The sequence below is a fragment of the Manihot esculenta genome, chromosome 10 (genome assembly GCF_001659605.2).
Source record: "Manihot esculenta cultivar AM560-2 chromosome 10, M.esculenta_v8, whole genome shotgun sequence".
NCBI classification, from domain to species: Eukaryota; Viridiplantae; Streptophyta; class Magnoliopsida; order Malpighiales; family Euphorbiaceae; genus Manihot; species Manihot esculenta.
The window spans coordinates 9,405,362-9,477,450 of NC_035170.2; the positions used below are offsets into that span (position 1 = coordinate 9,405,362).

Sequence of the window (72,089 nt, forward strand, 5' to 3'; positions counted from 1 at the left end):
AAAAGGCCATATTTCTGCTTTTCATTTCCTTATTACTGTATATATCCATTTTAATTATGAACTGAAAAGGGTTGGGGGAATTAACAGAAGGGTAAAAGTTCAAATCCACAAGCTTATGAATTTGGAGTCAAACGAGGAAGAAAAACTCTAACATAATGCAAATATGTTTGTTTAATTGTTTCCACATCTTGAGCATTTCAAGGTGAAAATCCAATGCTACAGCTTTTTATTTTCTTTTGGGTTTATGTTATGTGATGAAATCGAAAGGAAAGCTATGTACTTGCATTGAAAATGGTAAAAGAAAATTTTGAATGGCGAGAAAGGATAACCACATTGTGTTCTTTTTTCTGCAGAATAAGTCTAAAAATTGCATCTATCCCATAAATTCTCTTGTAATACCCAATAATACAATTTATATGGGCATAATGAAAGATATTTTCTCTGTTAGAAAAAAAAAAAAATTATGTCCATAGAGATAACACTTGTAGTAAAAATTTTCATTTTCTTGTTATCCTCTTGTGGTTTCTTTCACTTTTCCTATTTTTTCTCTGTGGTGGGAAGGAATTTTGTTAGCCAGATTTTCCTATTTTTATTTGAATTGTCTAATTAGTTAAAAGGGATTGCGAGTTTTCTTTTTCTTTTTTAATTTTTTGTCAATAAATAGATAAATTTCATTTCAGCAAGCAATGAGAGGCTTATGTATGAAGCCAATTCAAAAGAGGTTACATGAAAATGGGCTTAACAGGGCAACTAAAGGAAAAAATAAATTATAATTTATTATATAAAAGAAAATCAGTTAAATTAATAGTAAAATTTTTATATTATATTCAATTAAGAAAAGAAATTATATATATATATATATAGTAAATTTTTACAATATTTTACATATGGTAAATAATAGTCAATTTTGTTAAGTTGACAGATTGAAGATTTCTTTCTTATAAACCCATCAAACTTCTGCATTTTTTTATGGACTATTCATCCACCTGGTTCGTGTCATTGAGCATTTCTCCAATATTTCTACTGCTGGGTTACCAAACTTTGAAGCTAATAAATCCACTTAAAATTACAGTTAAATTACGGACATAGGCTAGCTGACTGTACAAGCAGATACGTTGCTATGAGAGATAGATAGATATATACAGAGAGAGAGAGATAGAGGATTGATTATGACTTGCACAATTTGAAAAAAAAAAAAACTGGATGTACCATATAGCTAGAAACTTTCTCTCATGATATGGTTGGAATTCAATTGATTGGCCACTGCCTTTGTGATAATAATAAGAAGACACTAGTAGAGCACTAGAGATTCTACCTTTCACAAGCAGAGGTCAATTTGGTGTTGTTAACATCTACTCAATTCTGTTACACTGTAATAATTGGATAATATATATTGTTTGTTTGTCTTTATTGTTTGTTTTAATATTTGATTATGGTTTTATATATTGTTTGTCTTTATTGTTAATTTAAACTTATGGACTATTATTTTTTTCAGATGCCTCGAAGAGCAGTATCATCTAGAGGTAGAGGACATAGCCAGCAGCTCTCTATAAATGAAACAGATGAGGCAGTACAGGTGCAAGAAGAAACACTGGAGCACACTCCACAAGCATTACAGGGGCAAGCAAATGCATCATCATCATCATCAGTTCGAACTAGAGGTCCGAACTTGGGACATCCTATCCCATCAAACCCGTCTGATCGACAATTGATTAGATTGAAAGGAAATGTGTAAGTCATATACAACTTTTTGCTATTGATTTAATATGTATTATTACTTACAACTACTCATTATATATAAAAATATTGTAGTTTTTTAGATTCCACAGTTACTAGATCAATCACTAATGACATTAAGATGCGCTACACTGCTCCATGGAAAACTTGGTCAGAAATACCTTTAAAGATAAAAGACGAGCTCTTCGGACTTTTTCGGGTAATTACAACTTATATTCTAAAATTTCTAATATGCATTTTAAGTTTATTAAATTTACATAACACTGATTGTTATTTGTAGAGTCGATATATATGGGATGAGAGTGAAGAAGATATGGTTCGAATTGCTTGGGAAAAAGTAGGTAAAGAAAGACTGCGAGACATTCTTAATAGAGTTAGGAGCGAATTGTTGCGCAAGCACAAGAAGACAGATGTTGCTTATTTATACAATTTAGGACCAGATTGGATGGAGGCAGAGATATGGAATGAACTTGTTGCATATTGGAGTACACCAGAGTGGAGAAAGAAATCAAAAGCTGGTAAAGCAAATAGAAACATAGAAAAAGATGGGACTATTACGAAACACTCTGGTGGTTCAATAAAACTGGAGGTTCATGAGAATAGACTGGTATAACACTTTTGTTTCTTACTTTTATTTATACAATTATGTTTTTATATAGATGATTAGAAATTATTTGTGCATCTTATGTTGTGTGATTTTTTTTTTTTTGTAGGCAAAGAAGTTAGGTAGGCAACCAACTCAACTTGAACTATTTCGTGCCACTCACACAAAAAAGGGAAGTCAAGGTGTTTTCATTGATGAAAAATCACGACGAGTTGATGTAAGTTACTTTTTGCTTGTTTATTGTTATCACATTATTCTTCTATTTGTTATGTTATCATTAGTTGTGTATGGTTAATGAAATATTTATTATGTTTTCTTTTTTTACTTAGGGAGCTTATTTGAGTGCCATTGCTGAGAATGTGAATGACAATTGTGAGAGTCAGTCTACTTTTGATTTGAATAAGTGGATTGAAATTTCTGGAAGTAGTAAAGGGAGGGTTTATGGTTTTGAATCTTCTGATATTGCAAAATCAGGAACTCCAACTACCTCTTTCTCATGTACATCAGCTCATCCTGGAGGACCTTCTCAAACTATGTTTTCTTTAGAGGAGGTTGAACAAATATTAGAGCAAAATCGGATCAAAATGAAAGAAGACATGGAGCAAATGCAAGAGCAAATGCGAGTGCAGATTGAAAAGCAAATAAAAGATCAGATGAAATCATTGAAGAACAAGAAAAGATCTTCACCGCATAACACAACTGCAGCTTCTACTTCCATATCAGATGGTTCAACAAATTCATAGATTAGTTTTTAATTTTATGAACATTGTTAATTATTATAGATTTATTTTAAATTTTATGACCATTGTTAAGGATTATGAATTTTTTTTCAATTTTATGAATATTGTTAAATATTATGGATTTATTTTAAATTTTATGAATATTGTTAAGTATTATGAACATTAATTATAATTACTATGAATGATATTTGATTCATATTAAATATGATTATTAATTATAAATTATTTGATTATACAGTGAATATCTAAATAAAAGCAGAAAATTATTTTTTGTGATCGAATTAGGGATGGATTTGTGAGGATATTTGTTAAAATGTGTTAATATTTTCGACGGATTTCCGACGGAACTTTTCCGTCGCTAATTATTTCCGACGGATTAGCGACGGATTACGCATCACGTGAATTAGGAATTTCCGACGGATTTAGCGACGAACAAGTTCGTCGCAAAAATTTCCGACGAAATTATCCGTCGGAAAAGCCGTCGCAAATTTATCCGACGGAGTTTAGATCCGTCGGAAATCCGTCGCTATTATTTCCGACGGAATTCTAATCCGTCGGAAAAAATTAGCGACATGACTTTAAGCGACGGATTTGAGTCCGTCGGAAATCCGTCGCTGAAAGCTTTAGCGACGGATTTTTTACTTTCAGCGACGGAATAATCCGTCACTGATAGTCTGTTTTTTTGTAGTGTGGTACCCGGATTTCATATCTATCTTGGAAAGACAACCAGCTCTTGCTAGCTGGTTTAAAATAGATCGTCGATCCAAGGTAACAAATACTTGTTCTTGGTAGTGACTTTGTTCAACTGTCTTTAGTCGATATAAAGTCCTAGGGATCCATCCTTCATTCTCATAACCAACACTAGAGTACCGCAAGGTGAGGTACTAGGTCGGATGAAACCCTTGTCTACCAACTCTTGCAACTGCTCTTCCTACTTCTTTAACTCTGCAGGTGCCACTCTGTAGGGAGGAGTAGGGACGGGTCTGGTCCCCATCATCACTTTAATTTAAAACCCTATCTTCCTAACAAATGGTACACCTCGTCTGGGAAAATATCTAAGAACTCTCTGACTACTGGCACTGAGGTGGGTTCCCTGACTTGACTCCTATGCTCTCTTACACGAGCTAGAAACCCCTGACAACCTCTCCTGAGCAACCTACGAGCCTGTAGGGCTGATATCAAACCTCTAGGTATCCCTACTCTGTCCCCTCTAAGGATTACCTCTGATCCATCCTAAACTCTGAACCTGACTACCTCGCCTCTGCTATCCAAGGTAGCACCACGAGCAAATAGCCAATCCATCCCTAGAATGACATCATAATCAGTCAAATCTAAAACCACTAGGTCGGCTGGAAGGCATCTACTCACAACATACTCTGAACTATACCGGCAGACTGACTCTGCCGCTGATGGATCACTCTTGGGTCCACTGACCCAAAGGGGACACTCTAACCCAGAAGCTATCCAACCCACTCCATCTACGGCTCTCAAAGCAACAAGGAAAGAGAAACACATCGGGGTTCATTAAAGCATACACATCAGAACATAAGAGAGTGAGATTACCTGTCACCGCCATGTTCGATGTGTTAGCCTCCTGCTGAGTCATGGTGAAGATCCGTGTTGCAGCTGATGGACCTTCCCCACGGGAACGTACTAAAGAAGGGGCTGTCTCCCTTCCTCTGCCTTGACCATTGCCCTGAAACATGGCTGGAGCTACTGGTTGAGCCATACTGTCTGAAGCTGTCTGCTGGGACTGTGCCAACAAAGACGCAGTAGGACACTCACGTGCCATGTGCCCCTCCTGTCCGCACCTGAAACATGCTGTTTTCCCAATCCAATAGACTCCCTTGTGCGATCTACCGCACCTCGTACATCCGGAGCCATCCGAACCGGAGCTCAGGCCATCACCTATTCCCAGACCAGACTTTAACTGGTTCCAAAACTTGTTCTACTTCGACCTTCTGAGGCCTCTGTCTCCCTTTTTACTCTTCATGGTAGCCTCACTCAGAGAGGAGAGATTAACATCATTCGTCCCCGGGATTTTGGAATCCGAAGACTGTGCCACAGACTACTTAACTGTTCCCTGAATAATGGCACTAACCTCTATCTTTCGTGCTGCATCCACAATAGCGTGGAAGCTCTCCCTCTCTGCTGCAAGGATCAGGGAGGAATACCTAGAGTGGAGTCTCATGTATACCTCCTTGCTTTCTTCTGGTCCGTATCATAAGCTTGCCCCATATACGGCAACAACTCCAAAAACTTATCTATAAACTCATCTACACTCATCTCTTCCGTCTGCCTCAGCTGCTCAAACTCAATCATCTTCAGCTCTCTGGAACTATCTGGGAAAGCCCATCCTGCAAACTCATTGGCAAACTACTCCCATGATAAGCTCTCCAACCTTGGGTCCACATAGTTTTTGAACCATTCACTTGCCTTCTTGCATTTCAATGTGAACCCTGCCATCTGAATGGCTCTACTGTCACTTGCTCCCAATTCATCAGTTATCAGCTTTACCGTCCTGAGATACTCAAAAGGGTCATCACCTGTTTCAAACTTGGGGGCGTCCAACTTTAGGTAATCCGTCATCTTTACTTTACCCCCAACTGATGGGTTAGGTTTGGGTATCTGGACATCAGGGACTATTGGTTCTGCTGGTGGTGGAGGAGGTGCAACATTCCCTGGGTTAGGGTTTGCTGGACCTGGGTAGAAGGATGCGGGTGGAAACATGGGGTACTGTGGGTATGGTGGGTAAAAGGGAGGATAGGGCATTAAGGTGGGGTATGGGTTGCGACTGGAGTAATCCGATGTACCCCCCATCGGATACCCTGGGCCCTGTGGATAGGGTTGGTACTGGGGTGGGTGAACAAAACCCGAGGCCGGAGCGCCTCCTTGGGACACTCCCATACCCTCTGCTGACATACTCATGCCTAGACTACTGTCTCTTCTCTAATCATCCTCCTCTGTTTCCCTCACCTCTGCTGACATTCCGCCCAGAACTGATCTCCTCCTACTTGCATCAAAAGACCTTCTAAGGTCCCTTGATGTTCCTTCTCTACTTGTTCTACAAGACCTTGCCCTTTGCAGAGCAGGGGGATGGGCATCCATACCCTCATTCTCTGGCGGAGCTCCAGTCAATCTAGCAGATTGACGAGTTCCTCTCATCCTGCTTTTTGGAAAGCACAACATATACACATAAACATTAATATCATATGATCCATGTAGAAACACATGAACCCTCATCACATACATGGCATATCATTAATGCACATGCATTTAGTCATGGCATTACACATCATCATCAAGACAGGACTCCACATCCTATCCTAATGGACATGACTTTTCCTATTGTGCTTGCCCTTCTATAACCTCTATGAGCCCGACACACTATAGGTTCGACCATATGAACCTAGGGCTCTGATACCAATCTGTAACTACCCAAAAATCGGACCGCTACCGATGCTAGGATCCAGATCGACTTAAGGTCGCCGGGACCCGTAGCAAGCCTAACATACATCCTGTATACCTGTTAATCCCATACATGATCATACATATACATAAAACTTTAAACTTTCTTTCATTCACCAAGCTTAATCTGTGCATGCGCATACTCATTATCATAAAACCCCACACTGGAGCCCTCATCAAATGCTCCAATAGGGTAACATATCATACATTAAGCTTGGTTTACATAAACATCATCATTGAAACATTAACATAAAATCATGTATCAAAAGGGATTAACCATACATAACTAGGGCAAAGCACAACTCTAACCATAACATGTCATTACATATCCTTTATATTACATGACTCTATTTTACATTACATCATATCCACTACTATACTATTACATGTACATAACCATAGTCAAAACTTGTTGACCACCTGAACTATCTCTGTCCCTGCAAACCTGGGGATTAAGGGAGGGGATGAGCTAAAAAGCCCAGTGAGCAGAACAATAAAACAGTTTATTTAAACATATGCTTTCATGAAATGCATCACAACACAAACAATACACGTCAAGGATGAACTTGTCACCAATAGCCCTCTACACATTCCAATGGTGCCAGGGGCGTAGAATGGGCCTCACTGGTCTTTCCCTTACATAGCATAACATAACATGTCCAACTATGCCAGGAGCGATACGGCCACACCTGGTCTTCTCTTTCATATAACAAGTCCAACTATGCCAGGGGCGATACGGCTACACCTGGTCTTCTCTTACATGTAACATATTGCCAGGGGCTATACGGCCACAGCTGGTCTTTCCATCTCATATCATATCATATCGTATCATATCATATCATATCAGAGGGCTAGAGGATCATCCAATATCCATCCACATCATCATCATCATATTATGCAATGCAGCATATTCGTGAATTTCTAATGCAAAACAACCTATTACATATCATGGCATTCTTGATGCATGAAACATGCTAAAAATCCAGTTACTTTCAAATAAAAGGGAGTTATGTTCTACTCACCTCTGGCTGACGCTTTACTAACTCTAGAGCAGCTACCTCACTGCTGAACACCTCGATTCCTCAGGTCCGATCCTACACAGGTGGACTCAAATGAGGGACCAAACATACTCTATCAGGACTCTAAACATCTCCCCAAAAACCCCCCTAAAACACCACAAAACAATCATAGAAAACTTGTAAAGGAAGGCTGAACAGGGCACTTTCGGCGGCCGAAAGTGGTTCCAGAGCCAAAACTCATGCATCTTCGGCGGCACTTTCGGCAGCTGAAACTCCCTTCCAAAGCCGAAAGTCCAACTTTCGGGGGCAGGGTTCGGCAGCCAAAACATGCCACCACAGGCAGGTTCGGCGGCCGAACATTGCTTCGGCTGCCGAACCTGAGTTCTTCCAGAATGGCAGAACTCAGCCTCTCAATGCATAAATGCCTCCCAAACTTTCCAAACTCAAACACAACACTCACAAGCATGCATAAACATGTATATAAGCATATAGGGGTCTCAAACTAGCCTAAACCCTAACAAACATCACATTAAACATGCATAACAACACATAATACCTCATTTAACTCACATAACCCTAACATGCACATCCATACAACTCATGCATTAAAAACCCCTTAAGCCTTCATAAAACTTTCTTAAAATATTGTAAAAGATGAGGATCTACACTTACCTCTTGAAGATCGAGGGTTGGTGCGACCCAAACTTGGAGGTGTGGAGGAAGAGAGCTCCAAAGGTCTTCAAGCTCCAAAACCTTGATTTAAGCTTAAAACTCTTCAAAACAAAGATAAAACTCATGAAAACTTGAGGGATTTGAAGGAAAAGCATTAAACAACCAAATTAAACAACCAAAGGAGAGCATGAACTCACCTATGTCCGAAAAGAGAGAGAAAACTCACCTCCATTCCGTACAAGGGACCCTTTTATAGGTGGCCGGTCAACCACCTTCGACGGCCAAAGCTGCTCCCGCAATTCCACCACGTTCGGCAGCCGAACTTAGGGTTCGGTGGCAGCAAAAGGAAGCCACTTTCGGAAGCCTAACGTGCCCCCTAAACAGCCCCATGTTCGGCGGCCGAACCTGGGTTCTTCCCTCATTTGTCTTTTCTTTCAAAACTCAATTTCTTTCTCATTCAAAACCTTAAAATACTTAAAAACATTTTAGAAAACCTTTATTTTACCCTTCTAGAAGGCTCCGACATTCGAGATTTTCGGATTCCATTGGAGATTCCGCCGGAAAGCTGGAATTCCGATGTCGGGGTCTAGCCGGGTATTACATTCTCCTCCCCTTAAGAACATTCGTCCCCGAATGTTCCTCAACTAGCATAAGTATAGAAAAACATAACATGAACACATAAACTCTAACCTTAAAAGAGATAAGGATATTGCTGGAGTCTGGACTCCCACGTCTATCAGGTACATTCCTCCGTACTGTGGTGATTCCAAAATCTTTCACCATCGGAATTTCCCTATAAAGGACCCGAGGTATATAGACAACCCTGGGACAGAAGAGAGCAGAGACCGCCCCTACATCGGGTCCTAAAAATAATAACCCTCCTTAACACCTCCCAGGCTGAAGTGCTCGTGGCAGTACAAGACAAAGAGTTCCTTCAATGGCCCAAGCCTATGAAAGCGGAAGCAAACTAGAGAGGTCCCGACAAATATTGCCAGTACCACCGCACTCACGGCCATGACACCAATGATTGTTACCAGCTGATCAGTGAGATTGAAAGGCTGATAAAAAGGGGGCATCTCCGAAATTTTGTGTAAAAACACGAAGGAGATAGACCTCAGCAAAACCCTGTATCGAAAATGCCCCAAAGATTGGGAGCAAGACCAATGAATGATGGCTCCAGTGGGACCATTAACATGATTGTCGAAGGAACGGGAGGTCGGATGAGCAGGAGGGGAAAGAAGAGAAGCCGAGATGGGGATGGAAGCAGTAGTGAAGTCATGCAGGTGGTAGAGCATTCTCCTGTGGTCATCTCTTTTCCCGAAGAAGCCCACGACATTCAAATGCCTCACGATGATGCCCTTGTCATCGAAGCTGTCATCCAAAACTATTGAGTCTGAAAGATCCTGGTTGATGATGGAAGCAAAGTAAACTTATTGTCGTACAGGGTCTTCCAGCAGATGGGGATACCAGAAGAGCAGCTGGTGAGAGATCAAGCCCCGGTGAAGGGGATCGGAGGAACTCCAGTAACCGTGGAAGGTAAGGTGAAGGTGGCTTTGTCTCTGGGAGAGCCACCCCTGTCTCGGACTCACTATGTCATGTTTTTGGTAGTGAAGCTCCCTCTAAGCTACAACGCGATACTGGGAAGGCTTGTGCTGTATGACTTTGAGATGGTAACCAACACTAGATATCTGACCATGAAATTCCCAACAGAGGCAGGGGTAAGAGTAGTTCGAGGGCGTCAGGAGGAAGCAAGGGCGATATACATGGCCACGGTGGCAGAACCGAGCTCGGCAGATGAGAGAATCAACTCAGAGGTCATGGAGGTCAGAAATGAGAAGAAAGAAGCCAGGAAAGAACCTGTGGGGGAGCTGGAAATCTTCCCTTTGTCAGAGGGAGAGGCAAACAAAGTTTTTAGCCTCAATGCCGGCCTGATTGAAGAATAGAAAATGGCAACAATGGCTCTAATCCGAGGCCATGCCTCAAGTTTCGCTTGGAAGCCATCTGATATGCCGAATAGACCCTGAGGTGATGACCCACAAGCTGAACTTTCTCTCCGGGGCAAAACCTGTAAAGCAGAAGAAGAGAGTGGTTGGGAAAGAAAAGCAGCAGGCCACAAGGGATGAGGTGCAGAAATTAGAAGAAGCAGGATTCATTAGGGAGGTCATGTACCCACAATGGTTAGCAAATCCTGTACTAGTGAAAAAAGCCAATGGCAAGTATAAGATGTGTATAGACTTTACCGATCTGAACCAGGCTTGTCCCAAAGATTGTTATCCCCTCCCCGATATTAATAAAATGGTCGATTCCACGGCCGGTTTTGATTATATATCGTCCCTTGATGCAATGACCGGTTATCAGAAAATCCCAATGGACAAGTCGGATGAGGAAAAGACCTTATTCATAACAGAGGATGAGACTTATTGTTATAGGGCCATGTCCTTTGGGTTGAAAAAAGTAGGAGCGACATATCAGAGGCTGATGAATAAAATTTTCAAGGGGCAGATAGGAAGGAATGTTGAGGTATATGTAGACGATATGGTAGTAAAGAGTCAAACCTTCCAGCAGCACTTGGTAGATCTGAAAGAAGTGTTTGGGGTACTAGAGCAGTACAGAATGAGGTTGAACCCTGCTAAGTGTGCTTTCTTCATCAAAAGTGGAAAATTCCTAGGATACATGGTCAGCGGAAAGGGTATTGAGCTAAATCCAGAGAAGGTGGAAGCATACTAAAGATGCCCGAGCCGACCTGCGTGAGAGATGTGCAGAGGCTCGCAGGCAGAGTGGTAGCACTTAACCGGTTCATGTCAAAATCAGTAGAGAGGTGCTTACCATTCTTCAGGAAGCTGAGGAAAGTCCCAAACTTCGAATGGACTGAGGACTGCCAACAAGTTTTCAGAAATCTTAAGCAGTATCTCAGTTCACCACACGTGCTCAGCAGTCCCATAGCTGGGGAAGAACTCCTTATCTACCTGGCAGCCTCAGAACAAGCAATAAGTGCCGTGCTGGTAAGGGAAGAAGGAGGAGAGCAGAAACCAGTATTCTACATCAGTAAGGTGCTCAAAGACGCCGAGGTCAGATATTTAAACATAGAGAAGTAGGCATACGTCCTATTACTTGCAATGAGGAAATTCAGCGTATACCTGGAGAGCCATCAAAGGTTGGTAATGACAGATCAACCCTTGAAGAAGATCTTTCGCAGACCAGAGACGTCAGGAAGGATGCTAGCTTGGTCTATTGAAATTAGTCCATATTGCCTGGAGTACCGACCTCGAACAACTATCAAAGCCCAAGCTCTTGCTGACTTCTTGACGGAATGCTCCTTTAACGAAGAACAGATGGAACTTGGTAACAAGCCCTCAAGCACAACAAAGGAAAGGAATGAGGGGCAGCCCTCATGAGAGTTCAGCTGGAGATTGTACGTAGATGGAGCGTCTAACGCTGGAGGTAGTGGTGCAGGAATAATGTTGAAAGGACTCGAAGGGTTCAAAGTTTGCTATGCCTTGCGGCTCGAGTTCGGTGCTTCTAATAACATAGTAGAGTATGACGCCTTAATAAATGGGATGTTGATAGCGAGGGAAGTAGAGGTAACTGACCTCACAATAAACAGTGACTCCCAGCTGGTGATCAATCAGGTAACAGGGGCATACCAAGCTAGAGAACCCACTATGCAAAAGTACCAGGCAAAGGTAAAAGCTGTAGAGGCTGAGCTCAGCGAGCAGGGAGTTACAGTGCAGTATCAGAGAATACCCAGAGAAGAGAATGAGGAAGCGGATCTTCTCAGCCGTCTGTCTAAAGAAGAATTGGAACAACTTCCAGATGAGGTGTACATACAGCACATCAGCATCCCTGCCTATGAGAGGCCCGCCGCAATAATAGAGATTGGGGAGGGGGAGAACTAGATGACCCCATACCTTGAATATCTAGAAAAAAGAAAACTCCCTAAAGATAAAGCTGAGGCAAGGAAAATTGCAGCCCGAGCTGCCAATTACTAGGCAGTAAGGGGGACCCTGTACAAAAGGGGGAAGTCTAGCCCGTGACTCTGATGTGTAAGCCCCGAAGAGGCAACCAGGGTTATGGAAGAGATTCATCAAGGAATGTGTGGAGCTCACGAAGGAGCAGGGACATTGGCGAACAAAATTTTCAGGCATGGATACTACTGGCCCACAGTTAAGAAGGAGACAGAAGAATTTGCCAGAAGATGTGACGTGTGCTAGAGGTTTGCCAACGCAATCAACGTCCCAGCGACCCCTCAATCCAGCATATCCAGCCCGTGGCTGTTCTCACAATGGGGTATATATATCCTGGGACCTTTCCCCAAGACCACAGGACAGAAAAATTTCATAGTAGTAGCTGTGGAATATTTTTCAAAGTGGCCAGAAGCTGAGACTATCCTCACTATCACAACAAGAAAAATGATAGACTTCGTTTGGGGCAACATCATATGCAGATTTGGGATACCGAGGGTGCTCATATCAGACAATGGCAAACAGTTTGACTGCAAGACCTTTAAGGAGTTCACGAGAAACATGGGCATATGGCACAAGTTCTCCTCGGTGGCCCATCCTCAAACCAACGACCAAATAGAGGTAACGAACCGAGCTATCCTCCAGGGATTGAAGAAGCGACTGGACGGGGCAAAGAAGAACTGGGCAGATGAGCTCAATAGCATCCTGTGGGCATTCTAGACCACCCCTCGGACGCCAATGAAGAAAACACCTTCTGTATTGGCATTTGGCACTGAAGCTGTGGTCCCCATTGAATTGCAAGTCCCCACTCACCGAGTCCAGTTCAATAACGAGGACACCAATAATGACAAGTTGAGGAGTAACTTAGATGTCCTAGAAGAGATCAGAGAAAAAGCCCAAGTCTGCACCGCTGCTTATCAACAGAAGGCAGCTCGCTACTACAATCAAAAGGTCAGGGAAAGGTGCTTGAAGGTAGGAGATCTGGCACTAAGAAAGCTGGAAGCCACAGGAAAGAGAGCTGCAGTAGGAAAGCTAGCACCGACCTGGGAAGGCCCTTTCAGAATAACCAAAGTTGTTAAACCGGGTGTATATCGAATTGAAGACCTACAGGGAAATTTGGAACCCCACGCCTGGAACATCCAGCATTTGAAGAGGTATTTTCCTTGAATATACAGACAGTGTAAATGAACACCTGTACTTTAGTAAACATGAATGAAATAAACAGGGCTATTCGTGTCAAAAAATGTTATTTTTATCATTATGTGTCTGAACTCTCCTCAAAAAAGGAAAAAGAACAGGCACTAAAAGAAGTGAGGTGGGTGACCGGTCTCGGAAAATGACCCCGGAACCACAAAATCGGCTGAGATGATGAAGCGACAGTAAGGCCAAAGAGCCTGAATCTTGTGCAAGACCTTAGTGAGGTAGGTGACCGGTCTCGGAAAATGACCCCGGCAACACAAAACCGGCTGAGATGATGAAGCGACAGTAAAGCCAAAGAGCTTGAATCTTGTGCAAGACCTTAGTGAGGTAGGTGACCGATCTCGGAAAATGACTCCCCACACCACAAAACCGGTTGAGCTGATGAAGCGGTAGTAAGGCCAAAGAGCCTGAATCTTGCGCAAGACCTCAGTGAGGTAGGTGACCGGTCTCGGAAAATGACCCCTGGCATCACAAAACTAGCTGAGATGATGAAGCAACAGTAAGGCCAAAGAGCCTGAATCTTGCGCAAGACCTCAGTGAGGTAGATGACCGGTCTCGAAAAATGACCCCGGCACTACAAAACCGGCTGAGATGATAAAGTGACAGTAAGGCCAAAGAGCCTGAATCTTGCATAAGACCTTAGTGAGATAGGTGAATGGTCTCAAAAAATAACCTCCGATACCGCAAAACCGGCTGAGACGATGAAGCGATAGTAAGGTCACAAAACTTGAATCCCACACAAGGCTGAAAGGCCCAGAAACGACAAAACAGGCTTGAAAAAGCTAAGTCGCGAGCAAAGTGATATGAGACCAAGCTAAAAAGAAAGCAGAGGTCAGCTAATGAAAATAATGGAGGCTGAGCTGGCCTCAGGGTGAAACTAGAAAAGGGGCCAGTCCGACCCCACGGGACAAGACACTTCAAGAAGCAAAAATCACCCACTCCTTAGCTCAGCTAAATAGATGAACTTGCCATTTAGCTTGGACTATTCCATAATGAACGAAGTACTCAAACAAAGTAAGAAAGGTAACAGCCGAGTGCGCGGTCTAGACCTGGATGATTGCTAGAAAGGGGCATGGAAAAGGGGTTGGATGCTTCGAGTCCACAACAGAGGCAAAGATTGGAAATGCCTAAGGTACGAAAACTGTTTTAACCGACTTATCTCTCTAAATGTTATATATAACCGAGCTCAGCTTGATGATAAACCCCAGATTAGGCCAGTCCAATTAACAAAGTCATAAAAGAAGAAGTTTAACCAGTTACTCAGAGTTAAGTAAGTTAAGGGTATGTTGAGAGCACATATTGCCAAAAGTCTTCTTTACTACTATGAATTAGGGAAACTTTATAAGTCCAGTAAAAGAAAAGACGCTGACCTCAAAGAGACATAGGTAGATCGGCAAAGCCAATGAAGCAATTTGAGTGAAAAGCAATCTAAGTAAAAATAAAAGTATAAGCCACAGACAAATTTCATCCATCACCAAGACACATGTTTTCAGATCGTCATAAAAATTCAGACAATAGAGGGAAAGGACAGAGAAGTAGAAAAGAAGAAAGACAACACAAGCATGAAAAAGAAATCATAGTTTTTATTTATTCATTCATCAGCAATTACATCTGACAAAATAATACTAAGAGGCTCAACCTCAGTAATTACATTGTCATCTATACTAAATACGTTGACGTCCTCTGGGAGTCCGGTATCCCTTACGGGCGGCCCGGCATCATCACCCTCAACCTGAGGTCCCTGAGGCCCATCACCCTCTCCTCGAGGTTCGGTTGACAAAGAAGGGGTGCCCTTAGGTAAGGGATTATCGTCCTCCCCATAGCACACCTGCTCCCATCGGAATCTACCTCAGGAGCTCGGAGCTGAGCTAATGGGGTGGAGGGGGCATCCCTAGCCTCTTTCAGACTCTAGTTGAACCCAGAGGCGAACATGCGGAAAGCTCTATGCTATATCTCGTTCTTCATCATATCAGAAGCTTTGAACTCCGCAAGTTGCCCCTCATAGGCCTCCTCAATCTTTGCTTTTAGCTTAGGGGAGTCCTGGTAGTGTTGAAGATGATCCTCATAGGCTCGCCTGATTTCAGCCTTCAACTCCGAAGAGTCCTTGTACTCTTGTACACATCTTCGGCAAGCCCGATTGATCTCAGCTTTTAGCTCAGCGGAGCCCTTGTATTCCTTCAGGCATTCCTCACATGCCAACCGGACCTTGTCCTCAGTGAACTTAGCGTCCTCAAGCAGAGCGGAACACCTCCCCTCCAGGGCCTTAACCTCTTGGCAGAGCTATTGATTCTGGAGTTTTGATTCCTCTGCTGTCAAGGCCAGACCTTTTAGGTCCTCAGTACATTTGCTAAGCTCTTGCTCAAGAACGACGATCCTAGCTAGGGCCTCTTCCCTCTGGGATACTACTGTCTCAAAGTGGGCCTGGACATCATCACAATCTGCCCTAGTTGCCTCACACTGACGCCAGGCCTCGTCCTGTCGAGCCACAGCTTCATCTCTCTCTCGCTGGGCTTCCTCCAAAGAGGACAGCTGAGCCAAAACTTCATCGCAACAAGACTCTGCCGCCGTTGCCATCTCGTCAGCCCTCCTAACAGCATCCCGTGTCCAAGTTAGCTCATCTTCAAGGTTCTTCAAGTGACCCTGAGCCGCGGCAAGCTGGCCTCGGGCATCAGTTATAGCTACGTGATTTTCATCGTGATGGGCCTCCTCAATCTGGCGGTCCATCGAGCCCTGGAACGACCGATCATGAGCATCGATCTCCATGAAGATGCCCATTACCTGGTAGAAAGAAGAGGCAACAAAATTAGAAAATAACGGGAATAAAAACAACCCAAAACAGATGAAATGGCTAACCATGAGGAGCATCTCCCTAACGGTATCTCCAAGTTCCTTTCGAGTCCGAGAGCGAAAAGCCACCTTGTAACGACCCGGAAACCGGACCGCTACCGGCGCTAGGATCCAGATCGGCATAAGGCCGCTGGGACCCGTAGCAAGCCTACTATGCATCCTGTACAGTTGGTATAATCCCAAAACATGATCAAACATTTCCATAAAACATTTAAAACTTTACCTTTAACCAGCTTGACCTGTGTATGCACTATGACTGAACTCATAGAACCCCTAGGGTCAGCATACCCTATGTCAAACTCGGTCCATCACATACATCAACATAAAAATAAAACTCATGTACAAAGGGATTACCCAACTCGGGCGAAGCACAATACTATAACTCTGAACATATTACATAATATCATTTTACAATACAATTCTTTTACATCCTTACATAACTTTACATTACATCATGTCCACTACTATTCTATTACACATCATAAACATAGCCATATCCTGATGACTTCCTGAACTATCTCTGACCCTGCAAACCTGGGGTTAGGGGAGAGGGGTGAGCTATAAAGCCCAGTGAGTAGAAACCATAAAGAAAACAGTTCATTTTTAACGTATGCTATCATGGAATGCATCACATCACAAACATATCACATCAAGGATGAATTTGTCACCAATAGCCCTCAACATATATTAACATGTCCAACTATACCAGGGGCGATGAGGCCACACCTAGTATTCGCTTACCTAACTCATATCATAACAAGTCCGACTACACCAGGGGCGATTAGGCCTCACCTAGTGCTCGCTTACATAAACATAGTGCCAGGGGCGACCTGGTCTTTCTATCTCATATCATACCATGTCATCATATCATATCATATCATATCGTACTGAGGGCTAGAGGATCATTCAAGATTCATCCACATCAACAACATATTATGCAATGCGTCATATTCGTGAATACTAGTGCAATACAACCTACTACATATCATGGCATTGTATGATGCATGGATCATGCTAAAACATTCATTAATGCTTTCCCATATAGAAAAAGATTTAGTTTAGTTCCACTCACCTTTGATTAGCTCTGGACCGACTCTGAAACGGCTGACACTGCTAAACACTTCGGTTCCTCGGGTCCGATCCTACACAGATGGACTCCAGTGAGGTGCCAAACACACTCTAAACAACTCATAAACAACTCCCCAAAAACCCCCTAAAACATCACTTAAACATGCATAGAAAACACTCATGAAAGGGCTGGACATGGCACTTTCGGCGGCACTTTCGGCGGCCAAAGGTCCCTTCCAGAGACGAAAGTCATGCAGGTTCGGGGGCACCTTCGGCGGTCGAACCTTCTCTCCAGAGACGAAATTCAGACACTTTCGGCGGCCGAACATCACCTTCGGCTGCCGAAAGTCTGCTCCAGCTCTGAAACACAACTTTCGGGGGCAAGGTTTGGCGGCCAATCCATGCATCCAAAGGCAGGTTCGGCGGCCGAAACCACCTTCGGCGGCTGAACCTGAGTTTTTTCTAGAACTCAGCCCTTGTGCATACAAGCCTCCCAACCCCCCAAAACAAGCATCCTACCTCTTAAAACATGCATAAACTTCTCAAAACCAAGCATTAAACCTTAACCATAGATAAAGGAGCTTAACAACTAGATTAAACTCCAAAAACAATATCAAAAGCATACATAGATAGCTTATGACCCACATAGGCCAAAACCATCAAAACAACCCATAATCTCACTTGCTCTTTCCCAATCATGCATACACTCTCCCACATGCATAAACTAGCTTAAACCTTCAACATAACATCATATAAACATACATTGGGCATGAAACCCACATAAACCCTAACATGCATATCTACCCATACTCAACCATCAAAACATCTTTAAACTTACTAAAAACTTCATTAAAACACTAGGAAAGCAAGGATCTACACTTACCTCTTGAAGAACGAGGGGTGGTGTGATCCCTAACTCGGAGGTGTGGAGGATCCAAGCTCCAAAAGCCTCCAAACTCTCAAAACTCCTTTTAAGCTTCAAAACTTCAAAAACAGGGTAGATCTCATGAAAACTTGAAGGATGGGTAGAGAAAAACGTGAAAACGACCAAAGGAGGATCAAAACTCACCTGAGCTCGAGAATGGGGAGAAAACTCGCCCATTTTCGATCTGAGGGCTCTTTATAGGTGGCCTGCTGAACCACCTTCGGCAGCCTAACGTGCCCCCTAAACTCATGCATGTTCGGCGGCCGAACTTGAGGTTCGATGGCCGAACCTTAGCTCGTATAAACAAGGCTTTCGGAGGCCAAAAGCGTTCCTGAAGCCTTCCCATGTTCGGCGGCCGAACTTAACTTTCGGCGGCCGAACCTGGCAAAAGCCTCATTGGTCTTTTCCTTTCAAAACTCAATTCTTTTTCATTTAAAACCAGGAAATCAGTAAAAACATTTTAGAAACCACATTTTACCCCTCTAGAAGACTCTGGCATCATCAAAATTCCAGATTCCAACGGAGATTCCGCCGGAAGGTAGGAATTCCGATGCCGGAATCTAGCCGGGTATTACACACCTGCTCCCAAGTGGAGCAAGCGAGATAGCTGGTAAGAGCAAGCAAGCGTGGGTCTGAGGCATCAGTGACCCCATCGAACATTCTCTCCCGTAACAGCTCGGTAACAATGCTCACGGGAGATTGGGTAGTGATTTCCTCGGCATTCAAGATCTCGTTGTCCGGAGCAGAGTATAACAGCTCCGCGGACGTCTTCTTCTTCTCTGTAGGAGGGAGAGCTAGAGCAGGCTGCTTAGAAACTCGAGCCTTCTTCGGGGCCGGAGCTATAACAGAAACGTTTGAGGGAGGAGCTCGCTTACCAGTGGCCTCATTGACAATGATACTACCACTAGCCAAGGTCTTTTGCAAGTGAGAGGCAGCTGAAACGACCTTGGTCTTTGCCCCGTCCTTAGAGATACCCTGGCCAGTAGGGACGACCTCAGCCTCACCCTCAGAAGCATCGTCGACAGCTGGGAGGACCTCGATGCTTTCTTGGGGAACACCTCCAGTAGGGGGAGCGACCTCATCCTTTCCCTGCGAGACATCCTCAATGGATTCCTCGATGACGATGAGCTCCCGAGATGTCGGGACTGAGGCCGTCTTAGACTTTGGAGCCATGGGAGACTTGGAGAAAGAATGATACTGGCTGCGATCGGAGGCCTTAGAAGCTCCCGAATGAGGACCGTTGGAGCCCGATGCCACAGCACGAGAAGAGGTCAGGGCAGGAAGAATAGCACGACCAGTTGACCGGGGGGAGATGAGTTCGGCGACCTCCTGAGTCACCTCTGCTACCGATAAGCCAGCTCGGAAGGCGTCCAGAGCAGCCCTCATGCTTTTCCGGGACAAGACGAAATTCTTTGGGGGCTTGATCTTCTCCATGGGAAGTTTGGAAGCTACAAAGAAACAAAAATCAAACGAGTTAGAAGCATACCCAATAAAAGATGGAAATAAGGGAAAACAGCACATCAACAAAGCAAATACCAACATCCTTGCAATCCTTGTAATACCCGACTAGACTCCGGTATCGGAATTCCTACCGTCCGGTGGAATCTCGGGTGTCGGAGACCTCTAGAAGGGTAAAATCATGTTTTTATGAAATGTTTTAATGTATTTGGTGATTTTAAGTAAAAAGGAAAATGAGTTTTGGAATGAAAATAGCCTTGGGGGAAAACTCAGGTTCGGCCGCCGAACCTCAGGTTCGGCCGCCGAACCTCAAGTTCGGCCGCCTAACATGCATGCGCTTCGGGTGTGCCTTAGGCCCCTGAAAGCATAAGTGAGGGAAGTCCAGGTTCGGCCGCCGAACATGGCATGCATGCGGAGGCACGTTCGGCTCCCAAATGTGGCCTGGCCAGCCACCTATAAAGGGGTCCCTTAGCCGAAAATGGGCGAGCTTTTTCTCCCCATTTCGGCCAAGGTGAGCTCTCCGCCGTCCCTCGCCGATTTTTGAGTTTCTTCCTTCTTTTCTTCATGATTTTTATGAGTTTACAACCTTGTTTTGAAGATTTTTTAGTATAAAGCAAGTTTTAGAGTTTTGAGGTTCAAGAACTCAAATCTCTCCCATCTCCGAGCTAGGATCGTTTTCCTCTCGATCTTCAAGAGGTAAGAGCCGATCTTGAGCTCATTACATGTTTTAAGCAAGTTTTAAGTTGATCTATGGGGTAGAAATGCATGTTTAGGTTTTGTTAAGTTTTATGTGTTTTATGGACAATGTGAGTTGATGTGTTGATGTTATGTGTTGTAGTTGGGGTTTAGGATAGTTTGAAGCCCCTAGGAGCTGATGTATGCATATTTGCATGATTTGAATGAGTTGTATGCATGTTGAAATGAAAAGGGGAGGCTTTTGTGCAAAAGGAACCAAGTTTCTGCCCTTTTGGCAGAAACCAGGTTCGGCAGCCGAAGGACTTTCGGCCGCCGAACCTGCCTGGGAGGCAGGCCTTTCGGCTGCCGAAGCTTGCCCCCGAAAAGAGACTTTCGTCTCTGTCTGGGACTTTCGGCCGCCGAAGGTGCCGCCGAACCTGCCCTGTTCAGCCTTCCTTTGCATGTTTTGCATGATTGTTTTAAGGTGTTTTAGGGGGTTTTTTGGGGGATGTTTTTAGAGTTATGTTCTAGATGTTTGGTCCCTCATTTGAGTCCACCTGTGTAGGTTCGAACCCGAGGAATCGAGGACCCCAGCAGTAAGTCAGCTGCTCCAGTGTCTGGTCAGAGCTATCCAGAGGTGAGTGGAATAACTCTTATGCTTTAAAATAAATAAATCAGTTTTAGCATGATTCACGCATCATGAATGCCATGAGATATAATAGGGTGTTTGCATTAGAACTCACGAATATGTTGCATTGCATAATATGTTGATGATGTGGATGAATATTGAATGATCCTTTAGTCCTCGTATGTTATGATGATGATGATACGGTACGGAAGACCAGTGAGGCCCATTCTACGCCCCTGGCACCATGTAAGAGAAAGACCAGTGAGGCCCATTCTACGCCCCTGGCACAGTTGGACTGTTATGTTATATCGCCCATTGGGGCATTGATGAGATCCCACAGAGGGGTCGATGCTTATGATTATGACTATGTTCAGTGCATGCACAGGTTGAGTTTGGTGTATGAGAATGTATGAAAGAAAAGTTTTAATTTTTATGTATTTTCTTGATCATGTATGGGATTAAACAGGTTTACAGGTTGTATGTCAGGCTTGCTACGGGTCTCAGCGGCCTTAAGCCGACCTGGGTCCTAGCGCCGGTAGCGGTCCGATTTTCGGGTCGTTACAATCCTAGAGACTAGATACAAACATACACTTCTCAACATCATACTTCCGTTCAATAGAAGTCAGTATGAGAAGGCCGATTTACTCAGAGAGGGTCAGCTGAGGAAGGTGATTGCAGCCTAGGGGCACATCCCTCCAGAGGAGATCCACCTGCCAGGATAGTCCCAAACCTCCCTTCAGCTCTACCACGGTGAACCCCTATGCCCAAGCCTTGATAGAATCCTTGTGCCCCGAGAAGATAGACAATCCTCCTCGGGGAGCAAAATAAAAAAAACACTGGCTCGCATAGACCAGATCAAAAAAGGTGAAAAATAGACGAGCTGTGAGGGTGAAACCCCTTCTCAGATAGACAGACTCGAAAGAGCACGTAAAGAGAATCGAGTTGAGGGTAAGCATAAGGAGAGTTATTCTGAAATACCGAAAAACCTCAACAAATAACGGAGAGAAAGGAAAGGTTAAGCCAAACTCACGCTGTTTGACAAAGAAGACTAGACTATGGTCCCTCTGAGGATCAATGAGACCAGACCTAATATGAAACAAAGGGGTATCTAAATACTCTCGAGAAAAGAGGGTTGCGAGGGAGGAAGAGGTGACATTAGACTCTAGATTCAGTACATCATGAAGTTTAGAACCTTCCATGGCAGAACAAAATACGTACCTTGAAGATGATTTCACAGGAAAACGTGGAGAAACGAGGTGCACAAAGAGCAAGTGGAGAAGAAGAGTTCTGTAAAAATTTAAGGGTTTTTTGAATTTTAAAAACAGTAAAGCAAGGAAGAGACATTTTGATGGGAACCGTTCTTGAGCCGCGCGGTCATAAAGAGTTCTAGGAATTTACCCCCTCATCATTAATGCAATAACTGCTGAGAAGGTAAAGGGGCAACTGATGACCGCTGGGCTTCACCATCTCAGTATGAGGCCGGGCCTCAAAAAGCAGTGCTGGCTCAAAGCCCATGAAACCTCCCTGACATATCGGTCCAACATCTTCGACCCCGATTCAGGCCCACAGAGCAGACTGAGTCACTCACAAATCCAGGTCCACCCACTACAGGCTCAGCCCAGTGACGTGACGTGGGGAGGGGCAGTAAGTCCAGTCACTTTACAGCCCTACCCCCACACGCGTCAGGAGAATTAAATGGCCGCCTGGCATAGAGAGGACGTTTGACGCTTTCATACATACGGACCTGCATAACAGAGGCAGTTGGCACTGTAGCAGAGAAACCGTTATGCGTCACTAGCAGATAAAGGGGAAGGAATAAAAAGAGAGGAACACCTTTCTCTCCACCTAAGCTTACACAACTATTGTAAACCCTATTCTCTAGATCTCAGAACATCAATATCTGAATAGAAAATTTGAAAATTTAGAATTTTAAACCTTTGCTCTTTCAATTTTATTTTAAGCCTCTTATTTTTACTCTACAAACACTTAATCTTTTTTACTACTTTAAAATCTTATTCTCCAATATAGAAACTATTTCTATACTCTCTTTCAATAGCTTTAACACTAGAAGCTTTATATTCAATCTAACTTTTTGATTGGAAGCTCTTTTAGCAAGGCATAAAATCTTGATAATAGGAAGACGAGACAGGACCTGAGATGAGAAAAGCAGAAAGTAAACATCAAAAGACATGAAAACTTCTGATAGAGTTATCCTTAAGCATATAAAAAAATATCATTATCTTTTTTATGATTTAAACTCAGAGTTTATGATGTAAGAGAGAGCAGTGAAGAGGTAAAGTATGTTCAATATGAGAAAAGAGATTATTTCTAAGAAGCCTATTGACCTAAAAAATCATAACTTTATAAATTTATAGTTAAAAGATTTAATTTTAAATAAAAAAATTAACTTTAGAATTTGTTGTAATCGTATAACTGTTTAAATTAATTTTAATCAAATTTAAATTAACTTACCATGTATTATTATTTTTACCATATAAATAATTTGATATAACTTGAACTAAATTTTATTTAAAACCTTAAAACTCCTAATTATTTCAAAATTTTAAATTATATGATTAAAATTCCTAATTTTGATTTAACTCTAGTTAAACAATAATAGGAATTTCAATTATATAATTTCGAAATTTCAAATTTCAAGTAATTAGCCATTTAGGGTCTTAACTAAAATTTAACTCAAGTTAATCAAATTGTTTATGTAGTAAAAATAATGACATGTGGCGAAACATGTAAACTAATTTAAATATGATTAAAATTAAGTTAAGAAATTGCTACAGTCATAATAAATTTAAAAGTTGAGACTTTTTAATTCAAAATTAAAAGTTTTGACGCTAAATGTAAAAAATCGTAAAATTATGCTCTTTGTAAACTAATAGACCTTTTAAAATGATTTTCATCCACAGTTACATCTTCACATCAAAGATCTCATAAAAAATGGGTGAGGAGGACTTTTAATTAACTTAAATTAAAGTTAGAAAAGTTTTGTGATTGAAATTGAAGTTAAGGACGGTGATGAAATACCTTCAAAAGTTCAAGGATGATGGATGGAAATTACTCTTTGAAGCTTAGAGTCTCTTGCAACAATTGAGTTTTAGGTGCAGTCCTTTTGGGTTATATGATCCGCATGAAGCTATTCTTGAGAAATACTACTTTATAATAATTTTAAGATAAGGTTACAAATTAGTGCTATATATATTTAAAATGTAATTACAAATTAATAGTAACAATTCAAAAACCCATTATATCTACTTTGATACTTGGCAAATAATTATTATCAATAACGATTTAATTAATTTTTCATAACACATAAAAATCCCTACTAAAATAGTAAATTTTTGTTAAATATAAAGTAAGGTATTTATTAAATTAAATTATGATATATAATAATCATCACTACATTTTAGTGCTAATATAACAGTTCTTAGCAGCAGATATAAAACTGTTGCTATAGTATTATTAAGCAACAGTTTAGCAATTTTTTTTTAAAATTAGAGATTAAAATTAGGGAGTAAAATATAAACCATCCAAATTTAATCGGATATACGTATTATCCAACTAATCTGCGGATGCTAAGGGTTTAACAACACTTAAAAAAATGCTAAAAAATTTTATATTAGGATAAGATTTTAATATTACTTTATTTTTCTGATAAAGCAACACTTTAATTTCGTTTCTGGTTGATAGCTTGCTCTTATTTTCTCTCTTCTTTCCTACTCATCTTACTGTCTCTCGCGATCTCACTCTCTTCAACTCATCTCTCCCTCTCGCTCTGGCTCTCTGTCCCTCCCTCTCTGGCTCTCTATCCCTCCCTCTCTCTCTCTCCCTCTTCTTCCCTCTCGATCTCTATTCTTGAAGCCAGGTTAGTGTTCTTATTTGATTGATTTTTTTTTTGAAATTAATGGATTTGATTTCTTTCTTTCTTTCTTTCTTTTTCTTCTTTTTTTCTTTTATTCTTATCAGTATCTTATGAGTCCTTTGATTGAGAGCAAAATGAGAAATTAATTTATATGTTCAGTTACTGTTGTTTGGGGATTGGCTTTGGGATAGAAAATTAGACATGATTATTGGCTTTAGTCTTTAATTAGGATGAAAATGGTTTGCATTTAATTTCAATATAGGAATTTTGCACATAAAATTAATTTGCAGAAATTCTAATAATGTTAGATTGGATCTTCCAATATATTTCTATAATGCCCATAAATTATTTGTTAAAAGTTCAATTTCTAGATGCTTTGGTAGAGGCAATGACTATATTTAGGTATCACCTTGAATCATTTTTTGATGCAAGCTGTTTGCTATATGTTAGGTTGAAATCCTAGTTTGAATTGATTGAACTCTTCCTGTGAATTGATTGAATCCTAGTTTCTGGTTGCTATATGTTTGCTATAGAAAAATGGCATGCTTATGAACATTTATATATTGTTAAAATTAGATTAACAATGGTCCAGTGAGTTTATTATAAATGCATTTGTTTGCAAAAATTGCCTCAAACTCAGTGATAGTTTAAATATTTGAGAATAAGTGGAATCTTGACAGATAGCCTTGGAACAAGCTAGGGAAACCTTTTTCCTTTTCAATATGATTGTGACAAAAATTTTCAATCATAACAATTTTTTTTTGCTATTTGGTGACTCAAAAAGAGTGCTGCAATCCGTCAATCTTCAACAATAATATGAAAAGATGGATATTGAAGAGGAGAAAGATCTGATTCTTCCCATTGTAATTTCATGTAGTCATTATAAAATGACAAATTAATATGATTAATAACTTTAATTATCCTATGGAATACCCACGTCTTACTTTGAAATATCTTTTGTTTAATGAATTGAAATTCCAGCCCTTCTACTTTGTGGCCAGTAGCAATTAATTATTTCAAGTCCATTACCTATTTGTGCCTCATTGAATTTCTTTCTTGAAAAAAGTTAGTCCCTTAAAAGGCAATATATAATTAAACTGTAATTTCATGTAGTCATTATAAAATGACAAATTAATGATTAATAACTTTAATTATCCTATGGAATACCCACGTCTTACTTTGAAATATTTTTTGTTTAGTGAATTGAAATTTCAGCCCTTCTACTTTGTGGCCAGTAGCAATTAATTGTTTCAAGTCCATTTCTTGTTTGTGCTAAAATCTTCTCTTTTGAGTCTTTACTATTTTACTAGCTGAGACTATATCCAAGAAAATTCCAACCAAAAGTATAATAATTACTTTATTTTCCAGTTCAAAATTCTATAGAAAGAATAATAAGAGAATTTTGCAGTTACTTTCTGCAAACAATAATATCCTATACTATAAATAAACTTCTTAAGCTACCAAAGGAAATTTAAAATGTTTGCAAGTTTTGTATGGCTCCAAATTGTATAATTTCTTCTTCTTCATAAATAATATATATATATATATATATAAAGCTGATAGTAATTGGAATTTGGATCCAACAAAGAGTGAATTGGTGGACAAATCTTACTCTTACCATGATGACAGGTGGTGCAGTTAAATCATAACTGCATTCTTCACATGCAAGATCTGGTGATGCTATTGCCAGCCTTGCAGTTGATAGTTGACAGAAAATTTATCCCTTTTATATTGCTTTTCTTTACTTGCTGCAGGATCTAAATTATTATTGTATGGATATGTCTTATAGGTTCTAGTTTATTAAACAATTAAATACTTTCATTTTTATTAATTTTGTAGTCTCAGTGTGGATAATGTACTTTGCGTTTAAACAAGACATGAAAACATAAATATTAAATATGGCATATGAAAATGAGTTATTTTCTCAGCTTATACTAAAATTAGAATTTTTTTTTGTGAAAGAATTAGACTTGATGGTTGACTTGACCTCATTCATAGCATAATGCAGTTTGCTTTCATATCTAAATAGCATATTAAATATTGCAATTTGACTTGAAAATGAGTTATTGTCTCACCTTATGCTAAGTATTTTTTTGGTAAAAATATTGCAGTTTACTTTCATAGCATAATAAAATAGACCAAATTTAAGTCCACCCATAAAATGCATAGTTGATGTATTACTTAACAAAAGCTATTAAAATTTGCTCAACGAAATCTAAAGTTTGACTGCTGCAGTATAATTTTAAGCATTGCATAAATAGATTGTTCATTTCTTCACAAGGTTTCTCAAGACATCATATTAAACCTCGAGTTTATATAAAATAAGAAAATTAGAAAATAGTATACATCCTAAACAAGTCATTAAGTATCAACCTGGGATATAGATTTCCCTTCACAACCTTCTGCCTATATAGGACTGTTGGACTTATGAGATTGAGATGGACATTTTTAATAAAATACATTATAGAATGATGCTTCTAATTTTCAGTAGAAAATTAAAAAAAATTTAAATGATAATGCTTTTGTGATTCAAATACTTGAGAGAATTAGGTTGCCATAACTGAATTTGAAATAAGTCTCTCAAGAAGTTACTTAGAATCATTAATCATAGCCATGTGTGGTTGGAAGTTATTTTGATCTCTATCTTAGTAGAGGTTTATTGATAGTTTGACGGTGAACTACCTGAAAATTATCGATATATATTCTATTTATTTATTTCTTTATTTTCTATTACTCATACTTATTTTAAAAGGTTAGTTATTTGATTGTATTATTGTATTTTTATATTATATTTCTTTTTTATTTAAAAATTAACAATTTTTTCATGATTCTTAATATAGTAAATTTGAGATATGGATAATATAAATAAGAGCTGGATGGTCCTTCCTAGATGGAGTCAAGAGTATATAGCTGGAGTTGAAGATTTCTTGAATAAGGCTTTTATTACATCAGCTCAAGGAGATGAGATTCTTTGTCCTTGTAGAAAGTGTTCCAACCGATAGTTGCATCGTGGAAACATTATACTAGATCATCTAGTGTACTATGGATTTTTAGAAGGTTATGATCATTGGGTTTTTCATGGGGAGGGATTTTCATCAAGAATGCAAACCGATGATTCTCTTGATGGTGATGAAGTAAATACCCATGATGATATAGATGGCTTGTTGAATGACATGTTTAAAAATATTGATGGAAGAACTACAAGTGAAGGAGCTAAGGTGGGTCCGAATTCAGAGGTACAAAAATTTTATAAATTGATAGAGGAAGGGAAATAAGAACTTTATATAGGGTGCAAGAGTTTCTCAAAACTCTCTTTCACTAATTGTACCTTTTCAAATGCCTCCATGGACTAAGTAATGTGGCATTTGGTGATATTTTAGAGCTGTTAAAAGAGGCTTTTCCTGAGGCAAAGTTGCCGGAATCTTTTAATAGAGCAAGAAGAATGGTGAAAGATTTAATGACATGGCATGCCATAGAGCACCAAAATGATGGAAAACTTAGACATCCTACTGATGGCCAAACTTGGAAGTATTTTGATTCTTTACATGCTGATTTTTCCAAGGACCCTCATAATGTTAGATTGAGTCTTGCTAGTGATGGATTTAACCCATTTTGGACACTGAGCGTTTCTCATAGCACGTGGCCAGTTGTGCTTTTGAATTACAACTTGTCACTGTGGATTTGTATGAAGCCAAAATATTTTTTCTGATTTATGATTATTTCTGGTCCAGTTTCTCTCGGAAGGACATTGATATTTACATGCAACCACTAATTAAAGATTTAAAGGAATTATGGGGGGTTGGTGTTGAAACTTATAATTCTTTAAGCAACCAAACATTTCAAATGCATGTAGCTTTATTATGGACGGTTAGTGATTTTCCAGCTTATGCCATATTGTTTGGTTTGAGCACCAAAGGACAGTTAGTTTGTCCTTCTTCTAGTTATGACACTTGCTCTCAATATTTGGAATATAGTAAGAAATTTTGTTATATGAAACATCAAAAATTTTTGGCTGTAGAATATCCATGGCAATTTGATAAAAAACTTTTTAGTGGTGATGTTGAATTGAGAAATGCATATTCTCCTTTGTTTGAATTTGTTGTTTTACAAAAATTGTCCAATTAGAATAATGTGTTTGGAAAGACACAAAAGAAGAAAAGAACTAGTGATGGACCAAGGAGGAAGAGGTCTATTTTCGTTGAGTTGCCATATTGGGAGCACAATTTTTTGAGACAACTTAGATAGCATGCACATAGAGAAAAATATATGTGACAATATGTTGGGGACATTATTGGATATTCCTGAAAAAACAAACCATCTAAATACCCTATTAGATCTAATGGACATGGGTATTCGAAAAGAGTTTCATCCTTTTAAATCTAATGAAAATGAAAAAGTTCAAGTGGCGAAAGCTTGCTTTTCAATGACAGCAAAAGAGAAAAATCATTTTTTGCTTAGTATTGAAAAAATTACCACAAGGGTGTGCATTAAATATTGCATGATGTGTATAAGTTGAGGAGAAGAAGGTATTTGGGTATAGAAGTCATGATGCTCACTTTTTATTACATTATTTACTTCAAGTTGCTGTTAGGAGAATATTGCCTAAACTTGTTGCAATTTCCTTGATCAAGTTGGCTGATTTTTTTAGAGCCATTTGTAGTAAAGTTGTTGACCCAAAAGATCTTGAGAAATTACAATCGCAGATTGTTGAAACACTTTGTCAACTTGAAAGAAATTTTAATCTATCTTTCTTTGACATAATGGTGCATTTGTCTATTCATTTGGTAAATGAAGTTAAACTGGGGGGACCAGTCCAATGTCGTTGGATGTTTCCCATTGAAAGAGATTTGTGCAAGTTGAAGTCATTTGTTCGTAATCAGAGTTGCCTAGAAGGATATTTAACTGATGAGTGTTTAATATTTTGTTCAGAATATATGCATGATGGTGTAAGAACAAGGTTCAATAGATATGATAAAATTGTTGTTTGACTACCAGTGAATCATCGCCTATTTTTCCTAAAATAGGTCATCCTATTGGAGGGAAAAGAAAAGAAAAGGCAAGCCATTCATTTTGGATGATCTACCTTTGGCTCAAGCACATTGTTATCCCTTATTCAATTATGGGGACAAAGATGTGGAGAACTATATAGAGTAAGATAATACTTAAATTTAATGAATATTTTTCATCATCATCGTTTATGTAACTAACAGATTTTATACTAGAAGAGAGGAAGCAAATGGGCAAGAGCACGAAGTCATAGCCAAGACTTCATCCAATGGTTTCGAGAAAAACTGATGAATGAGCATGTCCCAAATTATATTATGCGGTTATTTAAGGATCCTAATAATATTTCAAAAAGGTATACGGGGTATTTCATCAATGGTAACAGATTTTATACTAGAAGTATGATGCAAAATGCAAGACTCAGAATAGTGGCAATGGTAACAGATTTTATACTAGAAGACATGACGCAAAATGCAAGACTCAGAATAGTGGAGTCATTCTGAAAGCACTAACTCCTAGTTTTTCAAGTGCTAAGGATCAAAATCCAATTATTGGAGATGTCACTTATTATGGGGCAGTAGATGATATTATTAAAATTGATTATTGGGGTGGTTTCAATATTTTTTTTTATTTAAGTGTGCTTGGTTTCAAAGTGGTAAAGATGAATATGGCCTTACTTATGTCAATTTCAACAAGTTATGCTATTTGGATGATCCATTTGTCTTAGCTTCTCAAGTGCATCAAGTTTTCTATGTGAAAGATCCAATTGAAGAAGATTATTACTATGTGATGAAAAAGGTGTTCTATCTTAGAAATAATTATTTAAATATTAGGAACACTTGTTGAATCTCACATCGGTTTGGGATAGAGATAATGTGCCATTTATCAGGACTTTAGGCACTCGTTCCTCTTGAACTAGATTTTGGAGTGAATTAGGTTTGGTCCAAATTTAACATGGTATTAGAGCCTCCGCACCGATGTTGGGCCTCTCATAAATATTTCACGCTCCAGTATTGTCCTAGGTATGAGGGAGGTGTGTTGAATCCCACATTGGTTTAGGATAGGGGTAATGTGCTCCTTACAAGAGTTTTAGGCACTCCTCCTCCATGCGTTAGCTTTTGGATTGAGTTAGGCTTGACTTAAATGTAATATGGTATCAGAGCTTCCTACCGATGTTGGACCTCCCATAAATATATTATGATCTAGTATAGTCCTGAGCGTGAAGGGGAGTAAAGTCCTGAGCGTGAAGGGGAGTAAAGTCCTGAGCGTGAAGGGGAGTAAAGTCCTGAGCGTGAGGGGGTGTGTTGAATCCTACATCGATTTGGGATAGAGTAATGTGCCCCTTATAAGGGTCTAAGATAATCTTTCCCCTTGATCATAGTTTTTTTGGTGAGTTAGATCTGACCCAAATTTAACAACATTTATTGGGAGAGCCTAATGACTGGACTTCAAATGATGGAACTTTTCATTCTGATAATGGAACTTTTCATTCTGATAATAATAACTCTTTTACATGGGCTAGAGATGATATATCAGCAATATTCATGATGCACCTCTATGTATTTTTGAAGAGCAATCAACTTTTAATAAAGTTGAAGAGGATTCAGATTTTGATGATATTGATTAGGATTGGATTAATTTGACTGATTGATATACATGTACTTGCTTTAAATGAAGCAGCAGCAACAGCACAGGTAAAGGTTTCAAAAACATGCATACGCTCTGGCAGCAAAGAAAGAGCCTTCTAAGCAGAAAAAGCATCGCAGTCCTAGAGGCAGCAAATCAGAAAAAATTGTAGTATGCTATAAGTGTGGAAAAATAGGACACTACGCTGATAAGTGTAGAATGAAGCAACAAATCCAGGCTTTAACAATAGAAGACGAGCTAAAAAAGGAGTTAGCAAAATTGCTTCTAAATGAAACGGACTCAGAACAGGAAGAAATAGAGATCAATGTTATAGGCTATATGTCTGAAGAAGAAGAAAGTGCCTCCTATGAAATAGATCCAAAGGAGAGTTCTGAATGTGAAGGAAACTGTGATTACTACAAGTCACTCTGTGCAATGAACGACTTGTTAGTACTTACAAAAGAAGAGGATTTAATTCTGGATTTAATTGATAATATCGAAAACCCAAAAAAGAAGAAAGAAAAGCTAGAAGCCTATATTAACTATGTAGAAAATGCTACTGAACTTGAAAGAGGAGTCCCATGGTTGGTAATCAATTATAAACCCTTAAATAAGGCTTTACGATGGAAAAGAGACTTACTGAATAGACTCTTCGAGGCAACAGTTTTTTCGAAGTTCGACAGGAAATCCGGGTACTGGCAAATACAGATAAGTGAAGAAGATAAATACAAAACGGCGTTTTGCCCCCTCAGAATTTCAGAAGATAATGAACGAGATCTTCAATGCTTATTCAACATTTTCTATAGTTTACATCGATGATGTTTTAATATTCTCCAAAACAGTGGACCAGCATTTCAAGCATTTAAGAATGTTTGAAAAGATCGTTAAACATAACGGTCTAGTAGTATCGGCAAAAAAGATAAAACTCTTTCAAACCAAAATAAGATTTTTAGGCCACCATATAAATGAGGGAACAATTATTCCCATAAATAGGGCAATAGAGTTTGCCAGTAAATTTCCTGACGAGATAAGAGAAAAAACTCAGTTACAAAAGTTTTTAGGAAGTTTAAACTATGTAGCAGATTTTTACAAAAACCTTGCTCAGGATGCTAAGCCCTTATTTCAAAGACTGAAGAAAAACCCACCAGAGTGATCTAAAGAGCACACACTAGCAGTTAGACGAATAAAAGAAAGGGTAAAAACCCTTCCCTGTCTAGCCATACCCCATCCAGAATCCTTTAAGATAGTAGAAACAGATGCCTCAGATAAAGGATACGGTGGAATCCTTAAACAAAGGATTAATAATAAAGAGTCATCGGTAAGATTTACCAGTGGAATCTGGGCAGGACCGAGAGTAAACTACTTTACGGTGAAAAAAGAAATTTTATCGATAGTTCTGTGTCAAAAAATTTGAATCTGATTTATTGAATCAGAAATTCTTAATTAGAATTAATTGTAAGAGTGCTAAAGAGATACTCTTAAAAGATGTTAAAAATATCGCTTTAAAACAAATATTTGCTCGATGACAAGCTATACTATCTGTATTTGATTTTGAAATTGAATTCATTAAAGGAGTTACTAACTCTTTGCCTGATTTTTTAACACGAGAATTTCTTACAGGAAATGAGTTCAAGGACTTCGGCCAAAAGACAGCATGAGGAGTCGCCACCACCTCCGTTTAAAGAATCGGATAAGGTAAGAGATGATACTTCTAAAATAAGCATTAAACCTGTCAATGAAAAAGAGGTAAATTACCCTTATATCCCCATCAGCTATTATTTCTTAAATCTAATTGAAAAAAGGCATGAAGGCTTAAAGTCTTATGACGCAGCTGATTATTATATTGAGTATCATTCAGCAGTTCCTTTTCTGCCAAAAGCATATGACTATTATCAGGCCATCCTAGCAGAAACCGGATCTGTAGACATAGCACCCACTGAAAGAACTGGACACTAATGGGCTTATAGTAAATTCATTATAAAAAGAATAGTGATCAGTGAAGAATGGGGTGACTCTCTCTTTAAACAAAGAGAGCTGAAATACGATAAACCTAGGTGGTATAGTTATTTTGACTACATACAAGCCTGGACTGGAGCACTACTGTATGAGAATCGACAGCGGAAATTCAACTGGTTCATACAATTCCAACTGAAAAAAGGGGATCAGGAATTTCCTCCCTGGTTCCATGAATGGTTTTTTAATTGGGGAATATTTCCAATCATTTTACCTAATAAGGTACATACTGTTTATGAACAGTTCACTAATCCCTGGTTAATGTTCACAGTCCTAAGCTTCCATGGATAGCATGATGGGACTATTTGATTATGGTTAAAAAACTTAAAAAATTTAATGAATTTAATAATGTGCAATGGTTAACAAGACGGATAATAACTAAATGATGGGATAAGTTTGAGTTTTTCGATAACCTGTCAGTTTTTTATCATCAAAGGTTAATTTGTCTGAATAAAATTTCAACTTAACTCCAGACTTCTCCAACCTCTAAAGTAACCGAATTATTAAAGGACTTATTTCAGTCCATTTCCAAAGAAGAACTGAAAATACATCTGACCCAACCTCTAAAAGAAATGGATGATACGACAACCTCTAAAGGGAAGACAGTTGCCTCCAATTCAAAAGAAGAGGTGAAAGCTCCAGATCAAAATTTGATCGTTCAAAAGGAAGTGATGAGTCAGATGACGATGACTTGTTATATTGAATAATAATTTTTTACTGTTGCCTTTAATAAATTATGTAATAGTGAAATTTAATTTTTTACTGTTGCCTTTAATAAATTATGTAATAGTGAATAATAATTTTTTTTATAATAATTTATAATTATTATCAAACTATTAACTTAGTGTAATATTAAAGTAATAATTTCAATGCACTATCAAAATAATATTGCCTAAATCTAAAAATATAGTAGTGGAATTTGTTGCCCTCTGTTGATTACCTTACCTTTTGTAAGGAAGTGGATTATTGTTGGTCGGTCAGTGGAGAGGCAACTTAGTCATGGCTAGATTTGTCTTTTGCTTAGGGTTTCTATAGGTAGGTTTTGGTTTGGATTAGGTAGATTTGATTTCTCCATTGAGTTTGATTCGTTTTTTCTAAGTTGTGTTTCTTTAGGCCTCTGGATCTTGTAATGCACACTGCCAACGCACTTCAACTTATTATTCTTTAAAGCAATTTATGGATTAGTTTGGTAAGAGTGAAGTGTTTAAAACGTAGACCTCTCCTCATAGAAGGCATGTGCAAGCACAAGCAAAGTGGAAAACACAAAGGATTCCAACAGGCATTTTCTTCAATATTAAACATGTAACAGTCATAGATCTTTGAACCGAGCAGCCAAGAACAGCATACCATCAAAACAATGGTGACCCAATCATTTAATCTCATTTGAAGCCCACAATATCAAACACATGGGATGCTCTAATCTATTTTCTTTTAAAAGATAAAAATTACTGTTTGATTTTAATTATATTACCTTATTAATTAATCTTTCAATTTTACAAATATATTAAAATAATTTTAAAATATTAAAAAATTTATTAATTATTTATTCTATTAGTTTTAATGATTGAATATTTTACTTTAATCGTTAGTGTTTTATTATAATATATAAAAATAAATTAATTATTTCTCAGTTTTATAAAAATATATATTAATTAATCTCTTTATATTAAGAAATTTTAGATTTTTTATAATATTTCATCGTTAAAATTAATGAAAATTTAATTCGTAATTTTTTAAAAAATAATTAAAAACATTTTATTATATTTTTAAAATCAATAAATTAATTAATAAATTTTTTATATCATATAAAATAGGATTATTTACTATTTAGTTTCTGTAGTATATGAAAATTCAATAGTTAACTTTTTAATTTTAAAAAGTACATTAAAATATTTTTAAGATATTAAAAAATTTACTAACCAATTTTTTATTTTTTCACTATTTAATTTCTATAATATGAAAAAATTTATTAATTGATATCTCAATTTTATAAAAATATAAATTAATTAGTCTTCTCGATTGAGAGTATTGAAAATTTTTTTTAATATTCAATAATTAAAATTAACGGTTAATTAATAGAATTTTTAAAATTTAAAAGATATTTTAATATATTTTTTAAAATTAATAAATTAATTAATAAATTTTTTTATATCATAAAAATTATAAGGATTTTCTATATAAATTATTATTATTTTTTTCTCTCTCTTTGCATTGGCTCTTATTATGGCATGTTGTAGAGAGAGATTACTGCAATAATAGAAAACCTTGGGCAACGTTCAAAGTACCAGAAGGGTTTCTTACATGACGATCTAACTGTGTTAAATGTGCTTTGAGATTAGCAAAATTTTATATAAATTATTAGTATTAGATTAGGAATTTTTAATGAATAGGCATGCAAAAGACAACCTCTGTAAACCGTAAAGGAGACCAGTTTGGAGACAATGTCCCTTAGATCTAGTGTTTCTCCAAATAAATATCCATGAGGTAAGTCCAACCACTTTTGTTTATTGTTCAAAGGTGCTTACAGTTGTAGGATAAGACACAGCCACTTGTCCAAAACCCATTTGGTGAACTAATAAAATTTTCATTTTAAATGAGGATTAACCATGTGAATGTTCAAGGGGATGGAACATAACAGTTTGTATTGTTCACATGCTATCATTAGTCAAACCAAAAGCACAAACTAGTTTTGTTGTTAGTATAAGAATCTAAAGGCTGAACCTTTTTCTTTTATAGGGAAATTTTCCTTTTTTTTTTTTTTTAAAAAAAAAAAAAAAAAAAATGCCTAGATACATTTGAAAGGTTGGAAGGCAAAATACAAAGAGATTAAATCAGCTTATAACTCAAAACTAAACTGATCAACCCAAATTAAAACAATATCAATAAAAAGAGAATAAGTAAGGAATGAGGGAAAATAAAAATATTTTTAATCAATTTAAATAATTTTCATTTATTGTTCATATGTTGTAAGGTTTCAATTGGTATTAAATAGATTCTATAATAATTAAAAAAAAAAAAAAAAGTCATATCTAATGTCAGGTTATTAAAAACACATTCCCCTTAGTTATTATTTTAAATTAGAATAAAATTTTGTGCAAAACTTTAATTTGTAGATTAAATTATCAAAATTAAAATATTTTATTTGACTTTTTAATATTAATTATTTTTTATCTATATAATAATTAAAATTAAGATCATTAACAATGCTATATCATCAAAAGCACACTCTTTTAATTTTAATTTTTTTTTCTAATTTTAAATTTAAATTAATATAAATATATAAAACTTTTCAATTTTCAACTAAAATTTCAAAATTAAAATGTTTATAAAAGACAGAAATCTTTTTTTTTTTTTTTTTTTTTTTTTTGTTTTTTCACTCTTTGTTTTGAGTGACAAATGGACGAGCTCAAGCCCACATGGGGTTGGGTGCATGTATATATATTCTTCTTGAAAGGTCTTCACAAAAGCTCGCTCTTCATACTTCACAGTCCTGTCCATTTTCTAATATATGCAAATAATAGTTCTCTCAAAATAAATAGAACACTAGTGAAATGCTCATCAATGGGATAATTTGAACAATTTTCTTACATATAGGGAGTCCACATGCATTTATAGAATAAATGTAATGGGCATTGCGTTATTTCGAAAGAAAAGAATTCAAATAAATTTTTGTAAATTCATGCAAAATTTTAATTATTTTTAAAATGAAAATTTTTTAAATTAAAAAATATTAAATTCTTTCGTTCCGAATAAAAACTTAAAATAAAAAATAAATTAAATTAAATTCTCGTAAAATTTTTGATTCCAAATAAGGGGTATGAGTCTAAATAGATCTGTTCTAGATGAATATATTATACGAATTGCATTAAAGTGTTGTAATTAATGGTCAAATGATTGCGAGTAGTTTTAAATGAATGGTCATGTTAAAGTAACATGATTTGGGCACATGAGGCAGAATATTAGGAGGAAAATGGCCTTATCTGTTTGTCAAGAATCACTTAGAAGACAAGTATATATTAAACCTAAAAATTGCAGTCAATAATGTCATGTTTATTAGTAAAAAATAACAGACATAAAAGGTGTTAATCTCTAATCACAAGCAGACAAATCTGAGTAACATGAGATGTCTGCTAAGCATGCACATAAAAACAAGCTCAACCCTTGTATAAATACAAACATCTGCATGTGAATTTTTAACAGTTCATGCAAATGAACAAGTTAAAAAGATTCAGACATGTTGAACAGTGAGCAAACTTAAAGGCTTATACACTTCATCCATGGACCCAAGAATCTCCTTCTCCAATGACTTTGCAGATGCACAAGAAGCTATCAAATATGAAAAGAGCTATAGGGAGGCACCGGTTTCTTCAGATTTTGAATTCTCAGCGAGAAACTACACTATGATCCCTGCAGATGAGATCTTCTGCAAGGGAATGATCTTGCCTTTGAAGGATAACTGTAGCAACCAGCTTAGAAAAATGACTTTAAGAGAGGAATTGCTTGTGGATGAAGATGAAGATGAAGATGAAGATGAAGATGAAGATGGCTTTGGTGGATTTCAAAGGGTTCAAAAGAATTCAGGTTGGTGGAAAGAGAGATTGGGATTGAGAAGAGCTCATCACATTGTATCCAAGAAAGGAGGAGATAGAAATATTGGAGTTTTTCAAAGTGTGGTTGAAGAGAAGGAACCTGTTTTTGTTCATGATGAGAGAGGGACTTGCTGGAAAGAACACAGGATAGGCAGCTAATTTCTTGATTTTGTATGTGTGGGTTTTTCATTTTATTATTATATTTTTGTAGTTACTCACTCCATTTTTTTTTCAGTAAAATAATCTCTAAATTAGGTATATTTGAGTAGAAGTAATGATCCGGATAAGTTGGGTTTTTTGGGAATTTTTTTTTTTTTATCAGTCTCTGCTAGCATTGATATAACTAAAAAAAAGTTGTGAAATTCCAAGTTTAAGTCTGAATGCAGATAGATCTAATGGAGTGAGTTAATTGAAAGTTTTTATGTTAAATTTCTTGTTAATTTTATTCTCAGTAATATAATTAGGTCAGTAAAGAAAAGTTTGTTTGTGTTACAGGAAGTGCTGATTGAAGGGAGAGGGTGGCATATACAAGGCAACTAATTTTCAAGGTCTAGAGATATTGCAAATATTAAGAGAATTGACTTTTAATTTATTCTCTTGATCAATTAAATTAGGCCTTCACCTCTTTAATTAGATATTTGGCTCAAACAATATCCTCTCTCTCTCTCAGGGAGGAAGTCAGAGTTGGCTGTTTTGCTTGTACAAATTCCTTACATCAATTGTGGAATTATCAGATTATTTTATTTCTTTTGTCTAACCATTGAATTTCCTATATTCGTCCTCTTGCTTTGTCTTCATTTCAATTGAAAGAGCAATGATTTCCCTTTTTCTTGGATGACATAGTCAAATGTTTTAAGGAAAAGTAAGGAATATTCGACAAGTTTAATGTCTTCACCATCTCTACACTTCAAAATGTCGACAAATAATGATAAAGCACATTTAAAACAACAATGTTTTTTTTATATATATATATAAAATTATCCATTGATAAAACGGAGATTTTCGTTTTCTTTTTTTTTTCTCAAGTCCAAATAAATCATCCACCCTACATTTTCACATAACTAACCGATCACCATCCGCTCCTATCCGAATTACTATTTCATAGTTGTATTAAATTTGAAAAAAAAATACGTGAAAATAATTAGGAGAATAATATCCACTTAACTAAAAAACATCATTGAGCCAAAAATGTAAAGTATAATGTAAGTGGAATCATCCCTAGTAATTTTATAAAATTCAAATGAACATCAACAGTACAAGGAATTACACTTCATGTAAAATTAATGCAATAAACTTTGCATTAATATAAAAATCATCAAACATTAATATATCTTGAGGTATTAAATAAAATTACATAAAATGAATGACAAACACGAGGCTATCAAAGAATCAAGGGTTATCTTCTCTGACCTAGTAACTTCTTTTTATTTTTTTCAAACAGACCTACGGACAGCTTTTAATTTACTATAATAATTTACAATTATGTGGCAGCAGGGTTGAAATCTCAAGCACCAATCAGCATTTACAATATGTACATAATTGCCAGAAAGAATCTGTACGATGGTTTTTATCGACTGTACACCTGCAACCAAAACATAATAGTCCAGTGTTAGAGCTAAAAATAAGTAGTAAAAAATGAGATAATGTGTTGGCCTGAACTATTACGATCTCTAGATTCCAGAAATACAAGCTAGAATTAAACACTTCAGGTTAAGCATCAAGGCACTATTCAGTAATAACAGTTGTTTTTATAGCTGTTAGCTAAATGTAAGAAGTATGCTTCATGATCTACTATCTAATCGCTTTGGGTCAAAACACTTGACACTATCTGAAAAGCTGTTGCAGAACAGGGCCCAAGTGATAAGTAGTTTTTTTTTTTTTACTGATGTTTCAAAATCTGATCCAAAAAACACTACCAAATGAATGACCACAAAAAGTTACTACCGCAGAGTTGTAGACGTATCACCGACTACAAAGCTAAACAATTATCAGGGGTGTTTTCACTTAAGATGAAACCAAGAAAGCCAAACTTTTACTTCATGCTTGCCAAGACAGCCAAACTTCTACTTCATGCTTGCCAAGACAGCAGACGAGTTCTCTTTTATCCAACTTGACAAAGCGAGTTTCAATCATTTTCTTATCAGGGATGTATCTAAGAGCATGTTATAAGAAAGTTCAACTTACAGGACAGATGGACTACCGTGACTGCAAGGAGAATTCTGGAGAGGACATCCAGATTCCAGATACAACAATAAGTCGTGTTTAAGGTGATCCACATATTTTGATCAATTCATATCTCATGGCTGAGTAGGACCCAAATACTTGTCCATTGACTCTTTCTTGCGCTCAGGATCAAGGCTGCAAGCATACTCACCAAAGTACATAAATAATTGTAATGGATACGTCTTAAACTACGAGAATAACTAGACGGTATCGGAGTTTTCCAAAATGAAGTAAAATGTACTCACCTATTTCTTAGGCCAAGGAGAGCATAATGTGCTGCACTTGCACATGCGGAAACTGGAGCTATAGCAGCGGCAGGAACACCCCGTACAGCAATTGCCAAGGCAGATCCTGCACTGGCTCCACGCTGGTACTTCTTCAATGGTGCCTGAACTAAAGCAGAAGCAGATTTCCCTAGTCCATCACTGAGGCTCTCATATGCCTGTCAAATTGAAAAATATAAGAACCCCTGTGAAAAAATTGTTGGCCTCGCACACATCAACTTAGTTCCTCAAACAATTTAGAGAACAGACTCATACATGCTTCCAATCTTATAGAAATGTGTTTTTACTCCATATGAAAGGAGGACAAGAGCACAAAATACAATTTTAGAAGAAACAGATTTTAATGGTTGCAAGCAACATCAAGGGCAAGTCATTCAAAGCACAGCTTACTGTAATGTTCACCTGTTTAATTCCTTGTTGGGCATTTTTGGGCTGATTATATTTTACATTTGGCTTTGTTTTGCCCTTCGCAGGCCATGATACAGAAGGAGGAATCCTTGTAAGAATATATTCTGCTTGCAGCAAAATGTCATGAGCCCCTGCTGCCAAATGCACCCCAAGTCCAATAGCTTCAAGTGATATACTTCTAAGAAATGCAATTGTACCTGGAAAAAAAATTGCAACTTGTTGATGCTAGCATATTATCATTAAGGATTTACCTTAGTCATGAATATGTATAGTAACCAAAATATTATATCATACATAGAACTAAGATCAGACAAGAAAATAATACATGGATGATAATCAGCAAAATGGAGTCTTCAAACAATTTGATCCGAAAGTCCGACATTCCTTGTTGACAATTTAATTTCTCAAATGAATACAGGTTTAGACATTATCAGACCATTCATAAATACATGCATGACAAAGATGTCCAATATATCCAAGCCTATCTACAGATATGTATGGAGAGCCTGATTAGAGTAGGAAAAAAAAATCCTAGGTCTTGAGAAATTTATCTTGTTCTTTTATATTTTAACTCACATAACTGATTATAGTAGAAAAAAAAAATCCTAGGTCTTGAGAAATTTATCCTGTTCTTTTATATTTTAACTCACATAGTTGTTGATGAATAGTAAACAACAGGTTAAATTAATTCTCATTAATAATTATTTCACTTCCTTGATTTAGACATTGATTTCAGAAATCAAATTCCATTCATAGCTATTGAGGATCAGAATCACCAAGTTACAAATGGTTACCAAAATTAAAGATGAACAGAAAAAGGGAAGCAACAGGTGCACAAAACCTCAACAGAAAATCATCAAGCTTCTCTGTATCAGTAAATATGCTCAAGAAAATAGAAATACATATACTAAAACTTCTAACGAATACTCCAACTCGCAAGATTTTGAAGTACTAACAATGTAAATATTAGGCTTCTAGACAACACAACAAAAAACGTGCGAGGAATTAATAAAATTTACCTCTCTGCATTCCTTTAAGTACTCTCTGATCCTTCCTGTAGCTCTCAACAGGCAAAGAAACAAGCTTTGCAGCACCAGCACCAACAGCAAACAAGGATCGGACAGTAGGAAGGCCTCGAAGAACTCTATGTATCTACATCATAAGAGAACCAAATATCAGTAAACATATCAAGGAGAACAGAATTGCTGAATTATTAATATATATGAAGAATGTTACAGAAACCTGATTTTGAGAAATATCCTCCAGCCACTCCCCAATAGTTGCTTCACATACATTACCCCAGCCATAGACACCAACAGCATGAACATGTTTGAGCTGTAACTCAACCCCCTGCATCCAAATTTGCTAATTTGTGAGTAGAGCATGCCACCCACAAACTTAAAAGTATCTCACAGGACAAGTGTGAAATTTAAGAAGCAGATGTGTAACTTATGGTAAGTGTTGATAACACAAGACACCAAACACTCGGTTAAATATAGTCAGCAATTTGTTTGTGTACATAACAGTTTCTGCAATGCACTAAAAACTTCCCCTGGATCTATTTCCAGACAATAACATGAAGGATTAAACAGAAGACTTAATATTGATAGACATTTTGCTAGCTAAAAAATTATACATAACCACTTATGCTGGTATTGCCTGTTACTAGCAATTAACATAAATGTCCCAAAGCCAAAATATAACGTCATCAAAATAGATGGCTTGGATAACAATTGGTCTATCATGTTCAAATCAACTAGAACACTTAGTAACTAAAGTAACAAGGTCAAACTTCAGAACAGCCAAATAACTAGAGTTTGTAAGCAGAACATGCTCTCACAACAGTGCTTTTCTTCAGCGAAGGTTGCTTCTTTTGGATCATAACAATACAATCTTATAGAACCTGATGAGTGTAATGAAATATTCACCTTCCAAGGAACAAGTTTTACAAGCTCCACAAACTTCCCACCTCCCAATGCTGCTAGATCAACATGATGAGGACTGTAGTCAACCCGAAGAATGATAGGCCATATATCAAACTTCTGAAATAGATAATATAATCAGTATAGAAAACTATCTAGAATAAAAAACTAAATAGAAAAAAAAAACAACTTAAAACAGATTCTATAAAGAAAAAAATATATATACACATATGTGATAATAGACTAATAGTCTATTCAAATTAGCCCATGAGCACTACCTACTGGCCATATGCTCAGCTAAACAAGGAAATAGACAATATTATTTAATTGCTTCAGAACACAATTTTTCTCTGTTCTCAAAAAAAAAAAAAAAGGACAGATAGCATAGAAATAAATCATGGACACAGAACTTCAAAAACAGGTAAATGACTGGTTGACTCAACACAAAATTAAGTGAATTGTCTTCACAAAGGTTGACATGACAACTGGCATGCCAAAAATAATACACAATTACAAAGCAAACTACGATGGTATTAAGTAAGTACAGGGAAACTACTTTTAGACCCTCAATTATGTTATAATTAACAACTTGGTCATATTCTCAAAATACACGATTTAGTTACTCGCATTTGATTTTGTTAATTATTTGGTTTGTCCATCCATTTTTGTCAATTCAAAGGTTAGTCAAAGACTAAAAGGTGGTCAATGAAGTACAAAAATGTTAACAATGGTAAAATATATCAAGAAATAAAATGTTTATAACAGTTAAAACTCATAGATGGAAGTGTTTATCATTAACAGCAAAAGTTTAAAAAAATATATATATATAGACCAAGGGAGAAAGTGTATGATAGAATCAAAAACTAGGGACTAACTAATGTAGTTTTTGAAATAAGGACCAAGTCATTAATTTGCTACAATTACAGAGCAAAATAGTAATTTCCCTTAAATATATTGACCCATTATCAAACTGATAGTGAATTACATTGAGGGAGAAAAGCTTTTTAGGTTTCTTCACCATTATACAAGTTTTGGATTACTAAAGGTGAATTATATTCTTAAAAAAGCTAAAGATGAATTAGATCCATTAACAGAATGACAAGAGCAAGCACAGAGGACATGTCCTAATGAAACATCATACCATATGGAAAAATTAATCTGCAAATGTACAGAACTGTACTAATCAACAGTGGCATAACAGAATTATGCTAAATGTATGACGCAACGATGCCACTTGCTAAATAACAAGACTGCTATGCACTTGCCTGAAAATAGGGAAGCAATGCCTCATCTTCAATTCTATGTCCTCCAAGATTCTTTGATGCATATGGTTTTGCACTGCCTGCATTTTCATTAGGATCTGAAGACTGGTCAGTCGATGAGCCTTTTGCACCAAAAAAGCCAATGAGAAAATCAAGTTGGCTCTGATGAAGTTGCAATAGCATAGGAAGCAAAGCTATGTGTAACCTGAAATGATAAAAATTTAAAAGAAAAGAATTACATCTAATAAGCATTGTTAAACACTGTGCACCTTAACTAGAAAGAAAAAGGATCAAGGAAGAACTCGAGTACACAACAATACTTTCATGTTGTTTGCACCGCCAAGATTGACTTCTAATGAGTGAAATAACTTTGAACTTTATAAGAAAAAGATAAACATTTTTGTGTCAATCAATCAAGACAACAAATAAAAAAATAAAACCAAGAAAAGGGCAAACAACTATATTCTATTCCCAAATTATCATAAACAGTAAACAACTGGGATTCCTTCTACCACTTATCAAGAGAACACGCACCTAACATTATCATCAACCCCCCCCCCCACAAAAAAAAAAAAGACTAACAAATGGTTTCTGCCATGAAGCAAGAATTGCTAGAGTTATGCATATCATTGTGTATCTTAAAAGGAAAAGGCTCATGTGTCAAGAGTCGCACCAATTGAAGATTCAGTTTAAAGGACTTCTGCAATAGTTTCAATAATTTAGAAGGCTAAAATAATACTGAAGATATACCGGTACTCCTCAAGAGGGGTTAGAGGATCTGGTCTGACAGCTTCCAACTCCAGCTTAAGCGCTTTTGAAGAGGATTCCCTAGGATGATTTCTTGAGCAATAATATCCCAGTACCTTCAATTTTAAAAGGGAGAGAACTCAAAACATTGTTTATCCATGATAAATATGATAAAATAATAAATTAGGAAGGCAGATGGTTTGTACCCGTTTCCAGGGTGCAGATTTGCTCCTGTCATAAAGGTAGAAATCCTGAACTGAAAAGGAAAGCTCAGAAGCACATATTCCACCAACAGGGTACAAGTCATATTGAAATTGTGTCCCAGATAATACAAGCTCTAGACAAGCAGTTGTATCCCTTCCATGAACACTTCTAGAAGATTCACCATTGTTTTCATATGTATGCCAGTCAGAACCAGCAAACATTCTCCAGGTCACGTTAATATTCTTAAAATGTACACACCCTGTGGGCTTTCCAAACTCATCAGGTCTAGTACCGTCAAAAGATGGAAGCTTGTCTTCCAAATCCTTATTCAAGCTGGCTTCACCACTTGCTTCAGAAATGTGATTTTCAACTATGCTTAAGGAAGTACCCTCATACCATCCGCTCTTTCCTCTTCCAAGATCTCCCTCCCTAAAATTCCTGGATTGGGATTTCAGAATCTCAGATGGCAACTGGCTGCCAATGGGCAATTCGGACAATGGGCGTAACTCAGACAAGCAATAGCCTTCTATAATTTCTGGCAAGGAACCATTCTGTAAATATGAGGTTTGACCGCTTTCTATTCCTATTATAGGTGCAGTTCCATCAAAAGGTACATCATCAAAGACGAATTCAGGAGCTCTAATACTCGAGCCGAAAGCCTCTCCAAGGAGGCTTTCATCAAATGAAGCACAAACTTGTGACTCGTTAGAATAAAACTGGCACTCCTGATTCCCATCCAAATGAAATGCATCTTCATATATCTCATCCATTAAACCAACAATCCCCGGTTTATTATTTGTATCACCACTAGAGGCATGCAGTTGAAGAGCTGACGAGATGGAATTACTGGACATCCCACAATCGTTGTTGAATTCATTTCTCTCTTGGGCTTGATGAAATTCATTTCTCTTTTGGGCTTGATGAACATTATTCCACCGAGTCTGCAAGTGAACAATTGATTCCTCCAAATCAGGAGCAAAAAGCTGTTGGAGTTGCGCAGCCAACAGTATCAAACCAGAGGTAGTGTCATGGCAGGTTTCCACATACATATGGGATTTTGAACATTCTAACTCCCATGAAAAATCATTCTTACAGTTGGTTCTTAAAATTGTTTCAAGAAGTGCCTCCCGAGCAACTTTAACATAACCCATCTCATGAAGATAATCCACGCTGTAACTGCCACCTGGATTCTCAAATGCTGGACAGAGAAGGAACCCCAAATCTTGCACTGTAATTTTATAATCATTATCCATTGAAGTCTCTAAAGAAGTATTTAAGAGTGTCAAGGAAGATGCAGCCAACAGACAAGCAACAGGTCGCCTGCTTGTTTCATCTTTAAAATATGAGTAACTGGACTCAGATTGGAAATCAGAAACCATTGAATATTTTAGATGGGGCTCATAACTTAAACCAATATCAACCAATTTGAGAATAAAAGTAGTTTCACAAGGAGCACTCAAATCCCCCTTTGGCAAATTATCATCACCAGTCCTCTTGATTTCATGAGAAGGCACGCTGAAAAAGGAGGATATTGCTTCCAACCAATCCAAGCGACCACCAACAGCCACAATTGTGCCACATCTGACATTAATAGATGTAAACTCATGTAAGTTCTTTGGATCCCGTAGGTACACAATATCAGAGCCAGCCAACCGGGAGGATAATGCATTTGAACCTCCTCCATCACCACGTTTCCTTGTTGAGTTGCTGCAAGAAATCAGAAGAAACTCCTTATCTGGAACCCCAGTGACTGAACCCCACAATTTACCTTCTCCATGGGCCAACCAGAAGAAATTGGCCCTCCCAATCCCTCCAATATTTGCAACAGACAACATATCAAGCTTCTGAACTTTCAATTTTAAACAGTGCCAAGATCCAGGAAGTTCACTCTGCAATGATTCTTTTGTGTCCTCCTTCACATCTGGTCTAATTAAAATCTCTACAGAAGCACATTCCACAAAGATAGATGTTTGAGGCACAGACAACACTTCCCGTTCATTTAATGGGTCACAGACTGCTCCTGATAAGCTACTAATCATCTGATCGAATAGATTATGCAAATTACCATATTGAGAACTGCCAAGATCAATAGAAACATTAAACAAATGAACATGCAGGAAAAATGCAGAGCTCAAAACTAACTCTTTCCGAGTTTGAGAATTTGTGTCTTCCAGATCCTTCACAGAAGTTACTGAGACAAATTCATAACCTTCAACTGCAGTTTTTTTCCTGCTCCTAGATTCCTCTGACATGGCCAATGACTTGGCTCTCTCAGCTATCCAAGGGCCAGTCACAGAACCCTCCTGCCAAAGCATACTAACAGTAGAAAGACAACCAGCTCTGTTGCTTATGGATAAAATCTTCTGAGCACAATACATCTGCTTTGGCACACCACAGGAATTTATTTTAGCATCACTTTTACATGTAGGATTGACCAAGAAAACATTTAGATCACCAACATCCAAATGCAAAGAGCATGTGGCATTTGAAGTATATTGTTTCCAAGAACAGGTACCTGACAATAAAGTCGTGTCTTTAACTTTACCCTTTTCAAAAGATAAGGGTGATGTAAAGTCAACTGCAATAAATTGAACCCAGGAAAAGTAGTCCCCAAAATCATTGCCAGTTGCAAAGGGGAAACATATAATTATCCTCGCATTAGGGATTGATATATTGCCCTTTAATTTTCTTGTTGAAGATAATGTTGCAACACCAGTACATGAACCCCATTTCACATTGCCAAGAGATGATTGACGCTCTTGATTCACATGCGAAAATCCATCCCTCTTACAATTCGTCTTTACATATGCTTCAACATCCTTCAAAAGATCCAATAACTTATTTATAGACCAGAAGTTCACCCAAAATATAAAATGCGGCAATTGCAATGAAAATGATGTGGACCCTCTTAAACTTCCATCTAATGAATCAGAATTAACAGCAAATTGGCATTGAGTGACCCCTGAGGTACTGAGCATTTTGACCTTTGTCATGTCTCTAAAAATATCTGATGCATTTTGAACACTTAATTCATCTAGATCATGACTTTTGACGGATGAAGTCAATGGAGGAAGAGCAGCTTGAACTTCTTCTTGCAGATGTTGAACTGAAAGGGTTGGACTTTTGCAAACAGTACTACACTCTGTCAGGTGAAGGTTCATGACATCGTTTTCATTGCATAAGTAATCAGAAACCTCAATATACTGCAATTTTCCTTCAAATCTCACTTCTTGAGGACATACCTGTTAACCTTATCAAATGTTTGAGTTAGTGTAGAGGAATATCATGTAAAACCAAGAAAAGTGCAGCATATATAAATAATGTAGAAGGGATGAAATTCTACAAGGACAATATTACCTGTAAGGCAACAAAAATGTCTTTGCACTCTGCAACCATAAAATGAACATGTAAACCATTACTACTTTGATCACCCTTGGGACCATACAAATACTCCTGGCCTTCATCTTGAAAAGATAATATGATAGAAATTCCAGCCACAGTAACTTGAAGGTTAGTCTGAACATGCTGCTGTTCTGTACAATTGAAAAGGGAAACAATCAATTAGCACCAAAACCAAATGTCTAACAAAAAGCAACTCCTGAATCTCAAGTTTATCTATCACTTATGTTGCAGGTATTACTGGTAAAAGCATATTTAATCTCAACAAAATTCATCAGTCTATAATCTAACAAGGATAAATTCTGTTCAATAGAACTTTTTAAGATTTAGAATGTGTAACTATGTGCCCCAAGGTGATGATAGAAGTTACAAAATTATTGGGATGAAGGCCAACTATCGCTCAGCAATTATTATTGCAGTTCATGTTATGAATTATATCCAATATCCAGTCATGGAAAATAAGCTTCAGAAGTGTAGATCCAAAACAAATACGTCGACCTAATATGCCAAATTGCCAATGCCATCCAAAAATAGGAAGTTATAACATTAGAAATTCAAAAACCAATTTGTGAAATTCATGTATAAATCGCTTTTAATTTTACCTACTGCTATATAGTAACATAAAGCCCTTCCTAATATCACAACCAGCTTACCCTAATCTTACTAAGGTCCGTTTGGCATTTAGTTTCTAGCTCAAAAAAGCACTTTTCAAAAGCAGCAATACTTTAGATGTTATGCAATTTGGGAAAAGTTGCGTTATTATTTTAGTAATCTTATTGCTAAACATATAAGAGATTTTTAATCAATTTTTAATACTCTCTCTTACTAATAAATTTAAGAAAGTTTTCACAACAACTCTAACAACAATGCTAACCAGACCTAGATTTAATCACAATGTGGGAAACTTCACAAACTCGCATTTTCAATCAGGTCTTAAGTTGGGAGCAGCCCACAAAAATAAAATAAAATAAAATAAAAAACAAATGAAATGATATATCAAAACCTGAGAAAGAATATAAGCTCTGTAATAATTTAATAACACAAGCATGCTAGAAAGTGGAAACAGCATAAATAAAGATAGAACTCGAGTTGCAAGCAATTAAAAAGGTAATGCAAATGCAAGCTCAAACAGTAGTAAGAAGTGCACAAACCCAAGGGGATTTGCAAAGATCCAGATGCAAGACTGGATGCAGCAGTTAATGCACTGAAAACAGAACACGTCCAGTTCCACATTCCGCTGCTTCCTAGTGCTGATTGTGAACTTCTCACTCCATCAAAACATTCGAAGAACTGGTCCACGCTGCAAATAGGCCAACAGTGCAACATTAAGATTCAGTATTACTTGAAACATGCAACAAAATAAGATAAAGGAATTATAGATCCAATAGATGTTATGAAATTACAAATCTGATCCATGCTGGCATATGCACAGTGCACAGTGGTACTACAAACATTCAAGAATAAATCAAATTGAAGATTTATACATGACTGTTCTTTCCTATTTGCAGAATTATAATTTAAAATAAATAAATAAGCTAATTAAAAGAAAAGGATACTGCAAACCTTTGCTATGATAGCATCATGATCCATTATTTTACCTCTCTTTCTTTTTCTCTCAATGGAGGTTGGAAGGAAGAGAAACCAATTTGTTGAACTTGATTGCATTTGCAAGATGAAAATATCTAATTCTGTTCATGTTTTAAAAATGGTAATCGCATTATGTAAATGTATTTTAAGCTTTCATCATTTTTCTCCCTTTATATAATAGTAATTTTAAATTCACAGCCAAAATGGTATGAAACAGCTACTTCCTGCCATTATGGGGTTGCTTCAGCAGTTTAGCATTTATACAATAACTAACTTTTATTTTTGGGTTTTTTTTTTTTGCTTTTCTCAACTGCTTTTCTTCTAGAGCCTATTTTCAGTTCAATATTTGATCCTCCACAATTTTTCTCACTATAGCTTGACATTCCTCATCTTGATTAAAGTATCATTTGCTGAATAAGGTAACTTCTTTAGATTAGTTTCAATATCTTATGTTATTGTGTTTAATTAAAAATGATTTCACGTGTTACAAGTATTGGTATGTCGTATTTTCAGTAAATTATTGTTGATTCAAGTCATCATGATTTTTTTTTCTTTTTTGAAAAACATAGTAACACTGGCCAAAACAATTGCAGTTTGACCTCAATAACTGCTCTCTAAAAAATTGATGCACTAACCTTGCCCCAAGATCGAGTTCTTCTTGGTTACCATCTTTATAATAGTCTTTGACAGAATTTGGAACCCAATCAGGTATAAGATGTGATCCAGCTAGCATAGCTTCACTTCTTGATTCTTGCACAGTCAAAGAAGAAAAAGCAGACAAAAAAGAACCATGAGCAGGGATCACCTTATCAGTGGCAACCATAGCAGGAATGGAAGTTGTTGAATAGAAAAGAGAAGCAGAGTTCAAATCAACATTGTCCGTTGACCGGTACTGCATCTCCTTATCTAAAGTCTTATAAGTTTCCCATGAAACTAACAACCACTTAATTGTACTGGGTTGACACCTCAATTCCACAGGATCTATGGAAATGTTTGCATCCACTTTGCGGATATCTAAGGAACCATTTTTCCAAGGGATGCTTAACTTTAGATTCCCTGAAAATCCATCTTTACTCCCAGTCAAAATTGGAGTAGCATTAGATGGACAGTGACCTGAAAACAGCTCGCCAAAACTTGAACCTAGTGGACAAGGAGAGCAAGTTTGATTATCAACATCATCCATCTTAAGTAGTTCAAGTACTGCACCTTGAAACTTTATAAAATTTGTTAGTTGACTTATTCCTAGAAAGCTCTCAACTCTTGCATCAGAATTTGACTTAGCATCTTCAGAAACACAAGTTCCACATTCTGCTTCAGATATTCGAAGAACCAATGTTTTGCGATGCCCAACCTCCTTCTCATCCTCTGAATCTGGTTCAAATGCAACAATTATCTTTTTGACATTTACATGGAAGCTTGATAGAAACCACTTCACCATCTTTGCAATTGTCTTGACACCTTCATGAACATCAGTTGAACTAGATTTTGCAGAATTATCCATCATATTGTGCCCATGTCTTCCTCCTCCCTCACTTTCCACATCGTGATTACTATCTTGATTGAAAACATTATTCCCATTTCCTGCAGGTGATTTATTCCTTGGACAAGGTGCAAATGCAAGCACAAGCTCAAGCTCATCCACCTCAACCTGAAAACCTTTACCCTGCCAAGGCATTTTAACTGATAGAGAACCAATTGATCCTTCTTTTATAATCACCAACGTGGATGCACCAAACTGGATAACAAAGACGCAAGAAGGAGAAAAGCACCATGAGAGGAGATTTTGAAGCATTCACCTCAGCGTTTAAAGTGCACTCCCAAAGCAGAACACACAAACACACACACACACACTTATATTCCTAGAAAATTAATTAGTTCTGCTTCCACTATCTAAAAGGCAGACATGAAAAGTAATTTAGGCTATATTCATTGCAAAATCAACCAGCAGATAAGAGAAGAGAACCTAATAGAAGTGCGTAATATCAGCACAAAAGGAACAATTAAACCACCTACCAGAAGCCATGTAAGCTTACTTTCAGATAGCAAGCACAAAAATGAACATGCGCTTATCCTCAGGTTTCTATAACCACTTCAATCAATGGAATTCCCAGCATAAGAGAAAGGGTATGCAGCAAAAAAAATGCAAGAACATATCTTTTAACTCTCTATACACCTATTTAGCTCATCTACTCCGACAAATCAAACGTATGTATAATTGCAAACTTTCACGTTGCAATTGACAAAATAGCTGAATTGAGGCAGTTACCTTTTCGTTAAGGTAATCAACATTAAGAGCAAGATCATTAAGCTGGATGGTGCCTTGGCGGAGCTGGATATCAAGCTGGTCAAGATCAATATCCCCCAACAAGAATTGCCCTAATTTCTTCTTCAGGAAGAACTTGAAAAGCCGCTTCACCGCCCACCGGGAGAAAACGGCCTCTGCCGATTTCGCTAAGTTCCAGGAAAACATTATAAAATCCTCTTCTATACCGACTGTAGCCTAACGTTCTCCTTGCTGCAACCCACAGAATCGAGGTGGAATCTAATGGAGTTCGAATTGTGGAAGCTGGCTTAGGGCCTGCCCTGAGGAGAAATTAGGGTTACGGAACAGCTGGCAATGGAAGAAATGAAGTCCTCCATCGAGATAGAGAGAGAGAGGGAGGAGTCGGATTTTGGATGAAGAAATAGCCGCGGTCACTCAGGCGCAGACAAGAGATTGAATTTGATAAACTCGTTGGAGTTGAGGTCTGTTTGGGGTTTTTGTTTTACTTTGGGTTTCCGTGTCGAAGTTTGTCTCCTTTTTTTTTTTTTTTTTTTTTCCTTAAATCTTATTTTAATTTATCACGTTTTAAAATCGGAAGATAATTTAGAGATACAATTAACTATTAAGGAAACTTAATATTTAGTTTATATATAATAAAAAAAATTCATTTATTAATTTTTTAATTTTAAAAATACTTTAAAATATTAATGATGTTTTAAAAAATTTATTATGTAGTTTTTTTATTAATTTTAATTATTAAATATTTTATTATTTAATTTTTATAATTTTAAAGAAATAAATTAATATTTAAATTTTTAAAAAATATATTAATTAATCTTTTCATATAATATTTTAAAATTTTTTTCATATTTTATTTTTTTATTATTTAATCGTTAAAATTAATTGAAAAATTAATAATAAATTTTTTAAAATATTAAATATATTTTAATGTATTTTTAAAAATAAAAAATTAATAAATAATTTTTTTAATAATATAAAAATTAAATAATAAATTTTCATAATTATTATTGTAATTTTACCACGAAATTTTAGAGTTTATTACTTTGACATCCTTAAAATATTTTATGCAAATTACCGTCCAGCCTGTTGTTGCTTCGAATTTGAGCTCCAACAGTAATTAAATACGCCCTTGTAATGAATACAAACCATGGCATGCTAGGACAAAAAAAAAAACCATGAGATGCGACTTCCATTTTATTTTGGAAAAATCTATATTGCATATAAAGGTGCTAAGAGGAAGAAAATTTTTATCTTAATTATTTAATTATAAAAATATTTTATTAAAATTCAATTTAATTGAAAAAAATTTTAACATTCAAATTATAGTTGATTAAATTTTTTTATAGAATAATTTTTTTAATATTTAAATTATTTGTATTAAAATTTAATCATAAATTAAACTAAATTTTTTAAAAAAATAATTAAAATTTGTTGTTATTTAATTATATTATTAGTCTATTTAAAATTAAATTGATTAAGGAAATTCTTATTAAATTTTATTATAAAAAATATTTTTTAATATTTAAATTTTATTTATTGAAATTTTATCGTAAGTTAAATTAATTTTTTTAAAAAAATAATGAATTAAACAAAAAAATGTATATAAAAATATATATTAAGAATCAAAATTTTATTATATATTATATTTATAAATAAATAAAAATTATTTAATTAAATATTAATTTAATTGTAATTTAGTGATTAAAAAATAATAAATAATTTATTATTGATATTGCGGAAATTAGATTGATAACTTAATCTAAGTAGAACTTTATTGCGATTGGTCGAAACCTGCGAGGGAGACAATGTGAGATAGCGATGGATACTCGCGGCAGCCACTCCAACACTCAAATCAGTATACTGGAGAAGAGAATATAAGAGAATATATGTAATAAATGGTTTAGAATTTTAGTATAAGAGAATAATGTACTTTTATTTCTGTGATACTCCTCCTTTTTATGCTGCTAGAGGTATAGATGAATATAGTATTTTTCTGATAATCTGACAGTGATGCGACCGTCTGCTTAATACGGGACATCACCTATTAATAAGTAGAAATTTCACGATTGCAAGCGTAATAGAGATATACTGGGTTGTCTTTGACAATGGTAATCCTGTGTCGAGTCTCGTCTTGATGAAGGAAGGGTAAGTTTTTTTGTGATAACTGTATACGCGGTGTCTGGATCTCTCATTTTTAGGATGAACAGTTATTCCTACGTGTCTGGTTCTAGCCACGTGGCTCTATGTCATTGTGACAACTCACGGCCATTTTTGGGCAAATGTTATATAACATCAGAGGTACCTCGTTGGTCTTTGATTTTTTAGGTTTGAAGGTGACAGTTTGCTTTTCCAGTTTAGGACACGTGGTGTAACTTAATTGATTTTTGCTGTGAGTATTGTTTTGCTTACCTATGGTTGCACTGGTTGTCTTTTTCTTTGCGTTGCATTTAAAGCTTTGTTGGCTATTTCATTATATAAGAACCCTTCTTTCTTTCTTTTTGCTTACAACAGTTTCTCATGGGAGAAATGAGTGGAAGTCCTTTTTTTTCTATCTCTGAGCGTAACCAGATCTATATGGAGGATATCATCATGGTCTTTGAAGAGCAACTGAAGGCGGGTCTTTCATAAAAGTGTAAGCATATTACTTAGCTATGAGGACTGTAACCAGTCCGACTATAGCAACTTATCGGCGGTACGATCCCTGCAACAGGAGTTGAACCGTGCAAGATTGATTCCAAGGGCAAGGTCAGAAATGTAGTTGGAGAGATAGATCTTCTCATGGCCTTTTCAAACTGTGCCTTTCCATAAGGTGAAATAGATTTTGTGGATTCTGATGTAATAGAGATTTCTGATATAAATAGAGACTTCTAATATAAATGGAGACTTTATTAAGTCCCTTTTTGTCTTCTTGTAATCTTTGATAATAAAAATATATATTTCATATGCTTTTATTTGTTTTTTGCAAGAAAGGGGCTAAAGTATGTCTTCTTTACACCAGCTTTCACATTCATAAAATAATTTTGGAGAATTTTCTGAAAAGTAGGATTAATACCTGGTCTTGTGGCCCGGTGGATTACTGTCCTTCCATCATAAAACGCCTTGGGAGAATTTAGTAATAAGGAACTTTCACCCGATCTGGGTTGTCCTTTGCTTTTGGGGATCGGTATACCTGCCTTTTTGGCTATCTGATTCGATGGATGAAACCAATGCCTAAATTCGTGATCCGGCAAAAACCGCCTTATGACCTAGCTTAGAGAAGACTGCCTTATGTCCTTGTTTAGTGAGACTAGCGTCCGAATAGTCTAGTGAAAATCGCCTTGTGACCTTGTTTAGTAGGATCAATGCCTAAATAGTTTGGCAAAAACCGCATTGTAATCTTGCTTAGTGGGACCAATACTCAAATGATCTAGCAAAAACCACCTTATCACATTGTTTACTGGGACCAATGTCTAAATAGTATGGTGAAAATTGTCTTGTGACCTGACTTGGCGAAAACTGCCTTATGACCTTGTTTAGTCTCTTTTCGAGGAAGATAATCCCATTATTCCTTGTTACTAAAGAACACCACATGTGAAAATACATCGTTAATTTGTTATTGATAAAATTTTCTTAGATTATAGATGTTCTAGGAATGGGAAATGACTCGACCATCTAACTTGGACAGCTTATATGACTCTGGGCAAATAACCTTCGAGACTCTGAACGGTCTTTTTCAATTCTTGCCCAACTTACACACTCGGCGCTACCGCTTGTTATATCTATCCTTTTAGGGACTAGATCCCACACATTGAAAGCGCGTGGCCTGACCTTATTGTTGAACATTTTGGACATCTTATTTCTGTAAACCGCCATTCTGATTGCGACTTTTTCTTGCAAGGATTCTACTTGATCCAAATTGAATTGCATTTCCTTAGAGTTCTCCGAGATCTCAGGGTGTTGTGTCTTGAAGTTACCTACTTGAATTTCCATGGGAATGATGGCCTCGACCCTGCATACAAGAGAAAATGGCATTTCTTCTGTAGCTGTTCTGGGTGTGGTTCTGTATGTCCACAGTATGTGGGGCAACTCCCCGGGCCAGTTGCCCTTAGCTTGGTCAAGCCTTTTCTTTAAACCTTGTAGAATGGTTCTGTTTGTCACCTCAGTAATACTATTGGTTTGGGGGGTGATAGGTTGAGTTGAATCTTAAGTCAATTTTTCATTTCTTGCAGAAGTCTTTGAACCTGGAGCTTGCAAACTGAGTTCTATTATTAGTGATCACTATCTTTGGTATTTCGAATCGAGTGAATATGCTTTCACTAACGAAGGAAATCGCTTGTTGGATGGTGATGGACTGTACTGCCTCAGCCTCAGCCTCAGCCTCAGCCCACTTATTGAAATGATCGACCACTACGATTACGAATTTTCTTAATCCGAATACTTTAGGGAAAGGGCCAAGGATGTCTATCATTCACTAAAATAAAGTGTTGTAGTTTAGTAATTGGGAAAGTTATATATATTTGAATTCCAAAACTGCAAATTTATAGAGTTACAGTAAAATTTAGAATAGCTAAAAACTAGTGACCACTACTGCCACTTATTGCTTAACAATTAAACAAAAAATCTTGCTGAAAATCAGCTAAATAATAGAACAATCCTAAAGACCAGGACTACATGGAACATGTCCTGATTCACTTGCTAACATTCTCCTCCTGGATCAGGAGCTGCATACTCCCAGCTTCTCTCTGAGAAATTCAAATCTGCTAACATGAAGTGATTTTATAAATATGTCTGGGATCTGATTTTCTGTGTTGCAGTACACTAACTTCACTTCACCACTGTTTTGGACTTCTCTCAAGTAATAACACTTAACATTAAAATGCTTAGTTCTTCCATGGAATGCTGGATTTTGAGATATAGCTATGGCAGCTTGGTTATCTACAAATATCACAGTGCTGTCATCTTCCTTCAACTGCAAATCCACCATAATCTTCCTAAGCCATAGTACTTGATTAGCGGCAGCTGCTGCTGCTACGAACTCAGCTTCCGCAGTTGATTGTGCCACAATCTCCTGTTTCTTAGAACACCAAGAAAAACACCCTGACCCAAAAGTAAAACAATAATCAGAAGTGCTTTTCATATCATCAAAGGACCCTGCCCAATCACTGTTAGAATATCCATGAAACTTGAAATTCTGACTTTTATTGAATTTAACGCCATAGTCTTGAGTTTCTTTGAGATATCTAAGTACACGTTTGGCTGCCATCATGTGTATTTTGCTGGCACAATTCAGAAACCTGGATAGGACACTTACAGGATACAAAATGTCAGGTCTTGTTGTTGTAAGATACATTAAACATCCAATCAGGCTTCTATACACTCCTTAATCAGTACATTCAGCTCCATCTTCTTTCTGCAACTTCTCTTTTTGATTCACTGGAGTATTCACGCTTTTGCATTCACCCATTCTGAATCTCTTCAGAATTTCCTTCAAGTACTTCTTTTGACATATAAAAATTTCATTCTGAACTTGCTTTATTTCCATTCCGAGAAAATAATTCATTTCACCAAGGTCTGTCATGTCAAAAACTTTCATCATCTCTTGCTTGAATTCTTCAATCTTTGCAACATTATTACCTGTAACAAGCAAATCGTCTACATAGAGAGAGATGATTACAATTTCAGAATCAACCTTTTTAACATACAAAGTTGATTCACTTAAGCTTTTTTCAAAGCCTAATTTTAGCAAATAATCATCTATTCTATTGTACCAAACTCGTGGAGCTTGTTTTAACCCATAAAGAGCCTTTTTTAACAAGCAGACCTTTTCTTCATGTCCGAGCACACTAAAATCTTCGGGCTGCTCAACAAAAATTTCTTTTTGCAAAATACCATTCAAAAAAGTCGATTTCACATCAAGCTGAAAAAGCTTCCAATCTTATTGTGCCGCCAACGCCAACAGTATTCTGATTGTGTCCAGCCTTGCTACGGTGACTCGCGGTTGTCGAAACCGGTAAAAAATAACCTTTCTGGTTATCAACAATTTACAACTGCAGATAGTGGTGAAAGGATCGAATCCACAGGGAATTGAGAACTCACCTATTTCTCTTTTTATGACCAAGAAAATAAACTAGAATAATAATAAACTAAAAATGAGATAAAAACTGAAAGCGGGATCAAACGAAATAAACTGAGATTGGGATAAAAAACTGTCAACAAAATAACAGGGGGGTTTGAGATTGATTGTAATAAACTAATAATAATAATGGAAAGTAAATAATTAAATAAAAAGTAATTAATAATGAGAAAGCTCTATTTGAAGTATTGGATCCACTTTAGTTGTTGGGATTGATCACAGACACTTTGTTCTTTTGGGTTGATTCAATAGATTAGTTATGGAGATGGAAGACGCTTCTCACCACCATTATCTCTCCTTATGATTAAACCAATTAGGGAACGTCCTCTAATTAATTACTAATTAACAAATTGCCAAGGAACGTCCTTGGGTCTCAGGCATCAAAACAATTGTCAATTGCATTAAAAAATAGAGAGATACAATCCTAACTACCCAAACGTATGGAGATAACACTAGATCATACAATTTCCTTGGGTTTTATCCCAAGTGTTCTCATGTAAGAATAATCTAAGCAATTACGGACTTAAATCATTCAAACTAACAAATAATTATTTTGCAATCAAAAATCAATGTAGATCTCAATAACAAAATAATATAAAAATTAATTATGAAATTGCATAAATATTGAACTCCCAAAAAATTAAACAATATTTAATCAAGTCTCATAACCCATTAATCAACTAAAGTTTCAACCAATATTCAACTAGATCAAAGAAATCAGCCACTCATTGATTGAATTAAAAATAGAAAAATAAAAGGAAAAAGAAAAGAGAAAAAACCGAAGGATGGAGGTGGAGAGCGCCCTGCGCAGAAGCTGTGGAATTGCCGAATTCCTGGAGAGAATTGTAAGTCCCTGTGTTTGGCCGCTTACGGTCCTTTAAATAAGTGCAGACGAGCGCCCTAATTTGGAAACACCAACGATGTCCATGTGCACATGTGTCCCTTGACCGTGAGTGTGAGTTGAGGAATTGCTTTGGTGGGCCATGTGCAAGTGAAGGTGCGCGAGCTTGGTCCTTGTGCGAGTGGCGGTGCGGGCCATTTGCGTGAGTGGGAATGGTCCACATGAAGAGTTTGTGAAGTGCGGGCCCATGCGTGTGAAGATTGGTGAAGGCTTTGGCGGTGATCCATGTGCAAGAATGGAGGTGTGGGCCATGGTTGTTGTGCGGGAGTGATGTTGAGATGGGAGTCCAAGGTGGAGCCCATGTGCGATTATTCCACGTGAGGAGAGCTTGGGTTGTGTGTAGGAGTGCTTCGGCGGGGTCCATAGTCCACGCGAAGATTGGTGAAGTGCAGTGGCCCATTTGCGTGAATGCCGTGCGTATGCTTGGTTCCGTTGATGAGGAGCTTCGGTCCATTTGGGCGTGAATTGATGAAGTGCGGGCATGGGCCGTCCAATTGCGGGTCCAAGTGCGGGAATGGACTGATCCATAAGCGGGCCCAAAAGCCAAGTTGCTTAATATGGATCCAATTTGATAGGCTTGCTCTCTTTTGCTCCAATAAGGCAGTTTTAGGGGGATTTTCTCCAAATAATCTTTTTACACCGTTTTTTGTAAAATAATATTCAAAGCACTAAATTAAGCAGAAATCATATAAATATTTATCAATAATATTAATATAAAATGGACTAAATTATACTCTATCAGGAGTAAAAGTTTCAAAAAAATCTACTCCCCAAATTTGTGCATAGTCCTTCACCACTAGCGTTGCTTTATGCTTGTTCAATGAGCCATCAGGATTTAGCTTTGTCCTGAAAACCCATTTCATCCCAATTATTTTTCTATCTTGAGGTCTTTCTACAAGCTCCCATGTTTGATTTTTTTTTTTCTATCATAGCCAGCTCCTTCTCCATTGCTTTCACCCAATTTTTGTCAATTTTTGCTTCCTCATAACCAGCTGGTTCAAAAACAGTAACGTTGCACCTTTGATAAATGTCTGAGAGTGTTCTTGTTCCCCTGACAGGTTGATCATCTTCTAGTTCATCAGGAATAAAGGACACAATTTGTTTTTTTATTTGAGACTCCTCATTCCAGTCCCATTGTTCACTTTCAAGGAATTGAACATCTCTGCTGGTTATAATTTTTTCTGTCCGAGGAAGAAAAATTCTATAGGCTTTAGACACCGAACTGTAACCAACAAAAACTCCTTCTTCAGCCTTCTCATCAAGTTTGTCTCTTTTTACCTGTGGAACATATGAAAAACAGAGACAACAAAAAATTTTAAGATTGGTTAAATCAGGTTTGACTCCACGCCAAGCTTCATATGGAGTTTTCTTTCCCACTGCTCTTGTAGGCAGTCTATTCAGCAAGAAAACAGCAGTATTTGCTGCCTCTGCCCAGAATTTTTTTGGAAGATTTTTCTCATGCAACAAGCACCTAGTCATCTCCATAATGGTTCTGTTTTTTCTTTCACTGACCACCATTTTGCTGTGGAGAATAGGGGACAGTGAGTTGGTGCTCAATTTGAGCTTCTTCACAAAATAAATTGAATTTCTTCGACATATATTCAGTGCCATTATCTGATCTAATGACCTGAATTCTGCAACCACTTTGGTTTTCAATCCAATTTTTAAACTTCATGAAAATTTCAGCAACCTCCGATTTAAATTTCATAAAGTATATCCAGCACATTCTTGTTAAATCATCAATAAAGACTATGTAATACCTGCTGCCATTTAGTGAAGGAGTTGACTGCGGACCACATAGATCAGTATGAATTAGCTGCAATTTCTCTATAGCTCTCCATGTAGATGTTCTGAATGGAAATCTAATTTGTTTCCCAAGCATACAAGCTTTGCAACTTGTGAGATGCTCCTCCAGGTTTGGTAGACCTCTTGCAAGATCATTTCTCTGCATGAACAGCAAAGCTTGATGATGAAAATGCCCCATCCGTTTGTGCCAAGTGTCTGCGAAAGTAAATTGACACGGAAAAGCCATTTGCTCCTCCTCCAAAGGATTCAGAGAAAAACTTCTTTGCCGCATCTTAATTCTGAACAATTCTTGACCTCTAGGATCAGAGATCAGACACATTTTATTTTCAAACACAAGCTTGAATTCTTTCTCCAACAACTGTCCCACACTTAGCAAATTTTGGTCAATTTTAGGAACATACAGAACTTCTGAAATTATTTTAATATTAGTAGGTCTTTCAATGGCTACCGCTCCTTCTCCTTCTCCTGTGATGTAATCTCCATTTCCAATTCTGACCCTTGAACTTGCAGATTTGTCAAGCTCTCTGAACAGCTCCTCACAATTGGTCATATGGTTTGTACAACCACTATCAACAAGCCAATTTTTGCTTGATGTCTTTGACGCAAAACATGAAGCAACAAAGAGTTGTTCTAACTCTTGTTGAGTTGCAACTTGAGCTTCACCCTGCTGCTGTGTTTCTTTCTCTTTGCAAATTATCTCTGCATACCCAAGCTTCTTACACTTTCTACATCTCATGTCAGGCTTTCTCCAACACTTGTAATGAGGATGGTTTTTTCTACCACAATACTGACAATGAGGGAATTTTCCTCCTTTGCTGCTAGTGTTGGAGTTGCTTTCAGTGGTAGCATTTTCTGAATTGCCTGCTGCTCCTTTCTTTCCTCTCCACTTTTTGTTTTTGTCTCCAGAATTCTGCTGCCATTTGGCTTGCAACGTTCCCTCCGTGGTTCCTTCTTGTCTCATCATTTTTCTTTGTTTCTATGCCTGCAACGCACTTACTAATTCTGCCAAACTGATCTTTGACAGATCTTTAGTATTTTCCAAAGAAGCAATAGTTGCCTCATATCTTTCAGGTAAGGATACAAGTATTTTTTTGAACAATTCTATTGTCCATAAATTCATCTCCAAGTATCCTTACCTTATTTGCAATGCCAAACAGCCTCTCTATATACACTTTGATCGTTTCTGACTCCTTCATTTGCTGCATTTCAAATTCCCTAACCAGATTCAGCACCTTCATTCCTCTTATTCTTTCATCTCCTTTGTATTCTTTCTTCAGAAAATCCCAGATGGCTTTAGCTGAACCAAGTGACATGACCTTACTGAAGATGTTAGGAGAAACTGTAGCAAAAAGACAATTCTTCGCTTTGGATTTTTTAGTCTTTTTCTCCTTGTGTGTTTTGATCTGAGCCACCGTTGGGTTTTCTGGTAAAGAAGGTACCTCATAATCCTCCTCTATAGCATCCCACAAATCACACGCTTCCAAAAAGGCTTCCATTGTTACTGTCCACACCTGGTAGTCTTCTCCATCAAACACTGGTGGAGCCACCACTGAGAAAGAACTCTCTCCTTCCATTAAAAAAAAAATTCCTTACAGCAGTAGAATTTTAGATAAACACTCAGAAAAAAAACTCACAAGTCACTCAGAAAGAACTCTCACAGATTCCGTAAGAAATAGTGCTCTGATACCACTGTTGTAGTTTAGCAATTGGGAAAGTTATATATATTTGAATTTCAAAACTGCAAATTTATAGAGTTACAGCAAAACTTATAATAGCTAAAAACTAGTGACCACTACTGCCACTTCTTGCTTAACAATTAAACAAAAAATCTTGCTGAAAATCAGATAAAGAATAGGACAATCCTAAAGACCAAGACTACATGGAACAGGTCCTAATTCACTTGCTAACAGAAAGGCTAGGGACTCCCCATAGCTGCCTGCAGTTCTTCTAGAGTCCTAAGAATGTTTGTATGTACTTGACATCTTTGATACCTCTGGACAAGCTATTTCTCATTTTGCATTATCATCAGCCAACAGAATCCTTGTTTGAATTCTTTTCGAGCGATTGTTCGGGCTCCTTTATGGCTCCCGCAATCTCCTTCATGGATATTCCTTAGGATTTTTTTACCTTCCTCTTCTGTAACACACCACAACTATGGGTATGTTGAAGATCTCTTGTACAACCAACCATCGATTAGTTTGTATTTGGAGGGCTTCGTTATTACCTATTTGGCTGATAGCTCATCGGATGAAAGTTCGTCTTGTGTCGATAATTTTTATACTAGCATCATCCATGACTCACCCTCTTTTATAGGAAAGGACTCTTCCACCTTCGTTTATGGGGTGTGCAATTTCTCGAATTGAAACGGTTGGGTCAGGTGTTGTTCTTCCACCACTTCTATTTTGGCTAGAAGTTATGCTTCTTCATTGTTGCCTCTGGCCAGCTGGCAGAGGTCGCAGCTGCTCTGTTCATCCTTGATCCTTTCCATTAGGGACACAACCTTTTTTGTATTTAGTAAGATTTGGTTTTTGGACTTTGAATTATCCTTGATACTGATTAATAACCAATTGTGAGTCACTAAAAATAATAAATTTTTGTATATCTATTTTCTTGATGATTCTTAGGGCCATTATTATAGCCTCATATTCGGCTATATTGTTGGTAGCACTGAAGGTGAACTTTGTCACATACCGAAACTTTATACTGATTTGAGATTGCAACAGGATCCCTAACCCGGAACCACCAGCCCCACAAGCTCCGTCTGCTTAGACTTTTCATTCCTCTATGGTTGACTCGCCTTTTTTTCATTCCTCTAAGGGTGGAGTCATTTCCGCAACAAAATCAACTAGCACTTAAGCCTTCATTGCCTTTCTCGGAATATACCTAATATTATAAGCTAATAATATTATTGCCCAGATGGATAGCCGCCTCGACAACTCCAACCTATGTAGAACCTTTCCGCAAAAGATAATACGTTCTGACTTCTATGGTATGTGACTCGAAGTATGGTCGTAACTTTATGGTTGATATCAAAACCACAAATGCCAATTTTTTTAGAGAATGGTAATTCAACTCTACCCCCTTTAACACTTGGCTGGCATAGTATATTGGGATTTGCTCTCTAATGTTTTCACGAACAAGTACCAAGCAAACTGTTTCTTTGTGTCACAGACAAGTATAGAAATAAAACTTTACCTTCAACAGACGGGCTTAGCAACGGAGGGGATGATAAAAAAATTTTCAGACTTTCAAATGCCCATGCACATTCCTCTCCCTATTCAAACTTACCTTTGCCTTTTAAGGTTTTGAAGAATGGGAGGCACCTTCTGGCTAAGTATGATATGCAACAATCCAAGGCAATGACTCGACATTCAGCCTTTGTACCTCATTAATGGTTTTGGGTGTTTCCATATTTGGATGGCACTGATCTTCTTAGGGTTTGCCTCTATACATCTTTCCGATATTATATACCCTAGGAACTTTCTAGCTTTCACTCTGAAGCTATATTTTTCATGATTCAGCTTCATACCCGCCTTGTCCAGGACGTCAAAAATTTTTTGGATATCTTCTGAATGGTCTTCCAAGAATCGGCTCTTTACTACCATGTCATCCACATATACCTCTATTGCTGATCCCACCATTTCTTTGAATCATTTCTAACATGAGCCTTTGGTACGTTGCCCCTGCGTTTTTTAATCCAAAAAGGATTACTTTGTAGCAGTAAACTCCTTCATTTGTTATGAACGCAGTCTTCTCTGCATCCTCGGTGTCCATCATGATTTAGTGGTATCCTGAAATGGCATCAAAGAAAGAGACAACTACATAACCTGAAGTCGAGTCTACTAATCTGCCGATAGACGGTAATGGGTAATGATATTTTGGACATGCTTTATTCAGGAAAGTGAAATCCATGCACATTCTCTAATTTTCGTTAGCCTTCTTTACTAGGATTGCATTGGCCAGCCATATGGAATACTGGACTTTCTTTATCAATCATGCACTTAAAAGCTTATCAACCTTTTCTTTGATCACTTGTTGCCTCTCTGATGTGAACTTTCTTTTCTTTTGTTGGACTGGTTTGGCGGTCTTGTCAATAGATAACTTATGAGCGATGAGAGTCAGGTCTACACCTGTTACATCTTTTAGAGATCAAGCGAAAGTAGTTACTCGGCTTTTCAACAACTCTATTAAATGAGCCTTCATTTTCCCGGTTAACGCAGTGCCAAATGGCACCTTTTGCTCCCCTACCTACTTGGACCTCCTCTATCGGGTCCACGGGTTTTGGCTTCACATGAGATTTCGGCTTCTCCAATAAGTCGATGGGCATGGTTGCTTTTCTGAGACTTTTTACAGGGTGTTTATATTCTTCTTTGGCTAATCTCAGACTGTCTCAAACCACTGCTATTCCCCTTGGAGCTGAAAGCTTAAGACATATAGCACCCATATTAATAACAATACCGTGGCAGTTTAGGACTGGACGACTAAGTATCATGTTGTATGCAAATGAGATGTCTACTATCGCAAACTTTGCATACAACTTTCGCCTATGCTTTTTATTCCCTAGTACCAGGGGAAGGTTGATGGTACCCAACACTGCTACGATCTTATCTCCTAATCCTACTAAAGGGTAAGAGACTCTGATAAGGCTGTTTTTATCCAAGTCTAACTTGTTAAAAACATTTAGGATGAGAAGCTTAATGGAACTACCTGTATCCATCAATATCCTCCTTACCTCATATCAGTTTAGGAGGATCTTAACGATTAACAGATCGTTTTGGAAGAATCTGATCGTTTTGTCAGTGGGGCTGAACTTTACCTCTTGCCTGGTCCATGGTTCTTGATGGACAAATAGGATATCCTCTACTATCCATTTATTTTTTCCTTTACTTTTATCAGGTCCTCCGGTGATGACATGTACAATTCCAGCCATTTCTAGAAACATGGAAGAAAAGCTCCTTCTTTAGAGAGAAAGAAAATGATAAGAGCCCGTTGTGAATCCGAATGAATAGAAAGAGTCCAATGGGTTTTTCGATAATGAAACCAAATGATATTGTGGAAATTAGATTAATGACGTGGCCGGAATGAGACTGTGCCATAATTGTCCAGAACCTGCAAGAAAAACAATGTGAGGTGGCTGTGAGTACTCACAGTAGCCACTCCGACGCTCAAGTCAGCATACTGGAGAAGAGAATGGATGTAATAAATGGTTTAAAATTTTAGTACAAGATAATAGCATACATTTGTCTCTATGATGGTCCTCCTTTTTATACTGCTAAAAATAGAGATGAATGTGGTATATTTCTGATAATCTGGCGGTAATGCGGTCGTCTACTTGATACGAGATATCACCGGCTAATAAGTAAAAATCCTGCGATTATAAGCGTAAGTCTCGCTTTGATGAAGAAATGGCGAATTTTTCAGTGACGACCCATGTGTTTGTAGTGTCTAGATTTTTCACTTTTCTTACGGGTCTAGTCCTGACTACATGGCCTTACATCATTGTGATATTTCACGGCCATCTTTCAACGAATATCATGTAACATCAACTATTATTTAAAATTTTTCATTTAATTATTTTTTAAAATTTAATCATAAAATATGATAATATTTTCCAATTGTAATATTTGTAATTTATGTAATCTCTAAATTATATTATATCAATCATATTTTAAAATCATATAAACTTTATCATTATTTTTATATATTAGCCTTTATTTTTATATCACTCTTATACATAAATACTAAAAAAATATTATTATACCCAATTTTTTTTTATTTTTTATAAAAATTTAGTAGAGATTATATTTACACTTCTTTGGTATTTGAATATTTTTTGAACCGAAAAGTCAACTATAAAAATAATTATACTATAAGAAGAAATTTGTACTATCAACATCTTACATAAGCGTTGCAAAGGAAAGAAAATGAGTTTTTCATGAAGCTTATAACACTTTTAGAAACAACGAATTTGTTTGAATAAGAAGAAAAAAAAAGTTATACATCTCTATAAGACCGAAAAGAATGCTTTGTTATAGAATTTTTTCTGATTTTATTTATTATATTTTTATCATTATTTTGAAATATTATTATACTCTTAAATAATATAAATTGTTTAATAATATCAATAAAATTTTATTTTTTTATATTTAGTATTAATTTTTTTAATTTTTTTAAATTTATTTATTTTATAATGAGTAAAAATATCTATAAAGTACGTAAAAAAACTAGTTAATTAACTATTTTTAACTTCTTATAAATTTTTTTGAAAATAACCTTCTTATAAATTTTAATTAATTTTTCTATTAATTTAGCCCATTAAATATTAAAGAAAAATTTAAAGTAATTTTAATATACATGGAGTAATAAACAATAAAATTAATAAAGAGATGATTATCGAACAAAAGTTAAAAACAAAAAATATTAATTAATATTAAATATATATCCAAAAATATTAGTAAAATAAAAAAAATACAAAGTTTTCCTAATTATTCTGTGTACCGATTTTTTAAATTTGAATCGAATTGAAAAATTAAATCGAATTGAAATTAAAAAAAAATCGATGGTTTAAAAACCAAACCGTATCAAACTGAATTTATTTTAATTATTTAATTTTAATTTTAATTTTTTATGAAAAAACTGTACCATAACCGAAGTAAAACTATATCAAAGTTATATTAAACTGAAACCGTATTAAAAAATTAATTTATATATATATTTTTAAATAATTTATAATAATACTATAATTCCAATGATATATTTAATAATCATATAATTTCAATAAAATTACACATAATTATAATATTATTTACTTATTAAATATTTTTTGTTATTTTATTTAATTAATTTAGTTAATTAATTATAATTTATTATAATTAAATAAATTATATATATATAATTATTATATATATTTATAATTTATATATATATATAATTATTATATATTTTAGTTAATTAATTATTAAAAATTTATAAGGGTTTAATGTAACTAATTTAATCCGTTAATTATATTTCATTTTATTTAAATAAATTATGCTATATATTATTTCCATATTAATAAAATTTATATTAATAAAATATAAATTATTAAAATTAATTATATATATGTACTTGTAATTATTATTATTAATAATAAAATATAATTTAATAAAATTAAAACTAAATTAAATTAAAATAATGATGACTATTTAAGAAAAATATTATTAAGTTATACTATATAATTTTAAATACTATATTTTTATATTAAATTATATAATTTTATTATAAAAAAATAAAAAATTAAATATTATAAAAATATAAAAACTCATTTAGTTTGATTTTATTTTTTGTGAAAACATTGCAACAAAATTTTTAGAAATTTTATTGGAAAATATTTTATTTTTTTTATTTTAAGAATTTAAAAATTATAATAAAAAAATTATATTATATTTGATTATTTAATTTCTTTATATATTTTTAATGGAAATTATATATTGTGGATATTTAATATTATTTTAAAATTAAAATGTGAGATTTGTTAGTTTGATATAAATAATATTAGTATTATGCTAAAAGTATTTCATTCAATTTTAAATTTTATTATAAAAATAAAAAATTTATCAAAACTATAACAAAAAAAAATTGATATTAAAATCGAAAAAGAATCGATATTAGTGATTAAATAGCAGTATTAAAATTTGATTTTGATTTTAATTAAAAAATTTCAAGAAACTGACTTTTAATTCGGATTTTGATTCCTACAAATAACTGTGGTGAAACTAAATCAGAAACTGGAACTGAAATCTATTTTTATAGATTTAATATTATTAATTTATCATATCAATAAAATTATACAAATTATATTAGTGATTATACAAAATATACAAAGTTTCAAATATATATAAAAATTCGATTTTGTATAGTATACAATATAGAAGAGGGTTGTCAAATATTTATATAATATTAAGAAATTGGCAATAGATAAATCACAATATAAATTTTAATTTTTAAAAATAAAATTTTCAAAATATATAAATGAAACTAAGGGATGAAAAAATCAAAATAATTTTATTTCAACCATTTTATAAATTCAAAACAACATAAAAATCTATAAAATTAATAGAGAATGAACCCAATAAATCAATCTAATAAATTAAAATATCAAAAATTAAAAATAATATGTTTTTAATAATTAATAAAATTAGAAGCTTTTAAAAAGGAGAGGCTAATAAAAAATTTAAAAAAAAATATTCTGAGTTTTAATTACATATTACTTGACTATTAAAAATACAAAAATTGTAAATAAAAGTAAAATTTTTAATATTATAGTTAGTTTATAAAAGTAAATGAAAAATAATTTTTTTTAAAAAAATATTTTTAGCTTTTAATTATTTTCTTAGAAAAATTAATTTTAAAGTAATAAAAAATTAATAGAATAGTTTTGCATATAAGTAGGATTTAAAACATTTTTTAGATTATTTAAAAGTTCTATCTCTTTCTAATAATCCTATATTCACGTGTGAAATCAATTAACCACCCCATATTTATTTTGATAGTAATTTTTTTTTGGTGGTAAAAATTAATTTACATTGATAGTACAAAACGATTATTTAATGTAAATCATGAGTTATTACCACACAACAGAGTCATGGGAGTGAATATGATTATGGAAGAACAAGAAGAAGATGAAGCAATCGCTATAGCTATTTGAGCCCGTCTAAGCATTTGGGTTTTTTTCGTTTCTCTTCCTCAAATTTAGACTCCAAATTTCTTAATTTCTATTGGAATCAGTGTTGCAAATCACCATCAACATATCCTCTAAGAAATAAAATTCATGCAATTTTGTGAAAGTAGGGAGAGAGAGAAAGAAAGAGATGGGATTATGCGTACAAGCTTCTTCTTCATACACGGGTGAGTAGAAATTGAGAGCTTACTCAAGATCGAGCCCATGGACGAACCCGATGGCGATATGGAAGTAACCTGAGATTAATGTGGGGTGAGATTGAAGAATATAATGGCTCACTTGAGATTGCAAATCACCATGTACGGCATATGATGGCTCCGCTGAGGTCGATGTGGGTGTGTAGGAATTGATGATGATGATGATGATGATGGACAAAGAAGAGCTCACTCGATATCTTCGCTGAAGTAAGGAGATTAATCTAGTGGAGCATGCAAAGCATGCCATTGAAGCATCATCTCCATTATTGTCAAGCTCCGCAAGAATGAAATGTTACTCTTAAGAGAGATTTCAGTAGGAAAGTGAGGGATTTTCTTAATCAAAGGTTAAAGAGGAAGGGCAATTTGGGACTTTTAAAATTTTTCTCTTTCCTTTTACCAAGACTTTAAGGAAAAAATGAATTAAAAATAAAAAAAAATTAAAATATAGAAATATTTTAATAAATTTTTAAAAATATAAAAATTAAATTGTAAATAATGATAATACTTGAAACTAAATTGTAAGTTTTTTTAATAACATCTAAATTAGTACTGCTTCTCAAGAAGAAGTTTTGTAATTTTAGAATTCTTTTCCTAAGAAATATAAACTAATTTAAAGATTAATTATTATTCCCTCTTACTTCAATTAGAAGTTTGCGAAATTTAAGCTAATAATTATACTTAAGAAAAATTAAATAAATACATAAACAATACAATTCTACGATAACATATGGGAAAATAAAATAATTTTTATTAACTTAAAGCATCTAATGTATCCGTCCTTTTATCGTATTTGGTAACTTTATCCTTTATTTTTCATTCACTGGCTTCAAGCATGCAGGTATCTTTGAAAATTTAGATAGGGTTAAGTGAAATTTTTTTTTTATTAAATTTAATCAGAGCTTTTTTGCCATGTCTTTTTTAATATTTGAAGTTCTTAAAAGGGCATTACACAGTTAGAAAAAGACGGTAGAATTTGAATCGAAAATTCTAAAATCGAGCACGGGTATAATCAAACTAGGGCTACAACGCTACAATGTACAAATCCAGAACCCATGCTACGCTAGTGATAAGATTAACATCAAATGCCTGCAAAATACAAAACTAATGCTCTGCTTTTTTCTTAATAATTTATATGTAAGAAAATATTTTTCATAAAGATACTTTTTAAAAATAATTATATTTTTTACTATTTAATTATAATATTTTAGAAAAGATGCTTAAAAATTTATATATAAAAAATTTATGCATATTAATAGGTTTCACAAAATCTAATAAATGATTCTTTGAAGTAAATATGTTACTTAAAAATGACTTATTTTTTTTCTCTGATCAGAAAAAAATATTATTTTATTAATTAAAATTTTTAAATATTCATAAATAAAAAATATTTTCTAAAAAACAAAGGAAGGTTAAAGCACCGTTTGTTTTGTGAAAAATATCTGAAAAATAGTATTCTATTTGAAGCACTTAAAAAAAATTAAAATAAATCGTTTTTACAATTTGAAAATCTTATTAAGAGAATTTTATATAAATTTATTAATATTATTTATTTTTATATTATATAAAAAATAAATTATTTTATTAAAAAATATATTTGAAGTACAAATTATTTTCTAAAATAATTTATTTATTTGATCATCAACGTTTTCGTAACAGGCCCTAAAAGTGCCAATCACATCAAGAACCAATACATATACCCATTAACCAAATTAGAAACCTAAACAAACCAATAATATACGCATGCTGGGAAGTAAAGTAATTTACCATCGAGTACCTTTATTTTGATAAACTTAGTTATTTAGTCCTTTTCTTTTTAAAATCTAATTAAAAATATATATATTTTTTGTATTCTCGTAGTAACCTATTTGCCTTAAATACAGTCCTATTTTATATAATTTTTTTTAAAAAAAAATTAAAATTTACTC

General features: G+C 35.9%; 4 protein-coding genes and 1 long non-coding RNA gene across 6 annotated transcripts; 3 read left to right on the plus strand and 2 right to left on the minus strand.

The window, feature by feature from the left end:
* Positions 1-2,050: 2,050 nt before the first annotated feature.
* On the plus strand, positions 2,051-3,084 carry LOC122724810. The gene is made up of 3 exons (XM_043960666.1): positions 2,051-2,344; positions 2,451-2,558; positions 2,671-3,084. The coding sequence occupies exons 1-3, from the start codon at positions 2,051-2,053 to the stop codon at positions 3,082-3,084; spliced, it is 816 nt and encodes a 271-aa protein (XP_043816601.1).
* A 21,739-nt stretch (positions 3,085-24,823) lies between these two features.
* Positions 24,824-33,810, plus strand: LOC110624804. The gene is made up of 2 exons (XR_006352359.1): positions 24,824-24,880; positions 33,128-33,810. It is a non-coding gene; the product is annotated as an uncharacterized LOC110624804 (long non-coding RNA).
* A 3,506-nt stretch (positions 33,811-37,316) lies between these two features.
* On the plus strand, positions 37,317-38,879 carry LOC110624803. Its single transcript, XM_021770129.2, has 2 exons — positions 37,317-38,255; positions 38,605-38,879. The coding sequence occupies exons 1-2, from the start codon at positions 37,798-37,800 to the stop codon at positions 38,612-38,614; spliced, it is 468 nt and encodes a 155-aa protein (XP_021625821.1). The 5' UTR covers positions 37,317-37,797; the 3' UTR covers positions 38,615-38,879.
* A 471-nt stretch (positions 38,880-39,350) lies between these two features.
* On the minus strand, positions 39,351-52,905 carry LOC110624801 (autophagy-related protein 2). 2 transcript variants are annotated; one of them, XM_021770126.2, is made up of 14 exons: positions 52,412-52,904; positions 50,781-51,880; positions 49,710-49,858; positions 48,517-48,692; positions 45,162-48,401; positions 44,959-45,071; positions 44,212-44,413; positions 42,953-43,066; positions 42,267-42,374; positions 42,044-42,176; positions 41,019-41,221; positions 40,578-40,774; positions 40,294-40,467; positions 39,351-39,691 (listed from the first exon to the last, which is right to left on the minus strand). In XM_021770126.2, the coding sequence occupies exons 1-13, from the start codon at positions 52,613-52,615 to the stop codon at positions 40,407-40,409; spliced, it is 6,000 nt and encodes a 1,999-aa protein (XP_021625818.1). In that variant the 5' UTR covers positions 52,616-52,904; the 3' UTR covers positions 39,351-39,691; positions 40,294-40,406. The 2 variants fall into 2 exon arrangements, with proteins under 2 accessions (XP_021625818.1, XP_043817285.1); XM_043961350.1 differs by lacking the exon at positions 42,953-43,066 and having other exon boundaries at positions 52,412-52,905.
* A 9,410-nt stretch (positions 52,906-62,315) lies between these two features.
* LOC110624172 lies at positions 62,316-62,822 on the minus strand. The gene has a single exon (XM_021769290.1). It carries the CDS (start codon positions 62,820-62,822, stop codon positions 62,316-62,318), a length of 507 nt encoding a protein of 168 aa, XP_021624982.1.
* Between the last annotated feature and the right edge of the window lie 9,267 nt (positions 62,823-72,089).

Excerpts from the sequence above, each read along its gene's own strand:
- LOC122724810 (XM_043960666.1), top strand. The coding sequence starts at position 2,051 with ATGGTTCGAATTGCTTGGGAAAAAGTAGGTAAAGAAAGACTGCGAGAC. Across the intron at positions 2,345-2,450 it reads AGGTTCATGAGAATAGACTG|GCAAAGAAGTTAGGTAGGCA; the intron begins GTATAACACTTT and ends TTTTTTTTGTAG. Across the intron at positions 2,559-2,670 it reads AAAAATCACGACGAGTTGAT|GGAGCTTATTTGAGTGCCAT; the intron begins GTAAGTTACTTT and ends TTTTTTACTTAG.
- LOC110624803 (XM_021770129.2), top strand. The coding sequence starts at position 37,798 with ATGGACCCAAGAATCTCCTTCTCCAATGACTTTGCAGATGCACAAGAA.
- LOC110624801 (XM_021770126.2), bottom strand. The coding sequence starts at position 52,615 with ATGTTTTCCTGGAACTTAGCGAAATCGGCAGAGGCCGTTTTCTCCCGG. Across the intron at positions 49,859-50,780 it reads GAACTCGATCTTGGGGCAAG|CGTGGACCAGTTCTTCGAAT; the intron begins GTTAGTGCATCA and ends GCCTATTTGCAG. Across the intron at positions 42,375-42,952 it reads TAAAACTTGTTCCTTGGAAG|GGGGTTGAGTTACAGCTCAA; the intron begins GTGAATATTTCA and ends ATTTGGATGCAG.
- LOC110624172 (XM_021769290.1), bottom strand. The coding sequence starts at position 62,822 with ATGGAAGGAGAGAGTTCTTTCTCAGTGGTGGCTCCACCAGTGTTTGAT.